Source organism: Myotis yumanensis, unplaced genomic scaffold (genome assembly GCF_028538775.1).
Source record: "Myotis yumanensis isolate MYYU_CA2020_CCGP unplaced genomic scaffold, mMyoYum1.0.hap1 SCAF_5, whole genome shotgun sequence".
Lineage (NCBI taxonomy): Eukaryota > Metazoa > Chordata > Mammalia > Chiroptera > Vespertilionidae > Myotis > Myotis yumanensis.
The window spans coordinates 30,645,791-30,703,672 of NW_027223756.1; the positions used below are offsets into that span (position 1 = coordinate 30,645,791).

Genomic DNA, 57,882 nt, shown 5'->3' on the forward strand with positions numbered 1-57,882 from the left:
GTACACCCCCCATTCTACATAGACCACTGCCCCAACACCATCACTGGCCCAAACTAGTGGTTCTCAAATAGGGGTGATTTTGCCCCTCCTTCCCCATGGCAATGTCTGAGAGATTTTCGGTTGTCACAGCTTAGGGGAGGAGCATGCTACCAATATCTAGGGTAGAGGCCAGGGATACTAAACATCTCACAATGGCACAGGACGGCCCTCCCCCATTCCCAACAAAGAACCAGTTCATCTCAAAACTGCCTGGTATTGGCACAAGAACAGGCATATAGATCAATGGAATAGAATAGAGAACCCAGAAATCGGCCCGAACCAATATGCTCAATTAATATTTGACAAAGGAGGAAAGAACATTCAATGGAGCCAAGATAGTCTCTTCAATAAGTGGTGTTGGGAAAATTGGACAGATATATGCAAGAAAATGAAACTAGACCACCAACTTACACCATATACAAAAATAAACTCAAAATGGATAAAGGACTTAAATGTACGACAGGAAACCATAAAAATTCTAGAGGAATCCAAAGGCAACAAAATCTCAGACATATACCAAAGCAATTTCTTCACTGATACAGCTCCTAGGGCACTTGAAACTAAAGAGAAAATGAACAAATAGGACTACATCAAAATAAAAAGCTTCTGCACAGCAAAAGAAACCATCAACAAAACAACGAGAAAACCCACTGCGTGGGAAAACATATTTGCCAACGTCATATCTGATAAGGGCCTAATCTCCAAAATTTATAGGGAACTCATACAACTTAACAAAAGGAAGATAAACAATCCAATCAAAAAATGGGCAAAGGACCTAAATAGACACCTTTCAAAAGAGGACATTCAGAAAGCCAAGAGACATATGAATACATGCTCAAAGTCACTAATCATCTGAGAGATGCAAATCAAAACAACAATGAGGTACCATTTCACACCTGTCAGACTGGTTATCATCAACAAATCAACAAACGACAAGTGCTGGAGAGGATGTGGAGAAAAAGGAACACTCGTGCACTGCTGGTGGGAATGCAGACTGGTGCAGCCACTATGGAAGACAGTATGGAGTTTCCTCAAAAAACAAAAAATGGAACTCCCATTTGACCCTGTGATCCCACTTCTAGGACTATATCCCAAGAAACCAGAAACACCAATCAGAAAGGATATATGCACCCCTATGTTCATAGCAGCACAATTCACCATAGCTAAGATCTGGAAACAGCCTAAGTGCCCATCAGTAGATGAATGGATTAGAAAACCATGGTACATCTACACGATGGAATACTATGCTGCTGTAAAAAAGAAGGAACTCTTACCATTTGCAACGGCATGGATGGAACTGGAGAGCATTATGCTAAGTGAAATAAGCCAGTCAATGAAGGAAAAATACCACATGATCTCACTCATTCATGGATAATAGAGACCATTATAAACTTTTGAACAATAATAGATACAGAGGCAGAGCTGCCTCAAACAGATTGTCAAACTGCAGCGGGAAGGCCGAGGAGGATGGGGGGGCAGGAGGGAGGGTGGTAAGAGATTAACCGAAGGACTTGTCTGCATGCATATAAGCATAACCAATGGACATAGACACTGGGGGGTAGGGGAGGCCAGGGGATTGTTAAGGGCGGGGGGAAAAAGGACACATATGTAATACCCTTTGTAATACTTTAAGCAATAAAAAAATTAAAAAAAAAAAAAGAACCAGTTCAAAATGTTAAGAATGCCAAAACCCTGCTGGGAAACGGACTGTCTTTCAGTCCTCGCTGGGTTTATTTGTAATAACTTCTTCCTGGTAGTAGTCAGTCCTCCCCCTTCTTTGGCCTCCAGTGTTGGGATGGTCACAGTCCTCCCATCTTTGGACCACATGGCTTTTAAGCAACCGCTCTTCTGCTTGAGCGGTTTGAAGCGTGGGGAGGGAGGGAATGGCTCCATCTGTTGGCCAGAGCAGGGATCACAACACAACCACACATAAAATCGCTGAAAACACCCAGCTCTTTAAATGCTTGAATTCCTTTTACAAACATTCCTGCGAAATAAGCAGTCTGCTCCCCTCCAGTGACAGGTCACGACGTTTTGGGTTGATGAGGAGCAGTTCTTACCTCTGCAGCAGACGGAGGCAGCTGCAGCTCGACTAGAGGCAACGCAAGAAAGAAGGCCGGACTTGGGGCATTGAGTCTAAACAACCAGCAGCATGGCGAGGTAGGAAAGACAACATGTCACCCCGGAGTTTTGCAAGGGATTGTATTCATCGAGTAGCGGGGTGGCGGCAAAGATGTAAGTTGTTCTGCAAGGATTCGTTAGACACCTGCATCACTTTGGTTCACCAGTGGCACAAGATCCGTTCATAAACTACACTCTTTTCATCTTTAATCCAATCACATCATCCAAAAGGTGCAGGGCACGCCCTCTTCTGCCCTCTTTCTGGCTCCTATTCCCACCTCCCGTTTCCCAGTCCACCTTTCCCAGTCCCTTCTTCCTCTCAGCCACGCCCTGAGATCGTGGCTTCCCCACCTCCCTGTCCTGCTTCTAATTTTCCCGCCCCAGTAGCTCTTGGCCAATCGGGGAAGTAATGGTCTCCTCTTTCCCGGCCTCTCGGTGACGTTGTGAGAAGTGAGAGCTCTGATTGGTTGTTCCGGAGCAAGAGCGCACCAATCACAGGCAAACTTTTTTGGTGCCGGCGCGCAGCTAGCATTGTCGCTGCTGATTGGCTGGAGCGGCTGAGGCAGAAAGATGGCCGCGAGCCCCTCGGTAGTCCCTGTGGCCCTGACGGCTCCGGGGGTACCCATCTTGTCAGCTAGTGGCGATTTCTCAAACTTGCGGGAAATTAAAAAGCAGCTGCTACTTATCGCTGGCCTTACCCGAGAGCGGGGCCTACTGCACAGCAGCAAATGGTGAGATGCCGGGGTGGGGCGGGACCGGGCTTGGGTCCTTGGCCTTGGGGGGCTGGTGGAGCTGATTGAGTTTGCGGGGTGTTCCAGGTCCGCGGAGTTGGCCTTCTCCCTCCCGGCGTTGCCTCTAGTCGAGCTGCAGCCGCCTCCGCCTATGACAGAGGTAAGGACTGCTCCCCATCGACCCCAGAGGTAATGACTTGTCGCCGGAGGAAGCCGACTGCTTACTTCGCAGGGATGTTTGTAAAAGGAATGCGAGCATTTCAAGAGCTGGGCGTTTTAAGCGCTTTTTGTCTGTGTGGTTGTGTTGAGCTAGGAAAGATCCGGTGGTGCGTTTACTTAAGCTGGAGAGAATAAGCAAACAATCCTCGCTTAAGATTTCAGCCCTTTAGCTTTTGTAGCCCATCCTAGACAATGAGCCAGAATCGGAGGTTTTTACAACAGTGCGGAACTGGCTTTGGATCCGCACAGCTCTGGGTTCAGGTCTCAGCCACACTAGGGACCTTCGGCAATTTAACCTCCTGAACCCGTTTCCTCATCTGTGAAATGCGGATAATGGTATTTACTTTATGGGGATATTGAGGGAATTAAAGGAGATGTGGCCCTAACTGGTTTGGCTCAGTGGACAGAGCATCGGCCTGTGGACTGAAGGGTCCCGGGTTCGATTCCAGTCAAGGGCCACATGCCCAGGTTGCGGGCTCCATCCCCAGTACAGGGTGTGCAGTAGGCAGCCAATCAATGATTCTCTGTCATCGTTGATGTTTCTATCTTTCTTTCCTCCTCCCTTCCTCTCTGAAATAAATAAAAACATATTTAAAAAAATAAAAGAGATGTGAATATATTTTATGTCACCTATAGTACATGTGTTTACATAGACTATGTAGCCTGAATGCTTTTCATCACAATCCGTTTTGTTACTTGATTCCTCCCTCCCTTTAAACACAATGAATATTTTTTACTCTGAAAGGTATAATGCAGCCTGGCTGGTGTGGTGCAGTTGGTTGAGTGCCCTCCGGTGCACTGAAAGGTCGCTGGTCCATTCCCGGCCGGGTGGGTACAGGCCCAGGTCACAGGCTTGATTCCCTGGTCCGGTGGTGCTTGTGGGAGGCAGCAGATCTCTGTTTCTCTTCTTTTCCCTCTCCCTCTTCTTCTTCCTCTCCCTCCTTCCCTCTCTCTTCCAACCTTTCTCTCTAAAATAAATACAAACATATTTTTAAAAAGGTATAATGTAGGTTGAGAGGGGGCAGGGGAAGAAATAAGCAAATGGTAAGTGGATATGAAGAGGGCCACCAGAATCCTAAGCTGAAGAGCCACATGTAAGACACGTTCGTTCATCCAGTGAAGAAAACACTGAGTATGTTTTGGTTCCTGTTTTGTGCTGGTAATATTTGGGGCAAGAAGGATGAAGAGAATGAAATTATTAAAATTTTCATCAACTTATCCCTAGAGTTTGGGATGTGGATTATATGTGTTTAACGTAAATACGCATTATTTCATTTTTTCACATAGAGAATTATAGCTGTATTGTAGTTTTTTGCACTACTAATATGTCAAAATGTTCTTGAAGTACAAAAAGTATAAGTAACTGCAGTATATTGCATTTATGTAGAAATTTAAAAGCCTGGGGAAGGAAGGGAATGCCAAATATTAATGCCAGACATTTTCCACGACTTTCTCTTTCACCTTTTCTCTCATGTCAAATCTATATTATTGGCTCCATTTACAGATGAAGAAGTGAATACTCAGAGAAGCTAAGTAACTTTCCTACTGATGTCATGAAGTCAGAAAATCAAAGAGTTAGAATTTGAATATAGGTCCGTAGTACTAAAGCCTATACAACTTCCACATTTGCAGAAACAATACAAGTTTCTGAGTGTGTTGGTTTAATATTTTACAAATTTTTATTTTTTCCTCTAACTTTAAAAAAGTTATATTTTTATTGATTTCAGAGAGGAAGGGAGAGGGAGAGAGAGCGATAGAAACACCAATGATGTGAGAAGGATGCACTGAAAGGTCGCTGGTTGATTCCCGGTCTGGGTGGGTACATGCCCAGGTTATAGACCCCCCCCTCCCCGCCCCCCATCATGTACCCTGACTGGGAACCGAACCGGGATCTCCTGGTTCATAGATCGATGCTCGACCACCAAGCCACTGTAGCTGGGCTCCCATAACTTTTTATTTTGAAGAAAAAGTTATCTGACTTTACTTCATTATATATATGGTTTTGGGAGGAGGAAAAGGAGAGAAAAATTATTTCTTCTTACATTTTAAAATTGGATTTGAACTTTTTTGTCTTACTCCCAACCATTTACAAAAATTTGTCTCTTCTAGGAAGATGCCCAGGATATGGATGCTTACACCCTGGCCAAAGCCTACTTTGATGTTAAAGAGTACGATCGGGCAGCACATTTCCTGCATGGTTGCAATAGCAAGAAAGCCTATTTCCTCTACATGTATTCTAGATACCTGGTGAGGGCCATTTGAACCAAGTGGAAAAAGTTAAACCTTTTAAATAGCATAGCAATAACCTATTTGGTGAATGTACTTTATAAATGTTTGACAACAATAAAGAAGTCATAAAGTTAAAAAAGTAATGCTATGAAAGAAAATATTTTAAAAACTGATAATATTCATTATTGACAAAGGTGCGAGGCAGTAGACTCACCCGTCATGCCCCTATTTGAAGTCAGTTTGGGTAGATTATGTTAATTTGAAACACTATGACCAAGCAATTCTACTTTAAGTAACTTTAAATACCTCTGTTCATTGAAATATTTTTTTGTAATACCCCCAAAATGTGAACAACTTAAATATCCATTAGTCAAGAAATTCATGTTAATTCTTGCCTGAAGTATTTTTTACTATGATGTTGCAAAATGATGATTTTCCCCTCTAGCACTCTCCACATTTACTGCTCCTCATTTGGCATTCTGTTCTAAGCAAGAGCCTTTCCTTCTCTTTCCACTTATCTATTTACCTAGTATGGACTTAAGGATTCTTTTATTTTTAATTATTTATATAATTCATTACAGTACTTCATTATTTGGTGCTCAAATTATTCCAGTTTTGACCAATGGGAGCCCCTGAATAGTTACTTAAAATTAGTGACCAATACATAGTAGATGCCATTTTGGTTGGTTTGGGGCCCTTTAGGTAGAATCAGGCTGCTAGTTTTAGAACAGGTTCAGAATAAACTGGTCAAAAGACCTATGTGTGGATTTTCTCTTACAGTCTGGAGAAAAGAAGAAGGATGATGAAACAGTTGATAGCCTAGGTATGAACTTCTTTTTTTACCTTTTAGATTAAAGCAGGGGTTGCACACACAAATGCCTATAGAAGCCAGGCAGGTAGGACAAATGTGTGAAGTGGTCCGAGGAGGGCTGTTGGAAATTAGATGGCACAACTGGCTGATTGTCTCCCAGCTGCAGCTGAGGGCTGCTTTGTGGCCTGCTGTTGTCAAGGCTTTCTTCTCTGACTCTACTCTATTCCCTGCAACCTGAAGCTGGAAATTCAGATTTCTAGTTGAGGCTTCTGATTTTTAAATGTTGATACTAATTCAAAACTTTAAAACCTGTGTGGGCCTAACAAAATATGACTGCAGACCAGTTATCAGTTGTTATTTTTTGGGGGAAAAAAGTGTGTAAGATATTGACCACTTGTGAGTGCTTGCTGGAAGTTTCAGGTGTAGCTGTTTGATGCCAAAAGGAATATTAGGTCTATAAAATGAAGACCAGCAGCTTTCTCTTAGATCAGAGACTTTGTTTCTTTTCTAGGCCCCCTGGAAAAAGGACAAGTAAAAAATGAGGCTCTTAGAGAATTGAGAGTGGAGCTCAGCAAAAAGCACCAAGCTCGGGAACTTGATGGTTTTGGCCTTTATCTGTAAGTGTTGGAGTAAGTTGGAACTTTCTATAACATACTCTCCTGAGTAGAAGAGAGCTGTTATAGAGCATTACCTTCTGTGATTGTTTCCTTCTTTCCTAGGTATGGTGTTGTGCTTCGAAAACTGGACTTGGTGAAAGAGGCCATTGATGTATTTGTGGAGGCTACTCATGTTTTACCTTTGCATTGGGGAGCCTGGCTAGAACTCTGTAACTTGATTACAGACAAAGAGATGGTAAGTTAAGATGAGCTATGTGGCCCTAGCTGGTTTTCTCAGTGGTTATAGTGTCGCCTGCGATTGAAGGGTCCTGGGTTTGATTACCATCAAGGGCACATGCCCAGGTTGTGGACTCGATTCCCACTGGGGAGCGTGCAGGAGGCAGTCAGTCAATGATTCTCTCTCATCATTGATGTTTCTATCTCTCTCCCTCTCCCTTCCTCTCAGAAATCAATAAAAAATTTTTTAAAAAGATGAGCTATGTGAAAAAGTCTGTGCTTCAAGTTTTCTATAATTCTGCAGTAATGGGTGGGTGGAGAGAGGTTTGCTAAGCCTTTGATTGTATAGCTAGCTCTTTGCTCCTCCTCTGGTCTCTTTCACTGTTGGGATTTCGCTCTTCAGGTCTTCATTTGAAAGACAAACGTCTAGCTCTTGTTTGGTAGTTGCTGTTGGATTTGCATCCAATTATATTAGGACTAGAGGCCCGATGCACGAAATTCATGCAAGAGTAGGCCTTCTTTCCCCTGGCTGCCGGCACTGGCTTCCCTCTGGCACCCGGGACCTGGGCTTCCATCTAGCTGCCAGCAGGCACCCGGGACTCGGGACCCGGGCTTCCCTCATAGCCCCAGCTTCGTCCGGAAGGTCATCTGATCTAATTAGCATATTATGCTTTTATTATTATAGACTAGAGGCCTGGTGCACAAAATTCGTGTATTGGGGGGGGTCCCTCGGCCTAGCTTGCACCCTCTCACAATCTGGGACCCCTCGGGGGATACTGACTACCGGCAGTAGGACATCCCTCTTGCAATCCAGGAACGCTGGCTCCTAACCGCTCTCCTGCCTGCCTGCCTGATTACCCCTAACCACTCTGCCTGCCTGCCTGATCGCCCATAACTGCCGCTGCCTCAGCCCCTGCCATGGTGGCTTCATCTGGAATGATGTCCGGAGGCCATTTGGCTGTCCAGTCTAATTAGCATATTACACTTTTATTATTATAGATATCTTTTCATATTCATGTGTTCACATTCAAGTTTTACTGTAACTTATTTTATAGACTAAACGCTATTACAGTTTCTCTCTTAATTTCAAAGATGCTATTATAGGAAAGGTTCCTCTGATATCAAGGATCATATTTATCCCAGCCGGTGTTGTTCAGTGGTTAACACCTATGTATGAACTAGGAGGTCATGGTTCGATTCCCCATCAAGGCACATGCTTGGGTTTCGGCTGTGTTCATGGTAGGGGGCATGCAGTAGGCAGCCAATCGATGATTGTCTCTCATCATTGATGTTTCTCTCTCTCTCCCCCTTTCCCTTCCTCTCTGAAATCAATTAAAAATAGATATTTTAAAAAGGGATCATATTTAAAACATTTTAAGTCTCTGCTGAGCTCATAGGACTCTGAGAAGATACAGAGATTTGTTAATTAAGGAAATATATATGAAATTGCTTTATAAACTGCAATCATTTTACTAGTCATTATTAGAGGATATTGTCTATACAGTTTATTTGCTGTTCTTCAGTAGTTAAGGGAAATGACAACACATTTCTTTTTGTTTGCTCTGAAGAGCCAAAGTCTGGTTGGTTTCTGCTAATGATATATGCTACTAAGTCTGTGTCTGAAACCTTTGTTTACTTATATTCACCTATCTAACTGCCCACTAGACTTTCATTGAAAGTTTGTTTTATCTCTGAATTCATAATACACAAAAGTAGATTTTTCATCTTACCTACCAAATTCTCTCTCCCAACTTTTTTTTTAATATTAGTTTTTTTTATTTTTTAAAATATATTTTTATTGATTTCAGAGAGGAAGGGAGAGGGAGAGAGAGATAGAAACATCAATCATAAGAGAGAACCATTGATCAGATGCCTCCTGCACACCCCCTACAGGGGATTGAGCCTGCAACCCAGGTATGTGCCCTGACTGGGAATCAAACCATGACCTCCTGGTTCATAGGTTGACATTCAACCACAGGCCAGGCTCTTTCTCTCAACTTCATAGATTCTCATTAGCATCACTATTTCTCAAGACACCCAGTCTTAATGCCTCAGAATCATATTTGCCTCTTCCCTTTCTCTTATCTCCTTTATCTATTCAACCACTAGACATGCCATGGTTTCTTTTTGTATCCATCTCTTGCTTTTGGCTTCATTTGCCATCTTGTTTATTTCCAATTTGGATTTCTTATAAGTAATATATACTTTCTATCTAGCTTTCCCATCTTTACACTTCCTTTTCCAAGCCCTTCTGCATACGGTTTCCAAATTTATTCTCAAAACACCCGTGTCATCATGATTCTCTTGCATAAAAAATTCAGTGGTTTCCTATTGCACACCATTTCCTATTGCACTATAGGAACCACCCTACCATTTCAGTCTTATTTTTCCACTGCGTCCCAGCACAAAGCTTCCCTTCAAACAACCTAGTTTCATCAACCTCTTCACCCACATTCATCATAACTGTTTTTCTTTTTTTATGTTGTCCTTGCCTAGAATGTTCATTTTTTTCTCTTCCTCTCCCCTTTTTTCTATTCAAATCTACCCACCCTCCAAGACACCTCAAATCCTATTTATTCTTTGAAGCCTTCCCGAACTGGGCCTTTCCTCCCCATTGTGCTTATAAATCCTATTACACTTGAAATGCCCTGTGTCCATTATTAGGTGCTATAATAAAATTTCCCATGATAAACACCTTTAGACAAGTGATTTTCAAGCTTTTTCATCTCATGGCACACATGAACTAATTACTAAAATTCTGTGGCACACTAAAAAAATACAATTTTTGTCTATCTGACACACAAAAAATAGATATAATTTTGGGTCATTCATACCAGGCAGGTACTGTTGTGTTAACTCTTGTCACTTTTTTTATTTGACAGTCTAAGGGAAAAGGGGTCAGTGCCCCTGACTAAATAGTCAGGTGTTGCACGTTTTAAAAATTCTTTCGGCACAACACTGTGCCTCTTGTGGCACACTGGTTGAAAATCGCTGCTTTAGACAATAAAAATAGTTCCTTGATGTTCTTTTGGGAGAGGTCAAAATATATTAAGTGTGTTCCTCTCTCTCCTGCTGCCAGCTGAAGTTCCTGTCTTTGCCAGACACCTGGATGAAAGAGTTTTTTCTGGCTCATATATACACAGAATTGCAGTTGATAGAGGAGGCCCTGCAAAAGTATCAGAATCTCATTGATGTGGGCTTTTCTAAGAGCTCTTATATTGTTTCCCAAATTGCAGTTGCCTATCACAATATCAGAGGTAAGTGAACAAGGACAATGAAATTCTTCAAAACCTGAAAGTATCACTGTGTTGTTTTCTGAACTATGTTCTTTCTGCAGATATTGATAAAGCCCTCTCTATTTTTAATGAGCTAAGGAAACAAGACCCTTATAGGATTGAGAATATGGATACATTCTCCAACCTTCTTTATGTCAGGGTGAGCTGCTTCCTTTACTTGGACTTGATTAAGCTCTTTTGTGCTTTCATCTGGGTTGGATTGTCACCCAGTTGCATTAACTACAAGAAAAATAATTTAAGAGGTTCATTTTTCATGCTTAGACTGTCTTTTCTTTTCTTCCAGAGCATGAAATCTGAGTTGAGTTATCTGGCTCACAACCTCTGTGAGATTGATAAATATCGTGTAGAAACTTGCTGTGTAATTGGTAAGAATCATTATTCTTTTTCTTTTAAGATTTACTTTTATTGTAAATAATACAAGTATAAAAATAACAATATAAAAGTGTCAAAGGTAACAAAATTATATACAGTAGAATGTGAAAGCTCACTATAACCCCATCCCCAAGATTGTTTGGAGAACGTGACTCCAGAATATTTTTCTGTGTGAATACAAAAAATGTGTGTGTGCAAGTGTGTGTGTACAGTTTGTTTGTAAAAACTATATCATTATACACACTGCTTTGTAACTTCCTTTTTTTTAACTTAATATATCTTTTTCTTTTTTTATTGTAGTACATCTAGATTTTTATTATTTTTGATGGTGATCTAATATTTTATATAGATGTGCCATCATTTTACTTAATATAAAAATTGCTTCAGGAAACATTTTTGTATGTGTACATTTATTTTTGCATGTTAATGCAATTATTTCTGTATAATAAGCAGTAAAAGACTGGATCAAAAGTATATTTATGTATATTTTAAACTTTAGTACTACTAAAAAGTTTGTAAGGCCTTAGCTCCTGTGGCTCAGATGGTTGGGTGTCATCCTGTGCATCAAGAGGTTGCTGGTTGGCCTAACTGGTTTGGCTCAGTGGATAGAGCATCGGCCTGCGGACTGAAGGGTCCCGGGTTCGATTCCAGTCAATGGCATGTACCTTGGTTGCAGGCACATCCCCAGGAGGCAGCTGATTGATTTTTCTCTCTCATCGATGTTTCTAACTCTCTATCCCTTTCCCTTCCTCTCTGTAAAAATTCAATAAAATATATTTAAAAAAAAAAAAAAGAGGTTGCTGGTTGGATTCCCAGTCAGGGCATATGCCCTGGTTGTGGGCTTTAACCCTAGTTGGGTGTATGCAGGAGGCAACTGATGGATATTCTCTCTCTCTCTCCTTCTCTTAAAAAAAAATTTGTAAGAATTTCCAATCCTATGAAAAGAGATGAGAGTACCTGTTTCTCTGTATTGGGGTGTCTCAACCTTGGCATTAATGACACTTTGGGGTAACAATATTTTTGTGGAGGGCTGTCCTATGCATTGTAGGGTATTAGCAGTATCCTTAGCCTCTGCCCACTGCTCCCTTCCCCTAGTTGTGCCAATAAAAAATATTTACAGGTGCCCTACTCAGTTTGGCACAGTGGATACAGCGTAAGTCTGCGGACTGAGGGGTCCCCGGTCTGATTCTGTCAAGGGCATATGCCTAGGGTTGCAGGCTCGATCCCCAGTAGGAAGCGTGCAGGAGGCAGCCCATCAGTGATTCTCATTATTGATGTTTCTCTCTCTCTCTCTCCCTCTCCATTCCTCTCTGAAATAAATAAAAATATATTAAAAAAATATTTGCAGTATTGCCAAATAACCTCTTGGGTCAGAATCATCTCTGGTTATGAACCATGGTCCTATGTCAGTGATGGCGAACCTTTTGAGCTCGGCGTGTCAGCATTTTGAAAAACCCTAACTTAACTCTGGTGCCGTGTCACATATAGAAATTTTTTGATATTTGCAACCATAGTAAAACAAAGACTTATATTTTTGATATTTATTTTACATATTTAAATGCCATTTATTTATTTATTACAAATATATTTTATTGATTTTTTAGAGAGGAAGGGAGAGGGATAGAAAGTTAGAAACATCGATGAGAGAGAAACATCCATCAGCTGCCTCCTACACACTCCCTACTGGGTATGTGCCCGCAACCAAGGTACATGCCCTTGACCAGAATCGAACCTGGGACCCTTGAGTCTGCAGGCCGACGCTCTATCCACTGAGCCAAACCGGTTAGGGCTATTTAAATGCCATTTAACAAAGAAAAATCAACCAAAAAAATGAGTTTGCGTGTCACCTCTGACACACGTGTCATAGGTTTGCCATCACTGTTCTATGTACTTGGCCATACTAGTGTGGCCTGATAATCAGCTGACATAAACAGATGAATGGCCACTCTTGGATAAAAGTAAGCTTGATTGGTTGTGGTTGAAAGTCTAAGTTCCCTGGAGATGAAAGGGACATACCTGTCTCTGGGTCTTTGGTGACACTGCATCAAGGTCATGCATTTGTACCTTTCTAGATCAGGATGTGTTAATAAACTGAGAGAATTTCAGTTCATCAGTTATTCGGTGAATATTTCCAGCCCTTGAGGAAGTTGTAGTCTAGCATGGGAGATAAGCATTAAAAATATGTAATAAGTCCTATCGGAACATAGGTAAGAGTAGGAACGAATGATCCTTTCAGTATAGAACATTATGAATAAAGTATAAAGTCCATTAAGATGAGGATGGAACTTCAGTTTATTCAGAAAACATCTTCAAGCATCTTCTACTCGGAGTGCCAGGCACTGTGCTTTGTATTGCATTACCTACCCTAATTGCCTATTTAGGAAGTCCAGTAAGAAAACAGCTATAAAACAATGGGCTGAGTGTTATGATTGAGGTAAACATAGGGCCTGGCCAGTGTGGCGCAGTGGTTGAGCTCGGTCACGGTTCAATTCCCATTCAGGGCACATTCCCCGGGGGTTGCAGGTTCAATACCCGGTAAGGGGGTATGCAGAAGGCAGCTGATCGATAATTCTCTTTCATCATTGATATTCTTTCTCTCCCTTCCTTTCTCTGAAATCAACAAACATTTATTTAAAAAGAAAGAAAGAGAGTACATAGGAAAGGCATCTAATTGAGTCTGAGATTAGGGAAGGTGATGCTTGAAGAATAGGCAGCAGTGAAAGAGTTCAGTCGGGGAGAAGGATTGACTTGGGAAGGGCATTGCAGTGCAGAGGCATTGAAGTGTGAAACAGACATTATGCTGGAAATAGTTCAGCATCCTGAAGCATGGTGTGGGAGGTGGGAATGTACAAAAAGGGCCAGATCTTGAAGAGCCTTTTTTGTTTTGCTAAAAGTTTGGATTTTATTCTTAAGGCAGTGAGAGTCTTCTGAAGGATTTTAAGCCAGAGTAATAAAAGTGTTCAGATATTCTTTTTCAAATGATGACTGGAGACTGTGCTGAGAGGATTAGAAAAAGGGCAAGACTAGGGCCAGGGAGACCAGCCAGGAGGCTTTTGCAGTAATCCAGGATGATGAAAACATGATGAGGAGATATTGGTGGGAGGAGTAGAGAGAGGATTTAGAAGATATTTAGGAAGTAGAACAAACAGGAATTGGTGACTGGGTAACCAGATTGCTAACAGTGCCTTTTATTTTTTTTTAAATCTAACTTAAAAAAAATTTTACTGATTTTTTACAGAGAGGAAGAGAGAGGGATAGAGTTATAAACATTGATGAGAGAGAAACATCAATTCAACTGCCTCCTGCACACTCCCTACTGGGGATGTGCCCACAACCAAGGTGGACTGAAAAGTCCCAAGTTCGATTCCGGTCAAGGGCATGTATCTTGGTTTCGGGCACATCCCCAGTGGGAGATGTGCAGGAGGCAGCTGATCGATGTTTCTCTCTCATCGATGTTTCTAACTATCTCTCTCCCTTCCTCTCTGTAAAAAATCAATAAAATATATTAAAAAAAAAAAAAGAATAGACTGATGACAGGAATCTCCTAGTTGTTTAGTCATTGCTTCTGCTTTTATGTCTTGATGTGAATTGATTGCTTCCTTCTGCATCTTTCCTGCAAAGGAAGAGTTTGGACTCTGGAAAGCAAATTTAAGGTTTGGACTCTGGAACCCGACTGACTGTCCAAGTTTTCTTCTATGTAATTTATTGTTTCAGAGCTTATGTTTATGTCTTTGATTCATTTTTAATTAATGTTTGTACATGGGGACAAACTGTAATCTAGTTTCATTCTTTTGCATGTGGCTTTCCAGTTTTCCCAGCACCATTTATTGAGGAGGCTTTCTTTTCTCCATTGTATGTTTATGGCTTCTTTGTCAAACATTAATTGCCCATATACATGTGTTTTATTTCTGGGCTCTCAATTCTGTTCCATTGGTCTGTGTGTCTGTTTTTCTGCCAATACCATGCTGTTTCTTTCTTCTTTTATTTTATTTTTTATTGTCATCTGAATATGTGTTTATTGATGTTAGAAAGAAAGGAAGGGGACGGGCAGAGAGAGAAACATTGATCGAATGCATCCCTATTGGGGATTGAACCGGCAATCTGGATATGTGCCCTGACCGGGTATCGAACTCACAATCTTTCAATCAACTGAGCCACACTGACCAAGGCTGACTTGCTGTTTTTTAAAGTTTTTATTTTATTGATTTGATTTGAGAGAGAGACACAGAGAGAAAGCCATTGATCTGTTGTTCCACATATTTATGCATTCATTGGAGATTCTTATATTTGCCCTGACTGGGAATCAAACACACAACCTTGGTGTATCAGGACGATGCTCTAACCAACTGAGCTACCCAGCCAGGACTGACTTGCCTTTTTCAAGACCAATGATAATATAACTGCTTTGATTCCTGAGGGAGGGCGGAGCTCAGAGCTCTACCTTTTTCACCCTTGAGGTACCCTAGCAATATAGTTGGAAAACCAAAATATAAAGCTTACTCTAAAAATGTCCTACCCTTTAAGAAAATATGTGGATAAATGCTATATCCAGATAAAATAAAATGAAGAAAAACTTGCAATGTTAGGGAACACTTTTTTTTAAGCCAGAATGTGTGATAAATGATATATATTTCCCAAGGGACCGATGATATTTCCCTTATGTACAATTTGGCTGTTCTACAAGGAATTTGGGGGAATGAGTTATGGTTTCATGTCCACTCAGTTGAATGCTATTTTAGTGGACTTTTATTTCTTATTTAATTTTTTGTTAATCCTCACCTGAGGATATTTTTCTTTTGATTTTTAGAGAGAGTGGAAGGAAGGGGGAGAGACAGAGAGAAACATTGATGTGAAAGACAAAGATCGATGTGAGAGAGGCACATTGATTGGTTGCCTCCCCCAGGGGCCCTGACTGGGCCAGGGATCCAGAATCGAACCCAGGAGCCTTTAGTCTGTGGGCTGATGCTCTTTCCTCTGAACAAAATCAGCTAGGGCAGTGAACTTTTATTTTTACCTTTCTAATTGTTCATATTTTTTGTTTGTTTTTCAATCAGGCAATTATTATAGTTTGCGTTCTCAGCATGAGAAAGCAGCCTTATATTTCCAAAGAGCCTTGAAATTGAATCCTCGGTATCTTGGGGCCTGGACACTAATGGGACATGAGTACATGGAAATGAAGAACACATCTGCTGCTATTCAGGCTTACAGGTGAGCTCCTAGTTGTGATGTTAGGTAGAGCTGATTGCTGTGATGTTAGGAGCCTCTTTTGAGCCTGCAAGTTGCTAACTTTGATTCTGCTGTCTTACCAGTCTATCTTCCATTTCTTAGACATGCCATTGAGGTAAATAAGCGGGACTACAGAGCCTGGTATGGCCTTGGGCAGACCTATGAAATCCTTAAGATGCCATTTTACTGCCTTTATTATTATAGACGGGCCCATCAGCTTCGGTAAGTCTGGCCACTTGACAATGTGTTTGTTTTGGGGAGTGCTGACACTTTTCTTTCTCTTTTGATGGCTACTGAGTGACTAACTGGCGGGTAGTGTATAGAGCGTGGATATACTGGCCAAAGGGATGATTCATGTCCTGGATGGGAAGGAGCAAGATGGTGTGAGATTTCATCATGCTACTCAGAATGGTGTGCAATTTAAAACTTAAGAATTGTTTAGCCCTAGCCGGTTTAGCTCAGTGGATAGAGCGTTGGCCTGCGGACTGAAGGGTCGCAGGTTCAATTCTGGCCAAGGGCATATGCCTGGGTTACGGGCTTGATCCCCAGTAGGAGGGCATGCAGGAGGCAGCCAATCGGTGATTCTCTCTCATCATTGATGTTTCTATCTCTCTATCCTTCTCCCTTCCTCTCTAAAACCAATAAAAATATATTAAAAAAAAAAAAAAAGAACTGTTTATTTCTGGAATTGTCCATGTAATATTTTCGGACTGCAGTTGACTGTGGAAAGTGAAACCTCGAATAAGGGGGATCACTACAGTAGTGGTGGTGGTGGACTTTAGTTATCTATAAGTCTTTACTTACACTGCTACTATTTTCTCTCAGGCCCAATGACTCTCGTATGCTGGTTGCTTTAGGAGAATGTTATGAGAAACTCAATCAACTTGTGGAAGCCAAAAAGGTATCTGAGATTGAGCCCTTGAGAATTGAGTGGTAATCTCCTGCTTGGAGGAAGGGTGGGGCTATCTGTGCTCTGTAACTTCTCGTCATTCTGGTGTCTCTACATGTGGAAATCTGAATATTTAGAGGTATATAATGGGCCAAAAAGCAAAGCTTGGGTGACATCATCTGTGGGAATGTCAGTATGTAGCCTGGACCTATCAGATTTAATAAAAATGCCTGCATCCTGCAAATCTGAAGTTCTGGGAGGCTTGCAGGACTTGAGCCTTTGTGTGATTAATCATGGCACCTGGGCAATGGTCAAAGTGACAAGTTTATTTTTTTGACAGTGTTATTGGCGAGCTTACGCTGTAGGAGATGTGGAGAAAATGGCTCTGGTGAAACTTGCAAAGTGAGTGAAAGGAGTAAAACGCTATTGATATTTCTTTTGGCTTCTCTGGTATGGTGGGTGAGCCTTCTATCCATCATCCTACATGAATGTGGGATGTAGCAGCATGTATGAATATTGATCTGAAAATTTAGACATTCTCTTTAAAGAGGGAATTGCTTTCCTATTAGGCAAGGGACCAAGAATAAATTGAAAGGAATGAAATGAAATTTTTATGTCAGAGCAGTCTAGGAAAACTAAGTACTGATCTCCTAATAAGGACTAAGAAAATAAGGAATAACTCAGAAATAGTAGGCAAAGAGGTTCTTAAATACAATTTTATTCATGCCAGTTCTTTTCTGGTTTATTAGGAAAAAACCTGAATTACTTATCTTTTTAAAAAATCTTACTCTCTCCATTACCAGTAGCAGAGTAATGATTCTAAGCCAGTGATGGCAAACCTATGACATGCGTGTCAGAGGTGACACGCAAACTCATTTTTTTGGTTGATTTTTCTTTGTTAAATGGCATTTAAATATATAAAATAAATACCAAAAATATAAATCTTTGTTTTACTATGGTTGCAAATATCAAAAAATTTCTATATGTGACACGGCACCAGAGTTAAGGGTTTTTCAAAATGCTGACACGCCGAGCTCAAAAGGTTCGCCATTACTGTTCTAAGCTTTGATAAAACCTCACATCTGGGCACTAATACTATTCTGGGTCCCAGTGTGCCATTTATGTAAAAATTTGTACTCGTCAATGTGTTGTCATTTTTTTGGTGTTAATCATGGGCTGTTACTATTTATCATTATTTAGGCTTTGAGATCTGATTTGTACTTAAAGACCAATTTCTTTTGTAGGCTTCATGAACAGTTGACTGAGTCAGAACAGGCTGCTCAATGTTACATCAAATATATCCAAGATATCTATACCTGTGGGGTATGTGTCCTGGACATGAGGACTGGGTTGCTGATCTTATTATTCTTATCACCTTAGTCATCTCTGCTTTCCTTATCTAGGAAATAGTGGAACACTTGGAGGAGAGCACAGCTTTCCGCTATCTGGCCCAGTACTATTTTAAGTGCAAACTGTGGGATGAAGCTTCAACTTGTGCCCAAAAGTGTTGTGCATTCAATGATGTGAGTATCAGTTATTTAATAGAGTTTGGATTTGGGGCTCGAACATATAATCTTTACCATGATCTGGGAGTAGAAAGTGGATAAAAAAGTTAAGTGGGAAGGCTACCTTGATTTGTGAAACTTACATGAGTATTTTAGAACCTGTTTTTGAGAATATCCTTGGACATATTTTGAAATAGTTGCCTGACTTTATTTCAGACCCGGGAAGAAGGTAAGGCCTTGCTCCGGCAAATCCTGCAGCTTCGGAACCAAGGAGAGACTCCTTCCGCTGAGATGCCTGCACCCTTTTTCCTACCTGCGTCACTTTCTGCTAACAATACTCCTACACGCAGAGTTTCTCCACTCAACCTGTCTTCAGTCACACCATAGTTGACTATTTTCAAGCTAGCACATTGCCAGACCGATGTTAAGCCTTACCTCCACGTAAAAAATGGCCATGTCTGTTCTTCCAAGGGCCTTAGCTCTTTTTGTGTGTACAGAGGGAAACAGCTCCTTGGGGAGAGTTTATAGAATCACCTTCAGAGTAGACTGACAGAAGAATCCTGGCAGGAAACAGACACTGTCTTTTGCCAGTTAGAAGCACTTCTTCCTTATGTTCATAGTAGCTACAGGGCTTGGCCTTCCCAGATTCTCCCTACCCCAACCCACCCCCAAACATCCTTGTACTAGCACTTTAGCACAGGCAAGGCTACAAGAACAGTTTTAATGCTGCTGGGAGTGGATGGTTTTCTGAGAAGTGAGGAAAGGAGAAAAGTTTGTGATTCGATCCTCTGCTGACAGTAGGGGCACTGGATACCCTAACCAGGTTAGGGCACTGGGTAGACATGATCTTATTCTTGGATTTGCTGAGCATGACTGTTCTGTCAGAGATTAGGTTTAAATGGAGTAAAACTATACATTTGTTCTTATTCTAGGGAGACATTCTTCCAAAACATGGTTTTGAAGAGTCTCCTAGAATATTTCAAATTCGAAGAAACTTACTGGAGTTGAATAGAAGGGGCAAATATAATCTCACGGAGCACGAAGGCCCCTACCAAGAGCAAAAGATGTCTAGTTATCTATATCCCCAACAAAAGCAAAGTAAGGAGACAGGATTACAGATAATCTCACGGCCTTTTGGAGATAACTTTTTATAACTACAGACAAGAATAAACTCATTTCAAGCTGGTCTGTTTTAATATTTTTGATGTAATTGTCTTTTTTTCAGGCTAGACAAGGTAAAGGGAATCATTGTTAGTGTGCTCTTAGAGGGTTTCAGGCCTTTGCATGCATATTTAGTAGGGGGAATATGCTGTGGTTATTTATGTATGCTGCAATGAATTTGTACAGATGTTATGAATTATTCTGAGCTCAGGACTCAGCCTTTCTATTTCATGTTTCCAAAACAAGTTTACCACCTATTCACCTCCTAATGTGTGATACTTCATTTTATAGTAAGGAAGGTTTAGAATATCTAATGTCCCTTGAATTCATTTCTTACTAAGCTTTCTGGCGACATTCCTGTGCAGGGTTTCCATGGGCCTGAATGATGATAATTTTCAAATTTTCTTCCCTTTTTAATTTGAATGGTTTTGTTAAATTTGGAATTCAAATTAAAAAATGTGAACAATATCTTTAATATAGCTTTTTTTGTGCTGCATAGAAACCATATAAGTAAAAAGCATGAGGTTACATAGGTGACTATATTACAAAAAAAACAACTAGTGTGTGAATATTACATTTTGTATAAAGTTCCAGGTAGATGGTGAAGTTTAAAAGAGACCTATTTCTTAAGCTGAGCAGCTGACCCACCTCAGGACAAGGACTGCTCTCTTTTTCCCCACAACCTCAGTATTTTTTGCCAAATGGCCCAGATTTGAGTAAAGGGGTATGCCGTGAGCGCAGAATCCGAGCATAAGGGCTGCAGTCGGTTGAGCTTTGGCAAGTGGGTGTTCGGGGAAGTAAATTTCGAAGAAATGGTTTCTTCCCTGGGGGCTCTTGGTTTGGTTGCTGGTTTTCCTGGTTGGCACCAAGGCGCTTTTTGGTAGAAGCCTGGCCTTGGAGTTTTAGCACAGTATGATACTGCTCCGCAATGCATGCTGCCTTCTTCCGAAGGTCCATTTTTACCAACATCATGTTGTTCTGCAGCTCAGCCAGGGTCTGATCCTAAGGAAGATCAGTAAAGTCATAGAAAACATTTATATCTGGTATATGAGAGAATAAGAAGGGCAAGGTGATATATGCCATCCACTACTAATTACAACTAACTCTTTAAGGTCAGAGCTTATTGAACAGTGGGTATTTTAATGTCAGAGCTTAATTGTTAGCGTTTTGTTTTAGAGGTTTTAGGCCTGTGCATAAAATAATGGTTTCTTACAATCTAAGCGTTTTGGATGAAATGTGATACTATCTACCTCCCTAGGATTGTTACAACAGAAAATGCCTATAAATTAGCACAGTACTTTATACTTAAAATCTTGACCTTTCTCTTTTGCTCCTCATTCCCTTTTTCACATAACCCTGGAGTGGGCTGATGGGAGAGAAGGGGATATTTAGGCTGTCCTAACCTGTTTGATTAAGATGTCATCACAAGTAGTCAAGGCTTGGCGAAGTTTTCCTGCCCCAGTGCTGTGGCAACAGGCTCTTTCTGCTGACTGGAGAGATTCACCAAGTTTCTGAAGCTCTGTCCGTAGCAACCTTATATTCTGAAAAAGGAGGAGTAATAAATTGTGGCCAAGTTCAACTAGGATAATGATCTGGAGGAGTCAGGTAGCCATTTGAAGAGAAGTAAAATACAAGGCAGGTCAGCTGAATAAAGTAGCCACCCTCCAGGACAGTACATAGAAAACTTCTTAGCCTTACATGAACCAGGGATATAGTACTGGAAATCACCTTAGGTAAAAGTTTTTTGTTTTTTTTAATATATATATCTGGCTTAGATTGATTTTTTTTTTTTTAAATACATTTTTATTGATTTCAGAGAGAGAGAGAGAGAAACATCAACGATGAGAGAGAATCATTGATTGGCTGCCTCCTGCACGTTCCACATTGGGGATTGAGCCCACAACCCGGACATGTGCCCTGACCGAGAATCGAACTGTGACCTCCTGGTTCATAGGTATCAGATGCTCAACAACTGAATCATGCTGGCTGGGCTTAGGTAAAAGTTCTGGTAACAGAGAAAGGTAATCACCTTCTGGCCCTCCTCTAACTTCTTGTCCACATCATTGGTGAAGGGCTTGGCTGAGGGTGGTGGTTCTAACATTTTCTGATACTTCCGCAGCTCTGAGGGAAGAAACAAGAAACATTAATATGCAGGCTTTCTAACCTTGGACTTATCTCTGAGTTAACAACAGCCTGCAGCACATATAAAAAGGGAGCCCTTGTGCATCCTAGAGTGAAAGGTCTGGGGATGTAGCGCCAAAATAAGGAAATTATGTTGGAGCTGGCGCCAGAAGGCCTAAGTTTGGAGAATAGTTCTGCCTTGAGTCACTAACCCTCTTTCCTTCCTCACCGTCAGTGGTAGAGTTCAGCTCTGCTTTGCACTGGTCCAGTTTGGCTGTAACCTCCTGGAGCTGCTGGGCGGAGTGGGAAGCAGCAGCCAGCCTTTGTGACCGCCTTACAGACAATTCAGATCCTGATTGTTGATGAGCCATTGGCTGTTGTCTGGCTTCCTGCACGCGAGCTTCTAGCTCTTCAATCTTCTCATCCCGTTCCTAAGAGGGAAGCAGAAGGCACAATTCCATCCACAGTCAAACACTGCAGAAACAGATGACTGCATAATGACCAAAATCTTCCCTGATACATAAGCTTTTTGGTTTTCTGGCCAACCAGACCTTTAATCAATTTGCCAAACAGACTGGCACATACAAAGCACTAAGGTACTAGAGAAAAGTGAGTTACATATTCCCACCCCTACCAGAGCTTATAAAATCTGTTAGATTCTGAGTAGCCAGTTGCGGCTGGTTCAGGGCAACTCACCTGAAGCTCCTCTTGGTAAAAACTTGTCAGTGACTCCTTGAGGATCTTTAATTTCTCTTCATATGTTTCCTCTAAGAGTTCCTTTTGGGTGTCCAAATGTTCACTGTCAGAGGAGAAAACAGAAGTGAGTGAAGATTCTGAGGAGTGAGCCTGGAGGACAGATTTTTTAAAAACAAACAAACAATAATATATTTAATTATACAGGAACTCAGTGGGCCTCTTTCCCCATCCCCATGTGGGAGTCTGAACTTGTTCTTCAATAAATTCCCACCTTTGCTATTAAAAAAATTATAAAACTAAAATGAATTTAACATTCATTAAGTTAATGTCCAGCTATGACCAGTTTGAAGAATGTTAATGGATGGAGGACAGATCTTGATGCACAACTCCATCCTAGTCCCTACTTCCCACCCTCTGGTCCAGGTGACAGATGAAGAGGGGCCACTCAGCTGGTACCTGCACCACTGTTCACGCTGTTGCATCTGCTTCACCATCTCATTGCAAATTTCATCACGGAGCTGCATCTCCAGCTGCAACTTTTCCTGCCGTTCTTTCAAAAGCAGTGCTTTCATGGCTTCCACCACCTGTAGGAGATCCTAGAAGGGACACAAGTCAGAAGTAATCAGACGGCCAAGCCCCTAAGAGGCACAGGCCCACCTGGAAGGCAGCATGGAAAATGTGCAGCCATCAAGCTGCTGCAACAAAATTTTCTTGTATTCTCACCTCCTTGCTATACATGGAGATATCAGCTTCATTTTCAATGTCATCATCAAGGCCTGGGTCTGTCTTAGTTCCTATCTGTAAGCTGGGAGATGCCTGCAGACTGTGTTCCTTGATGAATGAATGTAGCGATGGGAATCCCAGTTGTACAGGTGGAGCATGCACAAGCTAGCAGGGGGAAGATATCTCAATTGAATCTGGGACTAGTCCCTAGTAGCTTTCTTAAATAAAGGTACCATTCCAAAGGTACCAACTTCTCACCTGGCTGGCAATGGCTGAAAATTTGGCCACGTGAAGGGTCTCATCATAAGTAGACGCACAGGGATTCACATTGACAATCATGCAGGAGCGGCCTCGGCCTGTGAAGAAGCCTTGAAACACTCGAGTCAACTTGCTGTCGCGGAAGGGAATCAGGTTCTGCTTTGACCTGGCAGGGAATCAGAAGAGTATAGGTGTAAGCAGAACTCCAGCCCTTGGGGTATTCTAGCACCATCCCTAGTGGTGACCAGGAAGTTTCTTAGTAAATTGCAGAGCTCCAGACCATCCAAGCCCATGGATTGCAGTCAAAATCTCACCTGTTCTGCTGGTTTTGGCGCAGGGCAGTAATACAGCGGCCTAGGGTGTGCAGAGAAGTGTTAATGTTTCCTGCTTCCTTTAGCCGCTCACCACTCTTCTGATCTTTGCAGCGTTCTGAGCCAGCCAGATCACAGAGTGACAACCTTGAAAGGAGGACAGGATCTGACATAAGGACCTACATGTTATGAACCTTCCAGCCCTTCCTATACTTGTGAGGAGGGGAAGACCCATCAAGAATCTCTCTACCTAAGGAAGGCGAACAAGAATCTATCAGAAGTAATTCCTCTGAGCACCTCCCTTGCCTCCTCCCCCACTACCACTTATGGCCAAGAAGTCCAAATTTCTAAATGGAAAATCTTACTCGCTGATCTTGGGGACTATATCCCCTTCCCCTTGAAGGTGCAGGATCCGAATGGAGAAGATGCTGTGACTAGAAGTTAAGAAAAAGAAAAAGGTCATTACATATCTTCCATGACCAACTGGAGGATTAATATTTCCTAGAACAAAGGCTGGCTCTCACAACCGACTAACCTGCGGCTGGAGTTGTGGTTCAGGTGAGTGCTGGCAAAGCTCTGGTTTTTACGACCCACTTTTAGGAGTTTCAAGGCCTCCTCAGCATCCTGAACATGAATCCAATTGAGATCTGAGGGCAAGAGAAGGGCATACATAAGATGGGAGTACCTAACTCTTTTCTTAGTCTCTGTCCAAGGTTCATGTCAGCCTCCCTGCTTTCCCATACCTTTCACGTAGGGATTGCCATTCTGATCCTCATATAGCCGCAGAATCTGCCTCTTGCGCTGTTGGTTAGGTGGTTCTAACAGATCATAAAGCAGTTCATTGTAGATCTCAAAGAAGGAGATCCAGATGGAGAAGCGAATGTCTGCAGGTACACTTATGGGGGCACTGTCTGGCTGTGCCCATCGGTTACTTGTTTCTGGGGAAGAAGCAAATGTACATCAACCCCAGAGTAGTCCATCTCCCCTTTGGCTTGCAGGGTCCTCAGAAGGCAGAGCTCAGGTTGCAACCTCTGGTCTATACTCCTGGCAGTTGTTGAGAGCAGGGAGTGGGTTCTTACTGTGACTTGGCACTGAGCCCAGTCATGGTACTTACCATCTAGCTGGCTACTGCTAGTAAACTGACTGGTGGAGGAGAGCCCAGCAATGCCACTGTCAAAGCTGGTGCTGGTACCTATCCGATTTTCAATGTAGACACTCTTCTTCAAGGAGGTAGACAGTTCCTCCTGGAGGGCCCCAGGGAGAAAATAAGTATAAAACTTTCAAGAGATTTGTCCCCTTATCCCCACCTCTGTAGACACTAACACTTCACCTCTTGGAAGCCTCCAGTTAGCAGGGCCAGTTTCTTCATTTCCTCCTGTCGGATCTGCTTGCTGTCAAGCCAGATTACCTCATTACAGAGCAACGGCTTCAGATCAGGTGTGGGATGAAGTTGGCCTTGGAGACTATTGAAGATCAGAGCCAGGGACCGGGGCAGGATCCCTCCATCTTTGATGGTACCTAGAGGAATGTAAAAGATGGGTAGCTGAGGCAAGTGCCTTTCTCCTCCAATTGACAGCACCTAAAGGCAATGACAATACCATTACAGGCAATCAGCAATCCTGTGAGGCCTACTACTCACCTTGAATCGTGTGGGTTTTTCCTGAGTTGGTGACTCCATATGCATAGATAAGCCAGTTCTGTCCTTTGAGTACGTCTTTTACCATCTCCTTCACAGTCAGGTTGAAGAAGGATGCTTGTCCTACTTCTGGCCCAAAGATCTAGAGACAGACCCAGTTTCTTGGAGACCTTTCATCTCCCATTTGCCTCCGGTGCAGAGCTAGCAGATGCATCTCTTCCTGGGTGGTTGGCCCTGGACAATGCTCCAGCCACTTCTTCCTGCAGTGCTGCCAGCTGCTTCCTAAACACTGAGGACTCAACTACTCTCTGCCAGTCCATCTTTCATCCAGATTAACAAATACCTAAGGTATGCTATCCACTAAGTCCAATGCTGCATACACAATGGGGCAACATAATGGTCACAAGCATCTGTACTATCCTCAGATGGAACGTGTAGCAGATTCAAGTCCTAACTCTACCACTGACTCTACCAGCAATTTTCTCTAAGCAGATGGGCAACATTACCTTCACTGAGCCACAGTATCCTTGTCAGGAAAATAGGGACAATATGATAATTATAAGAGTTATTGGGAACTAATGCACATAAAGTACTTGATACATTGGCTAGCTCATAACAAGGGTGCCTAAAATTGTACACATGCCTAAACAGGGTAGGGCAAAAATAGGTTTACAGTTCATGTGGAAAATAATACAATAATTAATAATACAAGAATAAACTCTGTATTTCACACACAACTATAAAAGTACTTCCCCCCATCCTCTATAAGAAGTTCACAAGCAAGTAAAAAGCTTTCCCACTAAAGAGGGAATAAGGTTGCCCCTACATGTTGGTCCCTTGTTCACAGACCAGTACCTTCATACCTTGGAAAAGGTGAACCTGTGGGTGGCTTGGCCAATTCCCCGCTCGTTACTCTTCTGGGCAAAGGAGTCTTTGGGTGCCTGTAGAACAAGGGTCTCCACATTCTCAATATGGACACAATCCTAAGAAAGGGGAAACACAGTTGACACAGAAGGAAGCATTCCTGAGAACCTCTTCTGTATCATTCCACCTTGAATCCTCCCTCCTCAGAAACTCACCTGATCTTCCTGCCGTTCCAGCTCTGAAGGTAACAAGGGCCTGACCCTCAGATATACTTTCACCTTCTCTGTACTATCCTCAGATGGAACCTGTGGCAGAATTCCAGGCCAGAACTACAGATTAATCTCGGCAATTTTCTCTAAGCAGATGGACAAGCATAGCACAGTTCCTGAAAATAATGCTAACACTACCCTCGTTCCACCTCAAGTGTCTCTCTGTAGCTATAGCTACTCTTTGGTTCCATAATCATTCCAACCTACATAGATTTCTTTAGTACTTTGTCCCTTTCCTACTGTCTCTTCAGTATCCTGTAATCCTGGGTTACCACACTTAGAGTTAGAACTGGTTGACTGGCATGATATTATAGTAAAGCACAGTAGGTAAGCACCTTGGAGGCAGACACACCCGAATTTGAGTCCCAATTCCTTCATTTAGTAACTATAAGACCTTGAACAAGTTCTTTAAATTCTCTTTGCCTCACTTTCCTCATTTAGAATGGGGTTAATCATATAGTAACCACCTCATTCTTTCAACAGATATTTAAGAGATCTGCCTACTATGGCCCAGGAACTCTAAGAGGCATTATTGAGGCTCCTGGTCTGATAAACCTTTCTCTAAAAAGAGGCTTATGGCCCTGACCGGTTTGGCTCAGTGGATAGAGCGTCATCCTGCGGACTGAAAGGTCCCAGGTTCAATTCCGGCCAAGGGCATGTGCCTTGGTTGCAGGCACATCCCCAGTAGGAGGTGTGCAAGAGGCAGCTGATCGATGTTTCTCTCTCATGGATGTTTCTAACTCTCTATCCCTCTCCCTTCCTCTCTGTAAAAAAGTCAATAAAATATATTTTTAAAATAAAAAAATAAAAATAAAAAGAGACTTATGAGTAGAGTTGTTCTTAACCAGTGCCATTTCCCTCCCAAAGAACATTTAGCAGTATCAGGACAGGTTTCTAGGTTGTCACAAGTGGGAAGGTACTACTAACATTTAATGGGTAGAGGCCAGGAATGCTGCTAAGCACCTTGCAATGCACAGGACAGACCCATACAACAAAAAATTACCAGGTCCCAAATGTAAATGAGAACCCACCAGCTGCCATAGATGCAGGGCCTCCCACCCACCTCGCAGGTTTCTGGAGGTAAACCTGAAGGCCTTGTAGGGCCCCAGGAGTAGAGAGAAGGGAGTCAAGGGCAGGCCTGATGCCCAGCCTGAACTCCTCCCGAGGAAGGGTGAGGGCTGAGACAAGTCCTGGCAATATTCTGCTATTCTGCTTCCTCTCAGGAGGCCTAAATCAAAGTTCTGCATCAAATTTCAAGGCTTTGTGACATTCTGACAAATCAGGGACTACGTGTTAAGAACCAGCCTGCCCCCAATTTGGGTGTATGTTTTGTACATAAATATAGGTCGTTATATATATGGCTACCAAAACCAACCAAACATAAAGTGTCAATGAGAAACCCCAGCCAAGCACAAAGGCTTCATAAATGGAAGCTGTGGTTGGCATTAAGACCTGAATGTACATTCCACCTATTTAATGGCAGTATGACTGTGCAACTTCTTCAAGGCCTCTGGGTCTCATGGTGGAGAGATACTATTATCCTTCCCTCAAGGGATTAACTGATAGTGTGCACTTGAGGGTATATCATTAATGCAATGCAAACAATAGTTCTTATGGACACAAACTCTACATTTTTTTACTTGTCATGCTCTTAATTTTGAATTGAACTCTCAGACCCTGAGGAAATGCTGGTCTTTGACCTAATACTAACTACTCAGTAGAGTAGGCTGAGGTATCACTTTCTGCTCCTACCACTCTCCAACTCCTTTACCTGCTGCTTGTCCTCCAGGGAGGTGGAGATGATAGAGCAGTCTGACAGCAGGTCCTTGCGAACCACAGACCTCAAGTCTGCAACTGTGGACTCAAACATGGGGGACACTACGACATCTTCATCCGAGAGCAAGCCGGCTGGCGGAGAAAGGATCCCTCGGGACATAGCTGGGGCAACTTAGGTCTAGAAAGAGACAAAAGTGAGAACCTTAAGGACAGAAAGGGCTGCAAATTCTAGGTAAAAAAACAATTCCCTTACCCCAGGACACCTGGGCATCGCCGCCTGAATTTCTACTCTTTTCCCTTCCACTATCAGCAGAGGGGAAGGGGATGATAGGAGTTAATCATTTAATCCAGTTTAAGGCAGCATTTCTCACCACGTACTGGAATGAACAGATATCTGGCTGAAAAACCAGAAGGTCACGCTCCAAGTAAGGTGCCTCGCCCACGGGTGATGTGGAGGTGGCGACAGTAGCCCTAGGCACCTTCTCCAACCTCGCCCCCAGACCCACAGTGAGGACAGAGGTATTAAGAAAAAAGCGATGGCAGCAGGGTCGCTTTCTGACAGCCTGTCCGGCGAGAGAAAGAGCTGGTACCCCAGCTGGGCTCCAGCACAACCGCATACTCACCCGAAGACGCGACACTTGTTCCCCGTCTGGTACTGGCCCACTCACACCCCGCCGCCGAACCCGGGCTCTGGCCTTTATAGAACAAAACTCCGCCCACGAGGTGCACCTTTGTTACTGATACAATGTTTTAAAGTACGCGCTGCCTTCGTCCGCCAATCAGATAGAGAAGCCTGCAGCTACCAATCAGCGCCAGGAAAGGGGGCGGGTAAGACTGGGAAACGGTTTGTTCCGGGTTGACCTTTCCTTTCTAATGTGCGTCCGGGTTACCAACTGTCGGAGTTTAGAGTTGAGTACCGTGGAATTCTTCCCGCTTAACACTTTTTCTTGAACCCTCAGCATTTATTTTCCACGAACGCTAAGGGAAATCCTGAGGTTTCAGCCCTCATCCTTTGTCCTTTAGCACGTTCCTTCTCAGGAGCGCAAAAGAGAGCTGGTTTAGGACGTTTGTGCGTCTTGGGGTGGGAGACTACATTTCCCAGGAGGCACACGAACAAGCGCCCAAACTATTTCCCAGAGTTCCCCACGTTTCGGCCCTGCAAAGCGGTCTTCCCTCGGGGGTTGAAGACTTCGGGCCAAGATGGCGACAGGAACGGGCAGTAAGTGTCTGTGCTGTTTTTGCGTGGAAAGCGTTTGTAGAGCCGAGGCCAGGCACCGGGTTTCTGTCACACGCCTGGGGAGTAGGAGCAATGATTTGTCTGAGAGCGCAGAGTATTCAGAGACTTTCGCTCTACGGCGTCGTGGAAGGCCAGTGTTTGGGGGTCGAAAAGTGTAGGGTCTTGTGTCTTAGGGCGGCCGCAGAGATTTGAGAAGCAGCTCAGCAAATCCTTGCATGTTTGGGGACTGTGTGGAGTGAAAGATAAAGCTGCTCTAGAGATTCGGGCGTGCAGACGAAGACGTGTTGTGAGCCATACCGAGTGGCCGGCACCTCAAAGAGCCATTCACACTCCGACCAACGTTTGTGGGCCCTACTCTCCGTCACAGAGAAATGGGATAGTTTTAACCGGAAGCTTTTTCTGCCACTGGGGAAATTGCGTCTCTTGCACCTCAGCTATTTTCCTCTGTTTCGCGGACTGACAAGATCTTTTAGGCCCGACAACTCCAGGGGGATGGAGGGTGGGGATTCTGAAAGCAGTAAACAAGTTTTTGCGTAGAAGGAGGCGGGGCAGTAAGCGGGTGGCTACTCGAATCCTGGGAAATAAGTCCTGGCGCTCAAATTGGGATAAAGTATGTATTATTAAAACGGCTTTTTGGGAGAACTTCCTTATCTTAATCTGACATTGCCTGTTTTTTATTTTATTTATTTATTTATTTATTTTTAATGTATTTTATTGATTTTTTTTACAGAGAGGAAGGGAGAGGGATAGAGAGTTAGAAACATCAATGAGAGAGAAACATCGATCAGCTGCCTCCTGCACACTCCCCACTGGGGATGTGCCCACAACAAAGGTACATGCCCCTGACCGGAACCGAACCTGGTACCCTTGAGTCCGCAGGCCGACGCCCTATCCACTGAGCCAAACCGGCTGGGGCTATTTTATTTTTTTATAAAGCAGGGTAGTCATGAAGAAATTAAATATTTTGCCAGATACTCATTGCAATTCGCACGCAATGAATAGGTACCACCCACCTAGTGGTGATATTTTACTAGCCAGGTGAAAATCAAGATTTGGTGATAGAGCTCACTTTGTCCTTACAAGTTGGGATGTTTTGTGTTAGGCTTCTAGACCTCCAGTTGGGGCCAAGAACTAGTGCCTCAGTGGTTGCTTCTAAACTTTCTCTCCTTTCAGAACACAAGCTGTTGAGTAGTGGCCCCACAGAACCATGGTCCATCCGAGAGAAGCTGTGTTTAGCGTCTTCTGTCATGAGGAGTGGGGATCAAAATTGGTAAGGTATTTAGGATGTCTGGTTTCTTGGGTCTTAAAAATTCTTGGGTTTTTTTTTTTTTTTTACGTTAGTGGATTCCTGTAATTAGTCATACTGATCTGTAAGCAGTATCCTACATAATGAAAGGGTAATATGCAAATTGACACTAACAGTCGGGAACACCTGGTCGCTATGATGCGCTCTGACCACCAGAGGGCAGACGATTAATGTAGGAGCTGCCCCCTGGTGGTCAGTGCCTTCCAACAGGGGGGGCTCTGCTCAGCCACAAGCGGGGTAGTGGGAGTCTCTCCCACCTACTTGATAGCTTTAAGGATGTCTGACTGCTAGCTTAGGCTCAATCCTGGGAGTGGGCCTAAGCCAGCAGGTGGACATCCCCCAAGGGGGTCCCAGACTGCAAGAGGGTGCAGGCTGGGCTGAGCCTCCCCTCCCCCCCTGCACGAATTTTCATGCACCGGACCTCTATTCTATATATAAAAGCCTAAGCAACCGGTAGCTTTGATGCACACTGACCACCAGGGGGCAGACACTCAACGCAGTAGCTGCCTCCAGTGGTCAGTGCGCTCCCACAGCCGGAGTGCTGCTCAGCTGACCGAAGTGAGCCTCTCCCGCCTCAGCGCTACCGAGTGGGAGTGGTGCCCTCAGGCTCTTCCCTGGCCACCTGCAGCTTCAAGCACTACTACATTCCTTGGCAGTCTGACATCCCCCAAGGGGTCCCAGATTGCAAGAGGGCACAGGCCAGGCTGAGGGACCCCACACTGGGCCTCTAGTTTCTTTTATAACAGTTTTATTAAGATATAATTTATATACCATAAAATTAACCCAATGTATTCACAGAATTTAGGATGTTCAGAGTTGTGCAACTGTCAGTCACTGTACAATCTCCACCTCATCTAATCATTTACTTCTGTTCCTATGTATTGCTTATTCTGGATATTTCATATAAATGAAATAATAACTTGTGATCTTCTGTGACTGGATTTTTTTTTTTTTTTTACTTAGCATAATACTTTCAAGGTTCTTACTGTATCATGTGTCAATACTTTTTCTTTGTATGACTAAATAATGGTCTGTATGAGTATACCACATTTTGTTTATCCATTCATCAGTTGATGAGCATTTGTGTTGTTTTAAGTTGATGTTTAACTTTTTGAGGAACTGCAAAATTATGTTTTTATTGATTTCAGAGAGGAAGGGAGAGAGAGATAGAAACATCAATGATGAGAATCACTGATCGGCTGCTTCCTGCATGCCCCCCACTGGGGATCTGAGCCCACACTCCAGGCGTATGCCCTTGATTGGAATCGAACTCGGAACCATTCAGTCCTCAGGCTGACACTATCCACTGAGCCAAACCAGCTAGGGCTACAAAATTACATTTTTTTAAACAGTGGCCCCGCCATTTTATATTCCCACCAGCAATAAATGAAGGCCCAAATTTCTCTATGTTCAACACTTTTTTAAAAAATGTCGTACTGATTTTTAGAGGGAGAGAAAAGGAGTTGGATAAAGATAGCAACATTGATGAGAGAGAAACATCATAGATCAGCTACCTTCTGCACAGCCCCTTCTAGGGATCGAGTCTGAGAAATTGCGACATGTTCCTGACCTGAAATCGAATCAGTGACCTCTTGGTTCATGGGTCAACAATTCAACCACTGAGCTGCACTGGCTGGGCTATATATATGGGCTATGTATATAAAAATGTGGGTTCATTTTTTGTTTGTCTTTTTTATTATAGCTGTACTAGTGGATATGCAGTGATACCTCATTGTGGTTTTGATTTGCATATCCCTAATGCCTAATGTTGAACACCTTTTCACATGCTTATTAGCCATTTGTATGTCTACTTTGGAGAAATGTCTGCTCAGATCCTTTGGATTACTTATATTTGTTACTAACTTTTAAGAATTCTTTACCCTGGACACAAATCCTTGTCAGATAACTTTCAAATATTTCTCCTTTTTTGTGTATTGTCTTACATCCTTGATTGGTATTGTTGATAGCACAAAAGTTTTTTATTTTGATGTGTCCGATTTATGTATTTTTTTTCTTCTGTTGCTTGTGTTTTTGGTATCATAGCTAAGAAACCATTTATTTTTATGTTTTCTTTTAAGAACTTTATAGTTTTAGCTCTATACAATTAGGATCCATTTTGAGGTAATTTTATGTATGTTATAAGGCAGGGGTCTCTTTTGCATGTAGCTATCCACTCTCCTAACACCTAGTATTTGTTGAAAGACTATTCTTTCATTGAATTGTTTTGGCACTCCAGTTTTTCTTTTTAAGTGTCAAATAGTAGGACTCTAGTTTCCAATCTTTTTTGCTACTAGGACATACACTTTTTCATTTTTAACGTTTCTCTTTCCCCCCTTCTTTCCCTCAGTATCCAAGGCCATTTTAATTGTCTTAAGCCTTATAGTTTACTATACACATTTGTGTTTATATGGTATGTCTCTACTACTTTAACCATTCAGATAAGTTTACAAAAGCACTGTTATTGGTCACCTTTAGCATTTCTGCCACTTTATCTATTTTAAAAACAACTTTTCAAAGATGTAAATGGGGCCATAGCTGGTTTGGCTCAGTGGGTAGAGCGTTGGCCCTTGGAGTGAAGGGTTCGGGTTTGATTCCGGTCAAGGGTGGGTACCTGGTTTACAGGCTGGATCTCTGGCCCTGATCAAGGCGCATTCAGGAGTCGACCAATCGGCGTGTCTCTCTCATATCAATGTCTGTTTCTCCCTGTCCCTTACGCTCTCAAAATCAATGGGAAAATGTCCTCAGGTGAGGATTAACAATCTGACAAAAAAAATCAGTTCAATTTATATTTGAATTGAGTTATATTTAAGTTAAATCTGAGCTTTATCAAATTAATGTGGTTCATTTTGTCTTGGGGTTTACCATTTACTTTGATGCAAGAACAGCTGCTACATAGAATATCTCACACCTTTTTAAAAAATATGTTTTTATTAATTTCAGAGAAGGGAGAGAGAGAAATAGAAACATCAATGATGAGAGAGAATTATTGATCGGCTGCCTCCTACATGCCTTCTACTGGGGATTGAACCTGCAACCCGAACATGTGCCCTGACTGGGAATCAAACTATGATGAAGGGAAGGGCAGTGGGGCAGAGAAACATCCACAGCTCAGACACATCAATCAGTTGCCTTCCTCACTCGCCCCAACTGGGACCAGGAATCAAACCTGCAACCCAGGTATGTGCCCTTGTCTGGGAATTGAACCCAAGACCCTATGGTGCTTGGTCAATGCTCCAACCATTGAACCACACTGGCAAGGACTGAACTGATTTTTTTAAACAAACCGCCAAGTAAACTGGTTTGGAATACAGTCTAATCTGTATATTTCCTCACATTTTTATTAGAAAAATAGTGTGAAAACACTTTGAAATTTTAAATTGGTATTTAGTTTTTGAGGAAGTACTAAGACATAAGGTTCAAAGTTCAAAATGGTACAGTGTCTTTATCCCATCACTGTACCTCAGTTCCCATGTAAGCAGTTTCTTGTGTGTTTCTTTAGCATTAATTTTGTATATATGAACAAAAATATATTTTCTTTCTCCTTTTTAAATATATTTGTATTGATTTCAAAGAGAAGGAAGAAGGAGAGAGAGAGAAACAGTGATGAGAGAGAATCACTGATTGGCTAACTCTTGCACGCCTTTACTGGGGATGGAGCCCACAACTTGGGCATGTGCCCTGACCTGGAATCGAACTGTGAGCTCCTGGTTCATGGGTCGATGCTCAACTATTGAGCCATACCGGCTGGGCATATTATATCTTTTATGTCTTTGTATGGCTGTATATCAGGATCTGTCTTTTTGCTGCTTTTTTTAACAGCTGCATGGTATTGTTTTGGGATAGGTCATAAACTGGTACTGTCTTAATGGACACTTGCTAACAAATACAATCTTGCATAGTTATGTATAAGTTATATCTAAGATAAACTGAAAGTAAAATGATTGGATCAAAGAATATCTACACTAATAAAAGAGAAACATGGTAATTAGCGTACGACCGCCACCCTTCCCATTGGCTAATCAGGGCAATATGCAAATTAACTGTCAGCCAAGATGGCTGCCGGCAGCCAGGCAGCTTGAAGCGGAACATGAGGCTTGCTTGCTCCAGTGACGGAGGAAGCCAAGGTTCCCCGCCTGCTGCCGCCTGGCTCTGAGCTCCTGAAGCAACAGATCCAAACGATACAATGTTTCAATTATAAAAGCTAAAAGATGGCGGTTAATTTGCTTATACCAGTTGCGAGGGAAGACTGAGGACAACATGGAGGCCAAGCGGTACAGAAGGGAGCTAAGTAGAGGCCTGGAGGACAGAAACAGAGCCAAGGCTGCGGAGGTGGGAGGTGGGAGGGCAAGCCCAGCCACAGCAGCTGTTGAGGAGGGGCAGCGGCTCAGAGGCGAATGGGCAGCACCTGGGAGCAGGAGGGGAAACCCGCCACAGGGCCTGGGAGCTGAGGGGAAACCCGCCACAGGGCCTGGGAGCGGGAGGGGAAACCTAGCAGGAGTGGCTGGGAGCAGGAGGGGAAACTGGCCACAGCCCTGTCACAGGGACAGGTATCCCCTGGAGCCAGGCTGCTCTGAGCCTGTAGGCCCGTGCATAGGCCTAGAGCGGCCGAAGTCTGGAATGCCGGGCCTACGCTTGCAGGTGCCAAGCGGCCGGGGTTGGGGTGGGAACATCCCCAGGACCCAGGCAATCCAAGCTGGCGCACACCCAAGCGGCCAGGAACGGGGCGGGAACGTCCCCTGCAGGCAGTGAGCAGACAGCAGGGCCCTGCTTGCCACTGTCCGTGGCAGCGAGGGGCAAGCAGTCCCTTTCAGGGCCCCCACAGAGAGCAGACACCAGGGCCCTGCTTGCCCCTGCGGTGGCGAGCCAGAGAGAAGACAGCAGGGCGCTGCTTGCCCCTGACCCCAGCAGCGAAGGACAGGCAGTCCCCTACAGAGAGCAGACACCAGGGCCTACGGTGGCGTCAAGCAGGCAGGTCCGCAGAGAGCAGAGCACCATGGGGAGCAGGTCTAAGCCGTCAGTAGGACATCCCCTGAGGGCTCCCAGATTGGAGAGGGTGCAGATCCGGCTGAGGGACCCCTCCTTCCCTGTGCACAAATTTCGTGCACCGGGCTCCTAGTATGTTTATAAAATTTGACAAATATTTCAAATTGCTCTGCTCAGAGATTGTTTCAATTTATACTTGCATTGATAATATATCAGAGTATCTGTTTTATATGCCTTGGTTCATATATTGTGTTTTTCATCTTTGACAATATTATAAAAGGTGAGAAATAGTTTTCCTATTTTCATTTGCATTTATTCTGTGATGAGTGAGGTTGAATATTTTCATGTGTTATGGAGCCAATTTTATTTCCTTCTATAAACTGATTTTTCTATTTGATTACATCCTTTTAATTTGGGGGGCTCCTTATGTATTGGAGAGATTAATCATTTGAGGTGTGAGATGCAGCTTTTTGTGCCATCTGACTTACGTACAGTGATATTTTTACCTTAAAACTTTTAAGCCCTCGACAGGTAGCTCAGTTGGTTAGAGCATGGTCCTAATATGCCATGGTTGTGGATCCCTGGTCAGGGCACATACATGAATCATCCAATAAATGCCTAAATAATTGGAAAATCAAATCCATCTCTCTCTGTGTGTCTCTGTCTCTGTATCTCTCTGTCTCTCTGCCCCCTCCCTCCCTCTCTAAAATCAATCAATAAAAATAAATAATTAAAATATTTTTAAAATGTGAGTTGTTAATAATTTTCTTTTGCAGCTCTTGAATTTTGTGTCATAAATAAAAAGTTCTTCTCTAGTCTGAAATATAAAATAATCTTATGATTTTTTTCTAGTACTTTCATTGTTAAATTTTTTGAACATTTAAATCTTGGTATATTTAGGACTTTTCTCAGTATAAGTTGTAAATTATGGATCAAATTTTATTTTTTGGTTATAGCTATCCATATAACAATGTTAAAATTAACTTTCCCTTTAAAAAGAGTTCTGTGATACTGTTATCCCAACATAAAATTTAAAAACTGTTTAAAGTTATGAAATATTTCAACCTCATAGAGAAGTATGGAGAATAATAAATCTAGATTGCCCATGTACTCAGTACCTGGACAGAACAAATCTTAATATACTTTTAAAAATATATTTTTATTGATTTAGAGAAAGAGGAAGGGGGAGAGAGAGAAACTTCAGTTGTCCTCCATATGTGCAATGATCTGGGCCTGAACCAGAAACCCAAGGCTGGGAATCCAACTGACAACCTCTCCGTGCACAGGACGACAATCAACTGAGCCACTCTGGCTGGGCCAAATCTTAATATTTTGTCATGTTTTCTTCTTAAAGAAATAGACAATTTGAAGCCCCTTTACACTTTTTTCTACACTTTTTCTTTTTTATTTTATTTTTATTTTTATTTTTTTTTTATTTTTCACTAAAAGTATTACAAAGGGTATTACATAAGTGTCCTTTTTTCCCCCCGCCCTTGACAAGCCCCTGCCCTCCCTTACCCCCCAGTGTCTTATGTCCATTAGTTATGGTTATATGGATGCATACAAGTCCTTCGGTTGATCTCTTACTCCCCTCCCTCCTGTCCCCCAACCCTCCCTGGCCTTACCACTGAAGTCCGACAATCGGTTTGAGGCAGCTCTGCCACTGTATTTATTATTGTTCAAAAGTTTGTAATGGTCTTAATTATCCATGAAAGAGTGAGATCATGTGGTATTTTTCCTTCATTGACTGGCTTGTTTCACTTAGCATAATGCTCTCCAGTTCCATCCATGCTGTTGCAAATGGTAAGAGTTCCTTCTTTTTAACAGCAGCATAGTATTCCATCGTGTAGATGTACCACAGTTTTCTAATCCATTCATCTACTGATGGGCACTTAGGCTGTTTCCAGATCTTAGCTATGGTGAATTGTGCTGCTATGAACATCTGGATGCATATATCCTTTCTGATTGGTGTTTCTGGTTTCTTCGGATATATTCCTAGAAGTGGGATCACAGGGTCAAATGGGAGTTCCATTTCCAATTTTTTGAGGAACCTCCATACTGCCTTCCATAGTGGCTGCACCAGTCTGCATTCCCACCAGCAGTGCACAAGTGTTCCTTTTTCTCCACATCCTCTCCAGCACTTGTCGTTTGTTGATTTGTTGATGATGGCCATTCTGACAGGTGTGAGATGGTACCTCATTGTTGTTTTGATTTGCATCTCTCGGCTGATTAGTGACTTTGAGCATGTTTTCATATGTCTCTTGGCTTTCTGAATGTCCTCTTTTGAAAGGTGTCTATTTAGGTCCTTTGCCCATTTTTTGATTGGATTGTTTATCTTCTTTTTGTTAAGTTGTATGAGTTCCCTATAAATTTTGGAGATTAAGCCCTTATCAGATATGACGTTGGCAAATATGTTTTCCCACGAGGTGGGTTTTCTTGTTGTTTTGTTGATGGTTTCTTTTGCTGTGCAGAAGCTTTTTATTTTGATGTAGTCCTATTTGTTCATTTTCTCTTTAGTTTCAACTGCCCTAGGAGCTGTATCAGTGAAGAAATTGTTTTGGCATATGTCTGAGATTTTGTTGCCTTTGTATTCTTCTAGAATTTTTATGGTTTCCTGTCGTACATTTAAGTCCTTTATCCATTTTGAGTTTATTCTTGTCTACACTTTTTCTTGATCTCATTCCAGTCCAACCCTTTTCATTTTTGCCTGTTTGTCTTTATACCTGCAACTTTTTAAAAGGCTGTATAATTCGTAGCAGAGAATTGTCATCTTTTCTAGTTAATATTATTGTTATAAATATTCATATTACCACATATTTCATAGTTATATTTATGGACTGTTTAATTCATAGAGTTGAAGAGCCATATGGTAAACATCCTTTTGCAGGCATTTAGGAATAATCTATTCACAGTTCTGACCAAGTCTACACCGTACTTCTTGGTGCTTGCTTACTTTGTCAAATTATTTTTTTTTAATCCTCACCTGAGGATATTTTTTCCATTGATTTTTTTAAAATATATTTTTATTGATTTCAGAGCAGAAGGGAGAGAGAGAGAGATAGAAACATCAATGATGAGAGAGAATCATTGATTGGCTGCCTCCTGCATGCCCCCAACCAGGAATCAAGGCTGCAACCCAGGCACGTGCTCTTAACCGTAATCGAACCTGGGACCCTTCAGTCTGCAGGCCAGCGTTTATCCCCTGAGCCAAACCAGCCAGGGCTCCATTGATTTTTAGAGAAGAGTGGAAGGAAGGAGGAGAGAGAGAGAAACATCGACGTGAGAAAGACACATTGGTTGCCTCCTACATGCACTCAATGGGGGCAGGAGAATGAACCTGCAACACAGGTACATGCCCTTGACTAGGAATCAAACCTGTGACCCTTCCATGCAAGGACTGATGCTCTACCACTGAGCCATACCAGCCAGGGCTGTTACATTATTTTTTTATATTAAATTACTAGAAACTATATTTTTGGATCAAAAGAACATTTTTGGGTCTGTATTATATTATAAATTGCTTTTCAAAGGCAGATCTTTCTAAGAAGCCAAAATCAACATAAAAACATTTCCCCAAATGAACAGAAATGATGCTTTATTAGGTTCTAATACCTTCACTTCACTCAGGAAATATATCACCTAGGAAAACTGTTTAGCAATCACTCCTTCTCAATGACTTTAAAGTCATGTCATTTTCCATAGTCACATATTACAGTATACCTCCCAGTGGCAGTTTTTTATTCCAGGGTTTATACTCCAAACATTGAACTCTCAGTGTTCTTCCCCCCCCACCCCCCTTTTTTTTCTTCTGCTTGGTGTGTATTAAGGCTTTTCTCATTTTATAGGGTATCAGTTAGCAGAGCAATCAAGCCCTTTGCAGAACCTGGCCGCCCTCCAGACTGGTTCTCTCAAAAAGTAAGTTCCCAAGCAAGTTTTAGAGCAGTCTCTGAGATGTGAAGTGGGTTCCCTGCCTTTTAATCACAAGGCTTTTATACCATGAGTAGGGAAAGTAGTTGAGAATACCTTTTCATTATCCGTTATTTGCTTATTCATGCATGTCAGTGTAGCATAACTGTTAAGAGCCCCTTTTCAAAAAAGAAAAAATGTCTAAAAGTAAAAAAAACAAACAAACACAAAAAAACTAAAGACCCCAAGCTTGGGAATTAAATAGATCTGGGTTTAATATGACTCTACTTGAAAACTTTGGACAATGAGCTTCAGTTTTCTCATTTGCAAAGTAGCGATAAAAGTTGCTTCAGGATTGTTTTGAAGATTCAACTGAGGTAATACCTATAAAACATTTAGTACAGTGCCTTGCATATGGTAACTACTCAGTAGATAATAGCTATAAATATTGGCTATTAGGTTATCTTTTTATTTTGAACTGATTTGATGCTAAGTAATTTGCTCTCCTAGAAACATTCATGTCTCCCTTCTCTAAACTTTAGTTTATGTTGAAATTTTCCTGGCTTGCTCAACTTTCATTTTTTTTTCCATAGCATTGTGCTTCTCAGTACTCTGAACTTCTAGAAACTACCGAGACCCCAAAGTGAGTACAAAACCAGCCACTCAAGCTAAATCTCTTTAGTGGAGAGTATTTACTGAGGAAGTTTGGTTTATAACCTTTTATATTAGTGGGTGATAAAAGTATTGGAGAAGTTATCTGTGGTTAGGTGGTGGTGGAAAAGGCTCAAAGAAAGCAAATGGGAATGGGAACAGATGTTCTCTTATTTAGATGTGTATATGTTTTAATTTTCCACAGACGGAAACGGGGTGAAAAAGGAGAAGTGGTGGAAACTGTTGAAGATGTCATTGTTCGGAAACTGACTGCTGAACGAGTTGAGGAACTAAAGAAAATGATAAAGGAAACCCAGGAAAAATATAGGTACTTATCAGAGAAATGCCAAATGATTGGGGAAGACAAAAGAGACTGACTTCTAATACTGGTTAGGATAGATAGATAGATATTTATTTATTTATTATTATTATTTTTAACATTTTAATATATTTTTATGGATTTCTGAGAGGGAGAGAGAGATAGAAACATCAATGATGAGAGAATCATTGATCGGCTGCCTCCTGCATACTCCCAACTGGAGATCGAGCCCACAACTGGGCATGTGCCCTTGACCAGAATCGAACCCAGGACCCTTCAGTCAGCAGGCCAAGGCTCTATCCACTGAGCCAAACCAGCTAGGGCAGGATTTTTTTCTTCTTCTTCTTCTTGATTTCAGAGAGAGGAAGAGAGAGGGAGAGAGAGAGAAACATTAGTGATAAGAGAGAATCATTAATCAGACACCTCTTGTACGCTGGGGGCCCACAGCCTGGGCATGTGGTCTGACTGGGAATCGAACCGTGACCTCCTGGTTTATGGATTGACGCTTAACCCCAGAGCCACACTGGCTGGGCTGGTCGGAATTTTTTAAGTAGCAGATTAAAAATCCCAAGTCTATCTACCTCTCTTTCTTCCTACAGACGACTGAAAAGAGATGCAGAACTAATTCAAGCCGGGCACATGGACAGCAGATTGGATGAGCTTTGCAATGACATTGCAATGTGGGTTATATTATATTATTATAATTCTTATACTCCTTTCTCTCTCTTTACCCCTTTTCTCCTTTAGTAATCTGGCTTATTTCCTCCTTCTGCCATTCCTTTAAGACTTGAGAGATTCTGGAAAGGGAGAGCTGCATAGTGGCCTGGCATTGGGAGCGGGGGGGAGTGAGTTCTAGAAAGTAATGAGATGGAACATTTCAATGTGAGAACATCACTTAGTTCTAACTTAAAAGTGGCTTCAGTTTGTGTGGATGAAGAACCAGTAGTTAGGCAGTACACTCAAAATTTCCTGTTTTGCTGATAATAATTCCTTTTTAACCCTTTCATCCAGAAACTGCTAGCCTGGCAAATAATTTCCTTGTTAGGCACTGTGAACTGTGGAGGAGCTAGAGCTGGCTAGGATCTAACCTTTAATTTCCTCTTTAGGAAAAAGAAATTGGAGGAAGAGGAGGCTGAAGTAAAGAGGAAGGCTACGGATGCTGCATATCAAGGTAAGCTGAGCCTAGTGACTGTTTAGTGATTGACTATAAAGTATTGCAGGCTAAAAGCAATTGAAAACTATTTTATAATGTAGAATCCACTGGTTCCAATTTACCTGCACACTTTCCTTTGTCATCTCTTATCAGAATAAAAACATCCCTTTGTTTCTTGGAAATAACTCTTAGAAAATTAGCTCTGCTCAAGTCTCACTAGATCTGTGTCCTTTTAGGATACAAAGGCATGAAAATAAAAGCATTGAACATAATTTAGATTTTAGAAGTCAAAGGCCTATAAAAAGATTGAGAATAGCCCAGGCACTGGATATGGAGAGGAACTTAAGCATTTGTAATTCTAGGAATACATGCTCTGAGCTCATGAGGTCTTTTCTTGTTAAAAGCAGAATCTTTTTTTTTTTTAATGTTTTTATTGATTTCAGAGAGAGAAACATCAGTGATGAGAAAGAATCATCGATTGGCTGCCTCCTGCATGCCCCCTACTGGGGATTGAGCCCACAACCCTGGGTATGTGCCCCAACTGGGAATCAAACTGAGCTCCTGGTTCATGAGTTAATACTCAGCCACTGAGCTGTACCAACTGGGCAAAAGCAGAATCTTAATAAGTTGTTAAGGATATTGAGGGATGTTTAAACCACTTTCCTACTCCAAGGGTTTTTGAGATAATTGAATAGTTTAAATGTTTGCTTAATGTGCCCGGCTGTTGAGGCTCAGTGGTGTTAAACATTGGACCCATGCACCAAAGGTCGCTTGCCAGTTCAATTCTTGGTTAGGGCGTGTGCCTGGGTTGTGTACTCGTTCCTCAGTGTGGGGCATGCAGTAGGCAGCCAATTGATCGATCAGTGTTTCTCTTTCACTGATATTTCTGTCTCTCTGTTCCTCTCCTTTCCTCTCTTTCTAAAATCAATAAAAACATTTAAAAAAAAATTTTTTTTTAGATAAAAAATTAAAAGGTGTTTGCTTAATGTAAGAATTTCTCTTGGGTAAGCTTTCTTGTTTCCCAGAGTGTTAAAGAAAGCCTTTTAAAAAATTTATTTTTAATTTAGCACTGCAGTTACTCAGAATAGGCCAAAAGAAAAAAAAAAGCAATTCCAGCCCTAACCGATTTGGCTCAGTGGATAGAGTACCGGCCTGCGGACTGAAGGGTCCCAGGTTTGATTCCAGTCAAGCGCATGTACCTGGGTTGCAGGCACATCTCCAGTAGGGGGTGTGCCGGAGGCAGCTGATTGTTTCTCTCTCATGGATGTTTCTACCTCTCTATCCCTCTCCCTTCCTCTCTGTAAAAAAATCAATAAGTATAAAAAATCAATAAATATGTTTTTTTAAAAATTCCATGAGTTCTAGATTTCATGAAAGGACCACATGATACTATGTACATCGATTTGATATGCAAGTGTGCAATAAATATATACACATTTCTTCCTATCTGCTTTATGTCATTCTAAAGTATCCATAGGTCAAGCTGAGATTTAGAAATATGAAAAGGCCATAACAGTGAAAATGAAAATAACAAAAGCAACGAAGAAAGCTTTCTAATCCAAACTCAATGCTGTTTCAGTAATGCAATATTTCTATTTTTCCTTTATTATATAATAGCCAAGTATGTCTAGTTTCATTTAGTTAATCTTGAAGACTTAGAAATTGTTCTTATATGTTCTAGCTCGTCAAGCAGTAAAAACACCCCCTCGGAGGTTACCCACTGTGATGGTTCGATCTCCTATAGATTCTGCCTCTCCAGGAAGTGATTATCCACTTGGGGACTTGACTGCAACCACCATGGAAGAGGCCACCTCTGGCGTGAGTATATTTCCATATGCAGGAATTATTCAGCAAAGGGGCAATAAGCCAGCAGAGAGCTGAGTGATGAGGAAATCACTTTTGGCCTGGAGGCAACTTCCTCTCTTGGTCTGAATGTCAAAGACTTACTTTACCTTGTTCTGTGCTCTAAGATAAGGATGGACCTAAAAACATTGAGGCTTTGATCTTTTGAGAGATAGGTTAAAGACTATATCAAGGAATTGTTTGTATTAGTCCTATGAAATTCCTGCTGAAATAAGGAACAGTTGTTTTGTAATATATAATATTGGTAGTGGGTAAGGAGTTTGTATAAAAGGTAGGTTGGGTGGAGTGATTGGGTCATTGTGGGTTTGAGTAGGTGTAAAAGAAACAATTGTGGGGAAGAAAGTTGTGGCTGAGAACAGGAGGGTAGGGGGTTTCTGGGCAGTTCCACTCAGGACTAAAACAATAATAGTTAGACACACTAACCCACCCAGATTAATAGGGAACCTTTCAGAGTTTGAGAAGTCAGATAAAGGTTCTCTGTTGTCTCTTAGGTAACCCCTGGGACTTTGCCGAGTACCCCAGTCACCTCGTTTCCTGGGATTCCTGACACCCTTCCTCCAGGCTCTGCACCCTTAGAAGCCCCCATGACCCCAGTAACAGATGATTCACCCCAGAAAAAGATGCTTGGACAGAAAGCAACTCCACCCCCCTCCCCTCTGCTGTCAGAGCTCTTGAAGAAGGGCAGCCTCCTGCCTACTAGCCCCAGACTGGTATGGAGACTTCTGTGGGTGTTTGAGAGCTGTGGTGATTTAATATTTTGGAAGGGAGTGCCTGGGACCTAAAATATGACATGGAAAAAAAGATTTAAAAGAGAAAGAGATCTAGTTAAATGTTAATTAATTAAAAAAACAAACAAAAAATCCAACACAGTAAGTTGATAGTGCTCTTGGATCCTGAGGTATTTGAAACCATAATTATTTTGGTTCTCTTCTCCAGAGAACTCTTGTTACAAAATTAGAGTTTCCCTTGGGTCTGAAATTACTCTCTTTGGATATTAACTTTTATTTTTGTAAAGTTTGGTCAACTGCTGGAGCTTTTTTGGGAAGTGGTAGTAAAGGAAAGCTTGAGTGTAGCCTTCACCTCTATTCTTCCCTGATAGGTCAATGAGAGTGAAATGGCTGTGGCTTCTGGCCACCTGAACAGTACAGGTGTCCTCCTGGAGGTAGGCGGGGTCCTTCCCATGATACATGGTGGGGATTTGCAGCAAACACCTAACACTGTTGCAGCCTCCCCTGCTGCCTCAGGTAAGTCATCACTTTTCCATATTTACTTTACTTTAGAAATATTGAACTTGGCATTGATAGTCCTTGGTTTCTAGTCTTTGTTACTAAGCAATTGTTAATCCTAGATTTAAAGTCCAATCTTGGAACTATTTACCTGTTAAATCCTGTAGTGTCCCAGATTTTAAATCTCATCTTCAAAATATTGATAGCCCTGGATGATCACAGCATAGATATTAATGAGAGGAATAGAGAAGTTAATAGTGAAGCTGCTTATCTGAGGCTTGCAAATTAAGATACCTGAGTTTATAGAGTAGAGGATTGAGATTTGGATTCAGGGACCTTGACTTGAGTCTCAGGCCTACCACACTGTGATTTTGTGACCTTGGCTAAGTAACTTAACTCTTTTTTTTTTTTTTTAATATATTTTATTGATTTTTTACAGAGAGGAAGGGAGAGAGATAGAGAGTTAGAAACATCGATGGGAGAGAAACATCGATCCGCCGCCTCCTGCACATCTCCTACTGGGGTTGTGCCCGCAACCCAGGTACATGCCCTTGACCGGAATCGAACCTGGGACCTTTTAGTCCGCAGGCCGACGCTCTATCCACTGAGCCAAACCGGTTTCGGCAGTAACTTAACTCTTGAGCCTCAGTTTTCTCTTTTATTAATTGCAATGTTTATACTTCACAAAAATGTAGAGAGAATTAAATGATGTAGAAAATGTAAGGCAAAAAAAAGCCCTTTGCAAAATACCAAACAAACATTAGATATTGGCATTTGATTTTGGGTGGTTTATGGCACACTTAACTTTAGCAGAAGTGACATTTATTCATACCAGTTTTTTGTTATGTTTAATTTTTTTCTGAGGAAAAATTACTACCCAATTTTCATATACATTGTGTGTTCTAGTGCTTTGGGTCATTCCTATCTTGGTATAAGATATTAAGTAAAGTTAGAGAAAGTAAAGATATAGTTAATGTGTTTGTTCAACAGGAATTTCTTTCATTCTTTGAGATTAAAAATTTTCTTGGTTGTGTCTTAAAGTGGCTATTGCTTCTTATTCATGTGCTTCTTCCTTGCCTCATTTTGTGTACCTCTTTATCTGTTAGGTGCTCCCACTCTTTCCCGGCTTTTAGAAGCTGGTCCTACACAGTTCACCACACCTCTTGCTTCCTTCACTACTGTTGCCAGTGAGCCTCCAGTTAAACTTGTGCCACCCCCTGTAGAGTCTGTGTCCCAGGCTACCATTGTCATGATGCCTGCGCTACCAGCACCATCCTCTGCTCCGGCTGTCTCCACTCCTGAGAGTGTAGCTCCAGGTGCGTCCCTGACCCACGCCCTGAGCAGCCGCTAGGTCCAAAATTTCAGTTAGAGAAAAGTGATCAAGAGCATCAGCTCTAATTCACATGCCCCTGTTCTGTTCCCCATGGACATTTGCCATCTTTATCCTTAAGAAAAACAAGAATGTGAGAAGAGGTGGGTGGGCTTTTAATGTGTTGGGGGAAAGGCCAAATGTATACATAAGAGTGGGCTTGAGAATATGTTCTCACTAAAACTGGGAGAAGAAAACATAGGCAGATGTAAGAACTTTTTCTGAGCTTTAGTGTATGGGTACTTGACATCTGTCTACATCCTTGATGTGATCTCCATGTGGTCGCTTGGTTCTAAATAAGCTTCTGAGATGCTTTTCTCTTCCTGTTATTCAGTGAGTCAGCCTGACACTTGTGTTCCCATGGAGGCTGTGGGGGATCCACATACTGTGACTGTTTCCATGGATAGCAGTGAAATCTCCATGATTATCAATTCTATCAAAGAAGAGTGTTTCCGATCAGGGGTAGCAGAGGCTTCTGGAGGATCAAAGGCTCCCAGCATAGATGGGAAGGAAGATTTAGATCTGGCTGAGAAGATGGATATTGCTGTGTCTTACACAGGTGAAGAGCTCGACTTTGAGACCGTTGGAGACATCATTGCTATCATTGAGGACAAGGTAACTATTCAGCAACACCCAAAAGAATCTCTTGTGGGTCCTACATAGGCTTCTCTCCTCAGCCTCTCCTTGCTTCTCATAGTAACAATTACATAAACTATTTTCCTGCTCTGCCCACCTCCATCTCTGTAGTCCCAAAGCCCTTTGGTGCCGACGTACTAGTTATCCCCCAGCCATCCTTATGTTACTGGTTTGCACAGGACAGATGCCTATCCATTGATTGCTTCTACTACATGGAGAAAATGGAGAGAGAAGCTGCAGATTCAGGCCATCTCATTCGGTGCTAACAGATTTGAGGTAATTGAGCTTTTGCGACTTCAGCAGTGTATGTTTTATGGGACAGGTAGATGATCATCCTGAAGTGCTGGATGTGGCAGCAGTGGAAGCAGCATTGTCGTTCTGTGAAGATAATGATGATCCTCGGTCTCTGCCTGGCCCCTGGGAGCACCCTATGCAGCAGGAACGGGACAAGCCAGTACCTCTTTCTGCACCAGAATTGACAGTCAAGCAAGAGAGCCTGGACTTTGAGGAATCGGAAAACAAAGGAATCCATGAACTGGTAGACATCAGAGAACCTGGTGTTGAGATCAAAATGGAACCTACAGAACCAGAGCAAGGCATTTCAGGGGCTGAAATAGTCACTGGGGTTGCTCCAGCCACATGTATGGAGCCACCAGAACTCAGGAATCAGGACTTAGATGAGGAACCCAGAAGTACTGCAGCTGGAGAGATTGCTGAAGTAGATGTTGCCAGTGGGAAAGGCGATGAGACTCCACTTACAACTGTGAAGACAGAGGTATTTACAATAAGGGTCTGGGAGGATGAAGGGTTATACCTTAGGTAAGAAGTGAAAGTTTAGGCCTCTGGTTTTTTGTTGCATTCCTGAGTTTTGACATGTTTGATGTGTCTAAGTGTATGGGTGTGATGAGTGATATACATATATATACTTAACCTATATCTGTTAAAGAATATAATAGAATCTAATTACATGGATAGGACTTGGAATTACTTAATATAGTCACATTATCATTGAAGAATAAAATTGTGTAAGCTGTAGTGATTTACCAGTACTTAGGGTGTTTGTTCTTTTTGGTCTTTAGGCATCCCCTGAAAGCATGCTATCTCCATCACATGGCTCAAATCCCATGGAAGATCCTTTAGAGGCAGAAACTCAGCACAAATTTGAAATGTCAGGTAAATAATAAGGTTAGGAAATCTGTGTTCTGTAACTAACTTGGAATCATTTGCTTTGACTTCTGAGGGATTGTGGGTTGTGGGCAAGTAGAGGAGATAGAATAGGTCAGCATGCAAAGGAGAGCTGCAGGGGATTATTGTCCATAGGAAGGGGAAATCTAAGGTGGAAAACTTCAGGTAGTCTTTCTCTCCTCTGCAGACTCATTGAAAGAAGAATCAGGGACTATTTTTGGAAGCCAGATAAAGGTATTTCAGACTTTTCTTTATTCCTCTTCGTGTGTGACTAGATTTCCCTATAGCACTACCTTTTTAACGAATTTCAGTCAACTCCCATCCTTATTCTCTGAGATGAGACTGGTTTAGGAGTTGCACGGGGAAGAGCTGCAGTGGACAGTTAGGTGTAGTGGGAATATTATGGCAACATGTGCTTCCCATCTGAAAATTTGTGAATATCATACAGACCTTTCTTTGTATATAATGCACAAAGAAGCTTTGATATATTCAAAGAGATACATCAAATGAATAGGGATACTAGAGACAGGGAGAACATATAAGAAATTAGATTATTAGTTACACTATTCAGAGGAAATCATCCTAAGTTTTCTTTTTAGAATTACTAAAGTAGTAGTAACAGATAGATTCAAAGCGATGTGAGCTTGCTCCATCAGATAAGACACAAAATAAAAGCTATTTTTGATAACTTTGTACCCAGGGTCAGAGTTCCTCTCAAGAGCAAGGGGAAAGAAGGAACGCCTCTTAGCTTAGTCTTAAGTAAGTAGCTTTTTTTGTTTCTTTCTTTTAAAAAGATCCTGGCTTTGTCCAGGTTCTAAATTACTGATCACTCAGTGTCTGTAAGTGGATGGTAGGATAAGCGGTAGAGGGCTCAGTCAGGAAACAATGTGAGGTCATTTTCTAGAACTGATCTAACCCAAAAGGCAGATTATGTTTAATGACGCTTTGCATAATGACTTGCTTGCATTTGCTAACTGGAGCACACTGTGTCTAAGGATGCCCCAGGTGAGGATGAGGAGGAGGATGGAGTCAGTGAAGCAGCCAGTCTAGAGGAGCCTAAGGAAGAAGATCAAGGAGAAGGCTATTTGTCAGAAATGGATAACGAACCTCCTGTGAGCGAGAGTGATGATGGCTTTAGTATACACAATGCTACTCTGCAGTCCCACACACTGGCAGACTCCATCCCCAGCAGCCCTGCTTCTTCTCAGTTGTGAGTATCTAAGATTCTTCCTTTGAGGTCAAGGCAGTGAAGGTGAGAAGTAGGAGAGGATCTTTTCTTTAATCTTACTTTTTCATCTTCCCTTTCTTGGCCTGGAACAAATACAGGCATACCTCGGAGATACTGCGGTTTTGGTTCCAGACCACCACAATAAACTGAGTATCACAATAAAGCGAGTCATAATCTTTTTGCTGGTGGAGGGTTTTGCCTTCAATTTGTAAAAAATGTAACATCTGTGAAGCTCAGTAAAGCAAAGCGCAATAAAATAAGGTATGCCTGTAGTTGACAAGAAATAATTAGGACTTTTTTTTAAAAAACTTATGCCTAGTGGAACTTCTGTATTTTTTTATTTTTATTTTAGCTCTGTCTGTAGTGAGGATCAGGAAGCTATTCAAGCACAAAAAATCTGGAAGAAAGCCATCATGCTTGTATGGAGAGCTGCAGCTAATCATAGGTGAGTAGGGACTTTACCAGTTAGTAGGAACATTTTCTCCTCATTGTTGGTGACTAGAAAAAATTTGAGTAGGCTTATTTGGGGCTGGAAGCATTGGCTCTTAACAACTTTCAGCCACTTTGGTCAAGTTCTCTCACCTCTGCTTCTGGAGGATAAGCCAGTAATTGCATCTTATTCTCTTTGAATAGATACGCCAATGTATTTCTGCAGCCTGTTACAGATGACATAGCACCTGGCTACCACAGCATTGTGCAGAGGTAAGCCATAATCAATTCAGCATGCCAACTTCCCTGGATTGTAAGTTGTCCAATCTTAGTGGATTTTTGCTTTAGACAGTAAGTTTAAAGCAAATGTTTTTGATGTGAGTAAAGATGACCAACTGCTAAACTGATTATTTCAGCAGCTGGGTCACTAATGATAGTCTAAAAGAATTAACCCCTTTTATTTCCTTTCTCAATACTTGTTATACAGGCTGACTTTGGTTTTTGGGTTCAGTGCATGTTTCAGGGTGAGGGTTTAGTGTTCAAGTCCTGGCAGCTGGGATTAGCAGGATGTGTGAGAAGATTTATATGGTAATAATATATTCAGGGATCCAGTTGAGTCCTCTTCCCCTCTCCTAGATTTACCTGTTGTTCTTTTTCAGGCCAATGGATTTGTCAACTATTAAGAAAAACATTGAAAATGGACTGATCCGCAGCACAGCTGAATTTCAGCGTGACATTATGTTGATGTTCCAGAATGCTGTAATGTATAATAGCTCGGATCATGATGTCTATCACATGGCAGTAGAGATGCAGCGAGATGTTTTGGAGCAGATCCAGGTACTTTGAGGATCCTCAGTTTTTTAGCATGGATGAAATGATAATACTCAAGGAAATGATTCACATTGATGTCAGGAAAGGGGTGGCTTTTACTTGGAATAGCCATCAGGCAGAAACACAGGAACATGAAATTTTATTCTTGTTGGATTCATGTTAGGTTTTTAAAAAATACACATTTTTATTTTCGGAGTGGAAAGGAGAGGGAGAGATAGATAGATAGATAGATGGAGAGATAGATAGATAGAAAGAAACAAACAAACAAACAAACATCAGTGATGAGAGAGAATCATTGATCAGCTGCCTCCTGCACACCTCACACTGGGGATTGAGTCCACAACCTTAGGCATATGCCCTGAACAGGAATCAAACCGTGACCTCCTAGTTCATAGGTTGATGTTCAACCACTGAGCCATGTCTGCCGTGCTCATGTTAGTTTTTTCATGTTGGTTTGGTAAATGAGTTGTGAGAGAATAGTCTTATCTTTCTTAGGCAAATTTCCTGAAATTTTAAAATAAAATTCTTGTAAAATGATGAGTGTATATTTTGTATTACATTAAGTATAAGTATAGTAGACAGTCAATAAATAGTTCATTCTTTTTCATCACAGATAACTTATTTCTAACCTATAATTGCATTGCCAGGCACCCTTTGGAATATTGAACTTGAAGGGATGTGGTCTATCTCTGCAGAGTCTGCCAAATTACTTAAATTACTGGGTGGTCTTTGGTTCATCTAGTTTTATTCTTTCTTAGAGAATAGAAATTTTGATCCTATGTTATAGCAAAAAAAAAAAAGTTAGAGCCATTTGGCATTTTTAGATTCTTGAAAATGTACAACAAAAATTAAAAGTGATCTAAATTTCTAGAAGTATTTGAATGCTGATTGCAAAAGGGTACTATATGAAGTTCTATTTACAAAGCCTAAGGTGTCTTTAATTCTTCCCTACTGGATCTGGTCTCTAGGGCCAACTGTGTTTCTTCTCCCTACAGCAATTCCTGGCCACACAGTTGATTATGCAAACATCTGAGTCTGGGATCAGTGCTAAAAGTCTTCGAGGAAGAGATTCTACCCGCAAACAGGATGCTTCAGAGAAGGTGAGGAGACCAAGAAAGAGCCTTTTTGCCATTGTTCCAGTGCTAGAAGTCTGAAGCATCAAAAGAACTTTGTTACGGCTTGATATTGTTGGGCTTCTATATTCCAATGGTGTATGTACTAGGTGTACCAGTTAATAATGCGGATTTTTTTCCATAGATGGAGTTTCACATATGTTGATATTTATGCTGTTTTGTTGTATTGGCAGCAAGCTTCAAAACTTCATATGTCAAATTTGCTGAAGGTGTTAACATCATTGATATTTTTACACTTGAAAATGTTGAATTTCATGCCAAAAAAGCATTTGCGGGAAGTTTTAATTCATTACTTTATTTTGAAGAAAAGTGCTGCTGAAAGTTATCATATACTTCAGGAAGCTTATGGTGAACATGCTCCATCTCAAGGTACTTGTGAACGCTGGTTTAAACGCTTTAAAAGGGATGATTTTGATGTGAAAGACAAAGAACGGCCAGGTCAACCGAAAAAGTTTGAAGACTAACGATTACAAGCTTTATTGGATGAAGATGTGTGTCAAACTCAAAAACAACTTGCAGACAGATTAAACGTTGCTTAGCAAACAATTGCCAATCGTTTACAAGCAATGGGAAAGATTTTAAAGGAAGGAAAATGGGTGCCACATCAATTGAACGAAAGACAAACGGAAAACTGAAAAGTCATCAGTAAAACGTTGCTTCAGCGGCATGAAAGAAAGTCTTTTTTGCATCGAATTGTGACTGGCGATGAAAAATGGATTTATTTTGAGACTCCCAAGTGCACAAAATCATGGGTTGACCCAGGTCAACCAACAACATTGACTGCAAGTCCAAATCACTTCGGAAAGACAACAATGCTCTGCGTTTGGTGGGATCAGGAAGGTGTGGTGTATTATGAGCTTTTAAAACCAGGTGAAACTGTTAATACTGACCGCTACCAACAACAAATAATCAATTTGAACCACGCTTTGATCGTGAAACGACCAGAATGTGCCAGAAGACATGGCAAAGTAATTTTGCTTCATGATAACTCACCATTACACACTTCAAAACCAGTTAAAGACACGTTAAAAGATCTTGCCTGGGAAGTATTAACCCACCCGCCGTCTTCACCAGACTTTGCTCCTTCACATTACCACTTGTTCCGATCAATGGCACATGCACTTTCTGAGCAGCACTTCAAAACGTACGAAGAAGTGGAAAATTTGGTCTCTGAATGGTTTGCCTCAAAACAAAAGTTTTATTGGGACGGTATCCACAAATTACCTGAAAGATGGGGGAAATGTGTAGCTAGTGATGGACATTACTTTGAATAAAGCACTTTAAATAAATATATTTTTATTGATTTCAGAGAGGAAGGGAGAGGGGGGAGAGAGGAATATCAATGATGAGAGAGAATCATTGATGGGCTGCCCCCTGCACATCCCCCACTGGGGATCAAACCTGCAAACTGGGCATGTGCCCTTGGCCAGAATCGAACCCAGGACTCTTCAGTCCACAGGCCCATGCTCTACCCACTGAGCCAAACCAGCAAGGGCTGAATAAAGCACTTTTGATGTTTCTCTTGAAATTACCGTGTTTTCTTTGATTACAAAATCCGCATTATTAACCGGTACACCTAGTACAGATTTTAGAATGTTGGTCATTTGCTTCCATCCAAACAGGAGAAACCTTCTGTGATTGGAAGGCTGGCCCAGTCACCTGGGAGAAATTGTGAGCTGAGTGAGCAAATTACTAATTCTTCTAAGAGTGCTCACAAGGTGGAGTAAATGACTTGGCTTGTAACAAGTTCCAGAGGCATAATGGCCAGATTGCTTTTGGATCTCTTTCCTCTTGTTCTTGAGTTTTTAAGTTTTGTCTGTGTGTGTGTGGTGCTTGTGTCTCTGTCCTGAGGTTTGGGGTGCTTATGGCTGAGAGTTTCTGTGGAACCTGATCAGTGTTTGTTTGTCCTCTAACAGGACAGTGTCCCCATGGGCTCTCCTGCCTTCCTTCTCTCTCTCTTTGTAAGTATTGAATGGCTGCAAGGGGTGGTGTTGCCACAAAGATTCTCTGCTCCCGCTGGGGGTGGGTGGCAGAGGGAAAGCCTACATGCAGACTGTAGCAATGTGTTGAACTTCTGTTTATTCAGGTCATTGAATAAGAATCTGTCTCTTCTGCATTCCTGTCTTTTTGCATGTGTGTGTGTGTGTGGGCTGGGTAGGGACTTTTTATGAGTTCACTGGGCTGGAATGAGGTATTGGTAAGGATCTAAGATGTACCACTCCTCATTTCCTGACTCCACCTTTTGCCAATTCTTTTCTTACAAATAGAAAATTATTCAGAGCAGCAGCTGCTAGCTGGCTTTTGAAAAGTGTTCCTCATACTAGATACTCAACACACAGTTTTTATATTTTCCCCTAATATTAAGTTGCAAGACTGATGTCTGATACATAAACATTCAGTAAAATATAAGATAAAGATCTCGGTAACAATGACCACTGCAGAGAATAGTGGCTGGTGCAAATAGTGATAAGCTTTGGAAAGCTAGCCTAAAGACTTTTATTCCTTTCTCCATGAATTGGAGACCCTCTGACTGTTACTCATTTTGGGGTGCTAAGACATGATATAATGGAAAGGGCATTAGGCTAGATAGAAAAACCACATGATCTTAAATTGACTGGATTATTTCTTGGAGCCTTGTTTTCCTCATCTGTCTGCTGGAGCTAATATAATGATGTACCTGTCCAGCCTACCTCACAGGGATGTTGTGAGGATAAAATGAGATAAGAGGTATGGAACTGGCTTGAAAAAAATTAAAGTGTTATACAAATACAAGATGGTATTTTTATTTTTACTGTTGCTTCAAAGGCAACTTGTGTTGGTGAGCTCTAAATATTGAGTCCTTTAATGTTAGAAATGTTAAAATGGCCTGGCCAAGCAAAAGTGTTCGTTCATCTTGCCTACAGGCCTCAGCCTGTACCACAGACAGAACACTATAATCTCCGTTCTTTTTTATTGGCCTGCAACAGTGACTGGATCCCCAAGCAATTGGCTGGCTGTTACAAGGCTGGTTAATAGGATCTTTTATCTATGGAAGACAGCAATGTATTGCACAAGAGGAAGGATCTGGGCTGCAGGGAGAGAGCAGCAGATGGAAAGAAGCCTTCTGATTGTCCTGATCTCATGGAAAACAACTGTCAGGAGGTGCTAGGGAACTAGTGCCAGGGTCAGTCTGCAGGAAAGGCCTTTCTTTAGGGACCAACAAACAGCTGGACAGGTATGTTAGCTAAGAATCTCACTATCCACTGCCCTTTCTGACTCCCACCTTTTACTCTTTCTGTTCCTTTGCACATAATTTGGGGGCTGTGGAGGGATGACAAATAGTCATTTTGTGGGCCCCAGATGAACTCCAGCAACCTCTGGTGGGCAGGAGCAAGATACTCTATACTATACATTCTCTTACAAACTACTACCAGGTGATTTTTACCCCACACTATGGGAAGACCTATATCCCCCTCATTTCCTGGATTTTTCTGCTGATTCCCCTCTCCCCTAAGAAATCAAATCCCCAGCATTCTTGTTCTCATTTTTTAACCAACTCATTCATGCTCCCTTTCTTTGTCTGCCTGTCATTTAGGATGGTGGCACCAGGGGGCGCCGCTGTGCCATTGAAGCAGATATGAAGATGAAAAAGTGAAGTCTCAGAGTACCCTCATTGAGCTGAACCCGAAAAAGAAATAAACAAGTTAAAGTTTGGGCTTGTGGGCCCAGTTCCAGAATTGGGAGTTAACAGAAGAGGAGGCTCCTGGGCCATGTGACATGATCTGGGAAAATCTCAGAGAGTTGGAGTAGCATAATTGCCTGTTTTAGGGCAAAAATCATGGGCTGTGTTAATGTCCTAATGTGTAACTAACAGATTGTAGCTAATTTGTACTGTCTTGTGAAGTGTACAGACTTTAAAAAAAAAATCTGTGAGGTGTTTGTGTTCACAATAAACTCTGAAAGAAAACTCGTCTGATGTGTTCTGTGTGTGTGTATGAAACCTGTGATTTCTTCTGTATGATAACTGTTTTGTCATTTGTTAGAGAGGGAAAGTGGTCTTATAAAATGAATTATTCTGTTACAACTCGGAGAAGGTAAATAACCAAGATTTAACTTGTAATTAATGTTTTAAAGCAGCGGTTGCCAGTCGCGCCTCACGGACCACCAGTGGTCTGGAGACCACCAGTTGGTGACCACTGCTTCAGAGGTTTCTTAAATCAGCGGTTGCCAACCTTTTGGACCTCGCGGACCATTGGTTGGCGACTGCTGTTTTAAAGTGTTGCGTTGTGCAGTAAGGACTCTTATTCAGCTTTTCTTGAATATTTGGAAAAACTTAAAGGTTTTAAAAGTTTTGTTCATGTCATTGCCCTAGGTTTGAGCATAGATATATCGGTAGTGCTGACCTTTATTTCATTTATTTATACATAATACTATGCAGATGGTATTTCTAGGATAGTATATTACTGTTTCCTTATCAATTTCTATGTGTGGAGCTCTTACGTGTTTTAGGATTCATAACATTTGCTATTTGAAGGCTAAACTGAGTTTGAGTTATCAAATTTATTTATCACTTGAGTTTATTCTAACTTCTCTTACTACATAAGAATTAACTCCATGGAAACTAGTTATGAGCCTTTTATTATAAAGAGATGGAGATTAATAGGGTATTGCCTCGTACTTTGAGCCTTCTTGAGAAAGATGGGTTTAAGAAAGCTGATTAGGCCCTAGCCAGTTTGGCTCAGTGGATAGAGCATCAGCCCAAGGGCTGAAAGCTCCCAGGTTCATTCCAGTCAAGGGCATGTACCTTGGTTGCAGGCTTGATCCCTTGCCCCAGTCAAAGCTTGTGCTGGAGGCAACCAATTGATGTGTTTCTCTCACTTCCATGTTTCTCTCTGTCCCCCTCCCTTCCACTCTTTCAAAAAATCAATGGAGGATTAACAACAAAAAGATGATTTTTACTCATTTCAAAGAGGAAGGGAAGGAGAAACATCAATGAGAGAATCATTGATCGGCTGCCTCCTGTACGCCCCACAATGGGGATCAAGCCTACAGCCTAGGCATGTGCCCTGACTGGGAATCAAACCATGATCTTCTGGTTCATAGGTTGCCGCTCAACCACTGAGCCATGCTGGCCAGGCCAGATCTTTTTGGTTTAAATACTTTTTAAAGTTTGGAGATGCTAACAAGCTAAAACAATACAGTCTTTATGAAGTGATGGAAAGGAGTTTAATGAGCCCAGGAAAATAACTGCAGTATACCCCCAAAGCAGTGCACAAATAGGCATGTAAATAAGCAGTGAAGCCTTAAAAGTTGGAAAAGTATGGACAAGGAGAACCATTAAAGGGACAAAGATTTTGGGTTGGTAGAGAAAGTGATGAATGAGTTTAGCAATCCTGGTTAAAGGTGTAGTATCTATGGTGGGGGCAATAGGGAGACGTAATTAGAACAGGGATCATCTAAGGAATAATGAAGTACAAATACCAGACCAAGGAAGCAAAGTAGGGTTTGATTTACGGAGTACTTTGAGTGGCAGATTGATAAATTTATATTGAGGGAATAGCTGTTGTAAAGCCTTGCACAGGGAGAGTTGAGAGCAGATTGGATTAAAGAGAAATTGACACCCTAACTGGTTTGGCTGAGTGGATAGAGCGTTGGCTTGCAACTGAAAGGTCCCAGGTTCAATTTCGGTCAAGGGCCTGTACCTTGGTTGCGGGCACATCCCCAGTAGGAGGTGTGCAGGAAGCAGCTGTTCAATGTTTCTCATCGATGTTTCTAACTCTATATCTTCCTCTCTGTAAAAAAACAAAGTATATATTTTTAAACTGGGGGGAGGGGGGTTATAGCATTTATTGAGAAACAAAGAATGGGTATTGAGAAAAATGGTGGAGGAAAACTGGGAAGTGGACTTGCTTACCAAATGCAGGAGATGAGTTAAAACAGGATCAAGAAATAGTGTTGATGGGGATAAGGAAATTGGAGAAAGCAAATGATTTTGGAGATAATCAGGAAGAGAAGTGATCTTAGTTTTTGAAATGTTGAGTTGAAGCAGATGGTAGAGCACCAAAAGGGAATTGACCTTTGGATACAGGGAGAAATGAGACCAGAATGCGTATCGGTTAAAGACAGATTTTGGGAGCCACCTGAAAAGATATCAAAGTTGAAACCTCAAAGTATATACATTTTTAAAAGTATGTATCAATGAGGAAGTAAAAGGACTAAGCAAGAACATAGATAAGGATTTATTGAAAGTTTTAAAGGGAGAGAACAAAGGGGTAAGAAAATCAGGATAGTGTAATGAAAGGAAAGGAAGATATTTTTAAAACTTAATGTTGCACTTTTCATTCTGAGAAGTGAGAATTGGA

General features: G+C 41.8%; 3 protein-coding genes across 17 annotated transcripts; 2 read left to right on the top strand and 1 right to left on the bottom strand.

Annotated features, from left to right (window-relative positions):
• The first annotated feature begins 2,730 nt into the window (after positions 1–2,730).
• Positions 2,731–19,900, top strand: CDC23 (cell division cycle 23). 3 transcript variants are annotated; one of them, XM_070414915.1, is made up of 16 exons: positions 2,731–2,891; positions 2,979–3,051; positions 5,220–5,357; positions 6,120–6,162; positions 6,662–6,767; positions 6,870–7,002; positions 10,063–10,240; positions 10,321–10,418; positions 10,563–10,644; positions 15,706–15,859; positions 15,980–16,099; positions 16,703–16,778; positions 17,107–17,168; positions 18,011–18,089; positions 18,170–18,289; positions 18,488–19,900. In XM_070414915.1, the coding sequence occupies exons 1-16, from the start codon at positions 2,731–2,733 to the stop codon at positions 18,656–18,658; spliced, it is 1,794 nt and encodes a 597-aa protein (XP_070271016.1). In that variant the 3' UTR covers positions 18,659–19,900. The 3 variants fall into 3 exon arrangements, with proteins under 3 accessions (XP_070271016.1, XP_070271017.1, XP_070271018.1); XM_070414916.1 differs by lacking the exon at positions 2,979–3,051 and having other exon boundaries at positions 2,818–2,891; XM_070414917.1 differs by lacking the exons at positions 2,731–2,891; positions 2,979–3,051 and adding an exon at positions 4,683–4,702.
• Positions 19,882–28,755, bottom strand: KIF20A (kinesin family member 20A). Of its 2 annotated transcripts, none has more exons than XM_070414913.1 (19): positions 28,710–28,755; positions 28,082–28,264; positions 26,257–26,346; positions 26,041–26,118; positions 25,181–25,319; positions 24,872–25,059; positions 24,656–24,785; positions 24,285–24,479; positions 24,077–24,188; positions 23,907–23,975; positions 23,545–23,688; positions 23,231–23,396; positions 22,973–23,137; positions 22,706–22,845; positions 22,250–22,352; positions 21,783–21,984; positions 21,462–21,553; positions 20,836–20,973; positions 19,882–20,434 (listed from the first exon to the last, which is right to left on the bottom strand). In XM_070414913.1, exons 2-19 carry the CDS (start codon positions 28,244–28,246, stop codon positions 20,117–20,119), a joined length of 2,634 nt encoding a protein of 877 aa, XP_070271014.1. In that variant the 5' UTR covers positions 28,247–28,264; positions 28,710–28,755; the 3' UTR covers positions 19,882–20,116. The 2 variants fall into 2 exon arrangements, with proteins under 2 accessions (XP_070271014.1, XP_070271013.1); XM_070414912.1 differs by having other exon boundaries at positions 26,041–26,160.
• A 448-nt stretch (positions 28,756–29,203) lies between these two features.
• BRD8 (bromodomain containing 8) lies at positions 29,204–55,508 on the top strand. Of its 12 annotated transcripts, XM_070414923.1 has the most exons (22): positions 29,204–29,305; positions 30,497–30,593; positions 39,458–39,527; positions 40,112–40,161; positions 40,375–40,497; positions 41,088–41,168; positions 41,595–41,659; positions 43,323–43,459; positions 43,996–44,214; positions 44,604–44,748; positions 45,837–46,046; positions 46,434–46,714; positions 47,058–47,510; positions 47,815–47,908; positions 48,108–48,154; positions 48,916–49,130; positions 49,501–49,593; positions 49,782–49,850; positions 50,237–50,414; positions 51,404–51,508; positions 53,458–53,502; positions 55,116–55,507. In XM_070414923.1, the coding sequence occupies exons 1-22, from the start codon at positions 29,287–29,289 to the stop codon at positions 55,173–55,175; spliced, it is 2,856 nt and encodes a 951-aa protein (XP_070271024.1). In that variant the 5' UTR covers positions 29,204–29,286; the 3' UTR covers positions 55,176–55,507. The 12 variants fall into 12 exon arrangements, with proteins under 12 accessions (XP_070271024.1, XP_070271026.1, XP_070271030.1 ...); XM_070414925.1 differs by lacking the exon at positions 53,458–53,502 and having other exon boundaries at positions 51,377–51,508; positions 55,116–55,508; XM_070414929.1 differs by lacking the exon at positions 43,996–44,214 and having other exon boundaries at positions 30,497–30,598.
• The last annotated feature ends 2,374 nt before the right edge of the window (positions 55,509–57,882 follow it).

Excerpts from the sequence above, each read along its gene's own strand:
- CDC23 (XM_070414915.1), top strand. The coding sequence starts at position 2,731 with ATGGCCGCGAGCCCCTCGGTAGTCCCTGTGGCCCTGACGGCTCCGGGG. Across the intron at positions 7,003-10,062 it reads TGATTACAGACAAAGAGATG|CTGAAGTTCCTGTCTTTGCC; the intron begins GTAAGTTAAGAT and ends TCCTGCTGCCAG. Across the intron at positions 16,100-16,702 it reads AGACGGGCCCATCAGCTTCG|GCCCAATGACTCTCGTATGC; the intron begins GTAAGTCTGGCC and ends ATTTTCTCTCAG.
- KIF20A (XM_070414912.1), bottom strand. The coding sequence starts at position 28,246 with ATGTCCCGAGGGATCCTTTCTCCGCCAGCCGGCTTGCTCTCGGATGAA. Across the intron at positions 23,689-23,906 it reads ATAGTCCCCAAGATCAGCGA|GTTGTCACTCTGTGATCTGG; the intron begins GTAAGATTTTCC and ends CCTCCTTTCAAG. Across the intron at positions 22,353-22,705 it reads CAGCGTGAACAGTGGTGCAG|TGAACATTTGGACACCCAAA; the intron begins GTACCAGCTGAG and ends CTCCTCTGACAG.
- BRD8 (XM_070414918.1), top strand. Across the intron at positions 40,498-41,087 it reads GAAACCCAGGAAAAATATAG|ACGACTGAAAAGAGATGCAG; the intron begins GTACTTATCAGA and ends TTCTTCCTACAG. Across the intron at positions 41,169-41,594 it reads CTTTGCAATGACATTGCAAT|GAAAAAGAAATTGGAGGAAG; the intron begins GTGGGTTATATT and ends TTTCCTCTTTAG.